The 67,276-nt window shown below is 42.6% G+C and overlaps 1 protein-coding gene across 1 annotated transcript; it reads right to left on the bottom strand.

Annotated features, from left to right (window-relative positions):
• Positions 1-8,481: 8,481 nt before the first annotated feature.
• Positions 8,482-23,426, bottom strand: calcoco1a (calcium binding and coiled-coil domain 1a). Its single transcript, XM_088290571.1, has 15 exons — positions 23,277-23,426; positions 21,021-21,172; positions 20,839-20,941; positions 17,088-17,290; positions 16,788-17,000; positions 16,196-16,344; positions 16,063-16,123; positions 15,832-15,987; positions 14,937-15,191; positions 14,727-14,852; positions 13,656-13,751; positions 12,790-12,877; positions 12,377-12,636; positions 12,125-12,216; positions 8,482-10,440 (listed from the first exon to the last, which is right to left on the bottom strand). Exons 2-15 carry the CDS (start codon positions 21,150-21,152, stop codon positions 10,416-10,418), a joined length of 1,959 nt encoding a protein of 652 aa, XP_088146697.1. The 5' UTR covers positions 21,153-21,172; positions 23,277-23,426; the 3' UTR covers positions 8,482-10,415.
• Between the last annotated feature and the right edge of the window lie 43,850 nt (positions 23,427-67,276).

Below are 67,276 nucleotides of genomic sequence, written 5' to 3'. Positions count from 1 at the left end.
ACTGGTACACATTACTTTCAATGAAAAATAGAATTACAAAAATCATTTGAATAAACATTCCAAATAGCTTGCTTTGCATGACTTGAACAATGTCACAAAGAACAGGAGAAAAGGAATACCTCTCGCAAAATCTTTTCTGCAAATAGATTGCGCCAAGGTGCTGTAATGCCATTTGCAAAGGCCTAGATTTGTGTAAAGGTCTCTTGTAAACAATATAAATAATGCCATGTGCAAAGGAGCTAGTGTGGTCGGCAAATAAAATGCTAAATAAAATGGGGGAAAAAAGTCCATGTAAATAAACAAGTGTACATCATAGGGAAAATGTGCCGTCTCGAGTACTCTCGTGCGCAGTCGCCACTTGTCGTCTATGTAATGCACATTCATGCTCAAACAGGGATCCATGTTGCGACTCGACCACAAGTCGGACGTGGATGCAAAATGCTTGACATGTCTCCGCTCCCGTCCCGATGTTGTCCATATTGGGAAGTACAGTTTGTGACAAATATTTTCGTACCTCTTGTCGGCTACTTTCATGAGGCGTTTAAATCCTGTCCGCTCCATTGTAACAAGAGGAGCTAAATCTTTAGCTATGTGCTAGGCTATCGCGTCCACCTCTGAGACGTTCTCTCATATGGTGTCGCCTCCGTTATGGGCTGTTGTCACTTGTCCAACGTTGCTTCTCACTTTGAACTTTTAGCACAGCATGGTTGTCTTGTGGGAGGTGAAAAAGAAAAGGTTGGACGCGCTGTTTCAGGTGCTTCCGACGCACTCTGTAGTTCATGTTCTTTTGCTCAAACATCGTCTATATGGAACCCAAAACATTTCCAAACGACAGATGTCGCATTTATTTTCGGGACAAGCGCGACAGGAACAACTTCAACTAACGTTACTTCGTCTTCAGCCGTGTCAGCCGCTTCCTGATACGAATCGCCAGCTATGACTGTGTCTGTTTTCCTTTTTTTTTTTTTTTGGTTCAGCTGGGTGGAGTCACGTGACTACAGCCCCGGGAGCCGTCTTAAAGGAGCATCATCATAGCCGCAGACAGACAACACTTCTTTTTTTTTTAAACACCGAATTTACCGACCTGGGCAAAATGATGTCGATCAGTGTATTAAATTTCGGTAACGGTAACTTTTCGGTATATCGCCCAGCCCTAATATATATATATATATATACATACATACATATATATATATATATATATACATATATATATACATATACATATATATATATACATACATATATATATATATATATATATATATATGACATGTTTTCATGACGTTTGTTAACAATAGGAACCAGCATGCTTGACAATTGCTTACCTTTACAGTAAACGATGACAAGAAAACGGTCGTGTTCTTGGTCGGAGGTTTTGATCATTTTCAATATCCTTTAAAAATGAAAAGGGGGAAAAAACATCACAATTAATCCATTGTTAGCAGTGCATGAAGAGGATGAATGAAGCAGCAGATGTAAATAGTTGCACAGAGAACATTTCAAGACAGCTTATTTTCATGCTGCATTTCAATGTTTGTCGCACACACGGCGGAAAAACTCATCTTTGACTGCGCAAAAAGTGTTGATAGGTAGCTGGAATTTTTGGATTGCCAAAATTGGTGTCGCCGAACCTTGAATGGGGTTTGCACCTTCTTGCTCTTGTCCTCTTCAGCCCGTGTAAGTAGGGAAGCGATCGGCACGGTATTTTGAAATTTTATGGCGATGATCACGTGAGCTAGTTCACGCTTGACATCAATAAATCCAAGGTATTGCGCAAAACACTTTTATACTTACACAGGTTGAAGTGGAGAAGAGTAGTAATGTGCATTTGAATTTTGGTAGCAATTGGTCGCCATTTTGGACAACAGAACTGACAACCCGAGCAACACTATGCTTGTCTCCCTGCTTTGTCGTCGACAGATGAGACGGAAGCCGAGCTTCAAAAGGGAGCGTGCCAATTTGTCAGAAAGCTCATTCCAAAACTGTCCTTAAAATGTCATCCCCAATAAATTCTTTGCAACATCATATTCCATGTGCCTCCAATAGTTTCAATATGGCATTCTGATAAATATTGCGTTAGTGGAATGTGAGTTATGGAACAAAATACACCCGTTTTTACGTATCGCAGGGGCGGCCATTTTGTCATTTTCTGTCCCTGAAAATATTTATGACATTGCCCTGGGCTCAGGTAACAACCGATTACGGCTCACTTTTTTTCTGAAGCTGATCAAACGCAATCTTAATCAGAATTCCATGTTTCAACAAGTGGGGCCGCATAGAACATATTCAGCGTTCGTACACCTTTTCCATGGCCAAATTCAAGCACTTTTTAAAGACTTTCAAGACCAATTTTCCAGTTTTCCAGTCCACTCAATGTTTACCTTTGGCCAGTGATTCTCAACTAGTAAGCCTCAGGTGTACCGCATAAAATTAGCCAATGTTAATTATTTGAACAAAAATGTATTATTTTCTAATTTTTGAGTCAGTTCATGTAACGTGCAACCACGTCAAGTAACAAAACATTGAAATGCTCGTCAACTAGATGAATGAAGGTACATAACTAACCTGTCTATCCACTTTCTTGTGAATCGTTTTGCTAAGTGTTGTGCCGTGACATTTTTTTCGTTCATTAAAGTTTGCCTTCCGGTGTGCAAGAATAATGCGGCTGAGGCCAAAAACACTCGGCGGTGAACGCCGGATTTGGCGTCTATTTAACATTTCCACGCAAATGACCTTAGATGTTAATTGATGAATTTCTTAACACAATAATATATCATTGAGAAACGCTAGCTTTTTCCCCTTCCACAGCCCATAATAACTGTCCGTAATCAACATGCAATCTAGCGCTGGCAGACATCCCGAGCAAGTAGCAGAAGGTTAGCATCCTTGCTAACTTTAGTTCACTTGAATGGCTAGTAACGTCATCGGCTTACCTTTCATATGAATCGAAAGAGCCGACCCTCCCATTGCAAAATGTTGGATTTCATTTTTGCATAGTTTGAAGTGGGCCAAACGACGATTTGGTACAGGTTCTATTCTGAGTTTGTATTTTTCATTTAACAGCCAACGTTCATGAAGCCGACAACTTGCCGACATGATGGACCGATACACAATCTGTCCTCTTGAGGGCGACGTTGAGCTGCATAACATTGCTGTAAATGCCGAACATAAAACATAATGAACATAAAACATAATGGCTCGTGCCGACAGATCAAGCGTGTAGCTTTCATTTGTAAGGAAACTTATTTTGTCCTTTTTAGCATTTTAGAATTAGCTTATTGAGTCAAACAGCCGAGAAATATAATGCACACTTTCAAGAATTTACAAGCACTTCACCCACCATTCAAGCACTTTTCAAACTTTGAAAACACAACATTAAAATCCAAGCACTTTCAAGGTTTTCAAGCACCCGTAAGAAGGCTGCAATATTCTTGTTACGAAATGTTTTGGGTTCACTTCCCCTTTAAAGACCTTGCGAGAACTAAACTTGGCCAACCATATTTTGAGAAGAGCAAAGGGATTAAATTATTCTAAACATACTTTCGTTAATTTATTCAACGCAACCCCACCCAGATTCCTAATTAGACCCATAGCAACATGCTTAACAACGAAAATGCAAATGTTCGGCAATCTTCAGCCAGTGACGTCATTTCAAGAAGGCTGAGTCGCCACTCAGCTGTTGTACTGCAATGATGTTTATCCTGTTAACTGTTCTTTAACATTGTTCTCGTGTTTTTCAGCAAAATGCCTCGCCGCTGTGTGGCGATCAATTGTTCACATTCAGGCCAACAGTTGTTTGAGTGGCCAAAAGATAAGAATGGGTCACAGAAATTGACCAATTTGGTTCTCCCAAACTGAATTAATTTCACACCGGTGTTGACTTTATGTCAAAGGTTTTGCTTACGTTAAAGGCCTTGCAAAAAGGTCGTCGTGATTACAATCAATTTTGAAAACTGTGAGGTGTCTTAAAATTTCAGTTTGTTTGCCGCGTTGTCTTGGAAAACGACCCATCACGAGTCAATTTTATAGTGGATTCATATGCATATTCCTACGATAAAAATAAGACAAAAACTTGACAATGTAGAACACCAACGCACTACAACGTGTGCTCTCAGTGCTAGCAGAATTAATGGACCAACACTGTGCGTAATTTAGCATGTCACAGCATTGAATTTCAAACAGGAACAGTAACAGTAACCCGCAAAAGTAGCAATGAATGTACTTTATTTTATTTTATTTTTTAATTTAATTACTCAGAACATACAAACACAACAGCCACGGGTGACAAACGCAGAGGTAAAGAAATACATCACAAAATTATATCAAAAGCGTGACGTCATCAGCAGGCGCGAAGGCCAACGAAGCACCTCGAAATAATGTTGTAGTCCGATCACATCTGGTACCCACAACGGTCCTCTAGAACCCAAGCAAGCCTGTTTGGGGTGAGTCCCTATTCCAACACACCTGATTCAAATGATCAGCTCATTAGCGATCCTGATGATTTGAATCAGGTGTGTTGCAGTAGGAATGCATCTAAAACAAGTTGGATAGGGGATCTCGAGAGCCGAATTTGGGCACGCGTGGTCTTAACAGATCGATTGATCGGAAAAAAAAAAAAAAAAAGAGGTGACTCTCGTCTTGCGGTCATTGAGTAGACATGAGCAAGTTTGGCCACTAGAGGGAAGTCGTGCACCGTCACTCAAGCCTGTGGCTGTGTGAGGAAGGGGGAAAAAAAGAGCTGCATGGGTGCTAAGGTCATGTGGAGAAGAGGGTGCAGTGGCTCATAAATCACACGCTCCTGGTGAACAAGGACATCAGATAAAGGTCTGCTCTTAATGCTTGTTCACCGTGCACTTGGAAGGAAGGCATCTGCTAGCATTAATAGTGCTTCATCGCAGCTTTACTCATAGTTTTGTCTCAAAGATGGAGTGCTCTGCTAGCTGTGAGCTAAACTTGTCTTGGGTGATTTATGACTTGAATTTAAGCTCAACATGCAATAGAGAAGCTCCTGGAATAGGTGTGCATCACAGGCAACACTTGTGCAAAAGGTCAAACGTGCAAATAAAAGGGGAGATATGTGTATGGATGAGATATCGAGTGCAGGAAGTCAATTGTAAATCTGAATAGTCAAGCCTCGGCTAGGAAATGTCCCAAATTTTATTGATTTTGGAGGCCGGAGATGCCCAAGTGATACTTAATCTTGTCCAAGACAGCGTCTTGTTTGTTTTTATGAGATAAGATAGCAGAGTCCTCCGAGATCTGACACCCAATCTGTGACAAATTATAGGACATCAGGGCCTTAAAGTTAAACAGTATCGCGTTTGTCACAATAGCACCTTTTAAATGTTTGTCCAAAGCACATCGGAAACAAGCAAATGAATAAACGAAGCCTTTGTGATGGCCTGTGTAAATGTCACGTCAATAATCACGATTTATGCGTTGAGCACAAAGTTTACAACGCATACCTCAACTGATCAGATCCGTTTATTTTGATATTCTCATAAATTCTCAAAGGAGCGGAGCAGCTATACTTGTAGTAAACATCTTTTTTATTTTTATCCCCCCTTCCCCCGCCCCAGTGTGCCATTCAGATACAAACGCCTCACCTTGATTTTATTAATAGATAGCGCAGGGTGATAAACACAGATGAGATTCTATCAATTATATGATTGCTTTAATTAACTATCATTAAAGACAGATCAATAATGCCAGACTCAAATTAAAATAAGGCCCATACATTATACACTATTTTACAAGGAACAATCAAATGGCCTCATATACCAAGTCTCTGGAAGGGGGTTGCCACGGTAACCAAGGGGTGGTGGGTTAGGGGTGGGCTTTAAAAGACACACACACACAGCTCAGCCGTACTTGATTGTGTGAAGTAGAAGTGGGGGGAAAAAAAAGGATGTAAATTTGATTGTGAAGGTCAAAGAGCGTCGGAATGTCGTGATGTCGGCCATCCACGCGCTCAGAGACGATTTGGACAGAAGTATCGGGGCAATTCGTACCTCGATGACGACGCAGCATCTCAACATCCATCATGTCATGCTGTGTAAATGGCCGTCGTGTTGTCACGTCCATTTTCTGCCTCACTTGTTCTCATTAGCTTCGCAGCTCAGCTGGATGGCGCCTGTCCCCGCAGACTTGGGGCGAGACACCCGGGACTGGTCGCCAGGCAATTTACAGGGCACATCTGATCACTTTGATGATACACAATTTTGTACATTGTTGACATCCACGGGGTCGGCAAAGTAAGAAACACGTTTCCCGACGGTTCTTAAACACTTGGACTTGTACGTATGTTCTCTTTTTGTTATTATATTCTTGGTGAGATTGATTTGTATTCCATCACTGTCGGGAGGGGAACGTCCGCCATAATAATGGGGTCAATTTGATATTTTTTTCGTGATGGATTCTTTTGGTCAGTCGCTCCACACGTGAGTTTGGTATTTGTTTTTAAAATACTGAGCAATCTATAAGGTTGAAAATTGCGTGTTGTCTTTGATGAAACTGGGGAACCATTTTAAAAAAAAGAAAATAAAAAAAAAAACTTTAATAGAGTTCTGATTCTAACTAAAATTGGCATTCTGGTTCCAAAAATGCAGGGCTTTTTTTTTTTTATCTAGCATGCCATTATTTTTCTCCACAGCACACTAGAAAAAAACAAATTTCACTGATTAGCTGTAATAAGACTTATCAGTTGATGGTGCAGTCACTGAGAGAGAGGTGCGTGCAGCTCCCAATTGGTCAGCACGATCAATATTTGCAGACAGAAAGCAAACATAATGGGATTTTTTTTGTTGTTGTTACTGCGTATGCCATTGTAAGTTCTATTTTTAAGTTTTCAAAGCTTGTAACTATTCCATCATAAAGTTTTATTTAAATCAATTTTTGCAGAAAACGCAGCTTCTACGGCTCAAAAACTTGATTTGAGATCAATTCCGCACCCAAAAATTGGTTAAAATCAGCTGTCTGACCTAACGCAAAAAAACTATCAAAACAAGAATATTGCTTCTATCACTGACTGCTTTCTTCATGTTGCATCATCACAATCAGTTTTCCGAAACAAAGAAAATGCAGGACACTTAAATTTCGGGAGTATTCAACTCATTTCTTTTTCTGGCCTCCATATTTTGTCTCGTTTATCCAAAGTAGAACACAAGCAACATTTTATAAGCGGTCATCTGATAAAGCAGATCGCAGCCAAATATTGCAAGAGAAATGTTATGACCTTTGACCCTGATGAAGTCCTAGACCGCAGGCGTGCGCGCAGCTTGATGCGATATGAGGAGGCGGAGCAACCCGACGCCGTATACAAGACAGAGACGTGTGAGTCATACAATATGTCGACGGCACTCAGGTGGCAGCAGGGGTCGTTACGTGTGACGCGACATCATTTTACAGCTCCTGCTTCTGTCAGAGGCAGACAGAAAGGACGTGCTCCTCATTTGTTACACATGCGGCCGACGCGCCGAGGGTTGCGGCTCAGTCAAGGGAAAAGAGAGGAGAGGTGAGGAGAAGGTGAGGAACGTTCTCAAGTGCAAAGACCATAAATTTAACGCCTTCCCCCGTGTGTGTGTGTGTGTGTGTGTGTGCGTGTGTGTGTGAGCGCGGGCCATCTTAAAGAAAGGGTAATGGAACAAGTGATGGAGAAGCGGCTGGCGAGGAGAGTGAGGATGGAGGGTGTGCCAGCAGGGAGGAAAATGAAGGGAGAGGAAATAAACAAGGGCCAGGTAGAGGGAAGAGGTGATTTGGGCAGAAGGAGGCGGGATCATAAAAAACTCGGAGATGTGTTCTGGCCTCTGGCTCTTTCATATCTTTTACATTTCTAATTAAAAGAGATAAAGAGTGAGGGAGTCATCAATCCCACAGTGATTTCCCAGTTAAGGTTTTAGAGGGGGCTGTAAACTAGGCAGCCCGGCATCATTGATTTTATAATTAGCTATCGTCACCCCACACTCAAAACGAAGGGAGTGTGCTCGAGAAGAAATTCCAAAAGAAAAAAAAAAAAAAAGGAGGCGACCGTCAAGTGGAGCAGCGAGGCGTGAGGATGAAGATGACGATGAGGAGGTCGGCCCCGAGGGGGGAAGGTGGTGGAGCCACAGGGAGGGGCTGAGGGAAAAAATCCCCCAAACAACCACACACACACACCCCAGATGAGAAGTGTGTTTGAAGCAGACAATGAGCCAGAAGGAAATGTGGCAGCAGTGAGAAAAGAAATGGCACCGTTAATTGCCGGTGAAATGTCACGCCAGGATCCAAATATTGCCATGATCTTTGGCCAGAATAAGACACATTACGCCCAATAACGGATACATAAACCATTTTATTATACAAGAATCTCAGCCCAAAACCTGTTACATGGCTGATAGAAAGAAAATACAAAGCAGGGATGAACACGATTCCAAAACAAACCGGAACTATTGATGCTTTATTGCCATGTGACCTGCTCCAGAAGACAACCCCCCCGGCTCCCAAAAAAGTTTCCCTCCCAACACATGCAACGATCATGTCGTGCGCTTCTCAAACCATTTCAGACATAAAGGAAAGAAAGGAGAATAACACGGCGACAGTGAGCGATCGGCCTACTAAACTTGCTCACTTATGACTTTTTCAATAATCCCACCCAAGATGATTAAACATTAAAATCCATTTCTTTTGCACATTATGAATCCAATTCCCTTCTAGCTTCAGTTCAACAAACTGCTATTCTCCCCTGACCATAAACCAAATGCTGCAAAATAAAGGACAGAAAATCTTGATCAAAGTCACAGAAAGAAAAAGTGTAGACGTACGTAAACGCAACACACAATATGAAGATGAAAACGCAAATTGGGCTTCTTAGCTCCATTTCTTGGATTGACTAACACGAAATTGATCAGTCGCAATCTCGCTCTCTGAATGTTTGTGTTGAATGTTTCTATAGCAACGGTGGTGTCGCTGAATTTCCTCCAACTGACATCCTGTTTTTTTTCTTTTTTTCACACCAACTCGAGGAAAGCGACTGCACAGCACCCCTGCCGGCTGCAGCCAAGTAGCGCACGCCATTTGGACTTAAGCCGGCGAAAGTGCGGCCAACTTTTGCATTCGGCAAAACAGGCAAACGCTTTTGGTTCCGCAACAATGCAGGAACTTTTCAAGTCTCCCAAGTCTTTTGTTTTGCTACCAAAGACGTCAATCTCCGACGTTTAGGCTTTGTGATGACATTTATCATTATTTGTTGTTTTGCTCGTTTTTGCAGCATACACAGGAAGCCCGCTCACCTGTTTTGGTCACGAAATGTTCCGCCTATAGCGTATTGCTTCAAGACGTTAAATTCCATACAAGTTCTCAAAAACTCTTTCATCTCATCCGTGCATTAAGTTTGAAAAATCACTTCAAAAATTGTAATCTGATCAAAATAGGGTGCAAAAATCAGCACAGATAACACATCAGCATTAAGGTTTTGTCACCGAGCGCGGCAACTTTTTAGAAACCAGCCAAATTTAGCCGAACTGCAGCACGACCGAACTTTATTACAAATAGAAACAAAAAGATAGGCGGCCGCATCTTGCCACACGCCTCGGGGAACATGCTGACAGCACGTGAAGATTTTCGTTCATAAGTCTGCTCTTCAATTATTTATACGCAAATTTTCGAGCCGTGCGAATGTGAATGAAGAGGCGAGGAACGCGTTAAAACCTCGCCGTGAGCAGCAAGAGATCAGCTGGCGGCAAATGAAAACATCAAAGTTAGAATATGAGGAATGCAAAGTTTCTGTCAACTTCAATCCGCCCAACGAGCGTTTGATTGCAAAAACATCTTTGAGCACCTCGGCGACTCTAAATTTTTACGGCGCGCTCATCACCTGCTAACGTTGTCTAAGAAAGTGCATTTTAAAATCTTCGTCCAGGAGTAAATGGAGGAGCAATATAACGTCACGGCACTTCCTTACTGCAAAATAATTTGAGCGCGATGCTGTATCAATGCTTTATGCTGTCATGAATCGCATTCAAAGCGGCGATGGGGAGAATTTAATGCTTGCGAGGGAGCTTTGCCATGATTTTCAGCGGGGCCCGGCCCTGCACAAAACATCATAATTACGGTGCCTGTCATGACTCCTAATCACAAATGTCATAAAAACGACATAACATCCGCCGTAAAGCTCTCCACGTAGCAATGATTCAACTGGAGGCATTCGGCTACAACCTGCGAAGCGGAGCCTAAACGCCCGCTCCGTCCACCTGGGCGAGCGTCTTATGCCTGTCATAAAGGGGGGGTTGCCCTCCCCACGCACACTCACAAAGGAGAATGAAGAAATGAGAAAGATAGCATATCAACATGGAAATGACAGAAGAACAAAAGGAGCGGCTTCTTCTCACGTGTGGGATGTCCACTGGGCTGGTTATCATAGCGACGTGTCCGACAGATCACTGGTGGGAAGGGGCGGGGGTTCTGTGGGGGGGGGGGGGGGGGGGACACGGAGAAGAGTGTGCAAAAGTGAGAGAAACACACAGCGTGGTTGCAAAAGGTTAGACGGAGGGAGTGTCGGCGAGGGAGAGCGAGCGCTTTTAATGATGCTGAAAATTGGCCCGTGACGGCGCCTCACCCCCGCAGGTAAATCATTGCTATGGCGTGCTGTCAACTTATCTGTCCCCTTGTCCTCCCATCTCGGCCTGCCCGCGAACCCTCCACTGTCTCGCCCCCCCGCCTCAACTTCTTTTACGAGCACATATTCAAAACTTTCATCTTCCGGCCATACTCACCCTGTCGCCATAAATAATTGCCGGCGTTTTGTCTGTGTGCATTAGCGAGCTCGGAATTCATTGGAGAAGTCATTTTTGTGTGTGACGACAGATGTGTGAGGTACAATTTAGTGGAGGCACTTAATTCCACCATTTTGGAATTCTTTATTCTTTTGCTTCGCTATATTTCAAGGAGAAATATGTTACTTTTTACTCGGCTGCGTCTTCCCGCTGGCTGGGTTCACTAATTACTTTGCAGAGTGAGGTTGTACACACAAATCAAGTGGCGGCCTCATAAAGTGTGATGCATTGCTCATGTTTAAATCAGCGACCGTGACAGGGGGCAAATTTGTAGGCTTGTTCAAAAGAAATGTTCATTTTAATATGGCGTCAATAATGCAAATCTGAATTCCTTCGCATTCCGACTTCAATTGTGCTCCGTTTGCGGCGTTCCTGTCCGACCTTGGCCTTCGCTGGGAGGTCGATGCACGATGACCTTGAAGCAAGACCTCAATGGTCACATCACCGTGCCAGTGAGGGAGTGAGTAATCATAACATACAACAACCTCAAAAAGTTGGGATGGAAATTCCTGACATTGTGCGATGCATAAAGCACTTGCGCGTTGGATGTGAAAAGTCACCATAGCCCTTTTTTTTGTTTCATTTTGATTTTAGGAAATCAACATAGCAAAAAAAGCATCCGTGTTAGCGCAGTTTTTCACTGTCGTCTCCCTCTGTACTTCCTCTCCTTTGTAACTGCTCACCCCTCCACTCTCTGCTCAGCCGAGTAAGAGAAAAAAAAAAGTGGCTGACCTTTTATCATCTAAGCTGCGACTTGTTGAGTGATCTTTGCAAGCAGCCAATCATATTGTAGCGCCCGCAAAAAACAGTAATCGTCCCGTGCTTCGTTTTGTGAACATTAAATATCTCATTTTAGAATTACGCGGCTAAAGCGAGAGCGCCTCAAACTGCTTTCATTTCATTTTTCACTGTTCTGCAACGACGACAATAAATTTTCAATTGCGTACGACACTCCCGTGCGGCCCTTGTTGTCTTGCTCCGCGCAGGTTATTTACTGCCTTGGCTCAAAGGCAAAAATAGGACGAGATTTGGCGTTTCTGCTGCACACATGCTTTACCGAATGCATTATCATCGAGTCGAGTCGCTACGTCTACAAACAACAAATAATGCTTTCTTTTTGCTATTAGTTTTATTTTATTCACGCCCGATATTTTGGGAGGTACTAAAACCAAAAGAAAGTATACAAGCCACTGAAATGAAGCTCGATACTTGAGTGAGCTTTCACTTCTGAACTTGTTGTCAAAAGTGTTGTTTTGTGCTACAAAACTTGATACATTTTATACTTGGGGTCGGGCGAATGGGGTGGGGGTCACCTTAGAACTGTTTCCGTGTGGTCAGAAAGCAGCGCCATTTCTTCTCCGTAGCTGTGTCTTCTCGTACATTTAAGTGGATCAGGTTCTTCCTCCTGCACACACACGCAATTATTAACAAAAAAAACTCGCACATGATCGGTCATCAACTCGATGTCTTTATCCAATGATCCGCCGGCGGTGTTGGCAGGAGTCGCGACATATGTGGCTTTCAGCATCACACATAACTTAGGCCGTCCGGCTTTCAGTTCTCACCGAATCCGAGCCGAGCGCCAGAGAGGAGGCTCCGGGCTCGCGCGGCGTGCAGAGAGGAGCTGGCTGGCTGATCACCACGCCGCTCCTCTCCATCTCCTGCGGGGAGGGCGGAGCGGTGCTAAAGAGCGACAAGCTCAGCCGTCTCTGCTCGCACAGGCCGTCGTTTGCCCGAGATCCGGTCGGCGCCAAAGGCTGCAAGGCCGGCGGGTCGGGATCCCCCGACACGTCCGACACGTCCGACAAGGCGGCGTCGGCGCAGCCTAGACGACAGGAACACAAGCACAGAGCCTCGCTCGAGTCGGACCGCTCGCAAGCTGTTGCAAAGGCTATTTAGTGTTGCCGCTGAATGAAAGCGAACACTTTTACTGTTCCCATCTGGAGGGTGTTGGGCAGATTAATGTGGCTTCATTCACCTGTGGAGGCGGCGGGGGGAGCGCTCGGCCTGGCACTGGCTGCTGTTCCCATCTTTTGCTCCAACTGACAGATGTAGTCCATCAAGTCCTGCGGTGGGAAATACAGCCATCATTGCACACAGCGGGACGGGCCTTCCATAATCACAGCTTCAGTCGCTAGTGCTCTCATAACCCCCATATGTCTGCCACATAAAGCGGACACGCACGCTACACAATACGCCGCCTCCGCTGTTATGTAAACACGCGCTTTACAACTACTACGAGACGTCAAACATTATTCCATTGGAGAGATTTATTCGACGCTGGCCGCAACTGCCGCCGTGGCACGTGATGAGCGTTTACATAAACCGGACGGGCATTTTGAAAAAGATTGGCCGTCGACGCCATCCGAGCGAGCGAGCGAGCGTTGGGCCAAAGCGATAGCGCTTAGGTAACGACAAAACTCTGCGGGCGTTTTAACAGCGGCACTGACTGCCCTGAAAAGCGCTGATTTATATTATGCCATAAAGGTTTTATATTGCGCAATAACAGCGACAAAGACAACAACGGACCAAAGATGCCCAACAACGCGGGGACATTTGCAAGCTATCGCCCCAATTCAATCATCGATGGTTTATTAATGGCAATCATATCGCTAGCCGCAACTTGAGAGTGATCCCAAGTGTGACCTGGACTAAATTTAAAGCGGATAATGACTGCAGTTGAATGAAGTAGCAGTTTAATGGGAGTACTAGTCTCAAGAAGGGGAAAAACAAGCGCTATTTATTTGTTAATCCATACAAGCCATTAAGTAGTCTCTGGAGTTTATCAGCTGATTACAAAGAGAACGTAAACGGCGCATTAAGGATATTCAACAACTGGCCTACTTTTTTCTCCAAGCACAGGTGCTCCTTCTCCTTGTGGGCAACCCTCAGGCTGGCCTTCAGCTCCTGCAGCTCCCTGCGCAGTTCGCTCAGTTGGACCTGCAAGATGCCACCGAGAAGACGGGACGACTCGCAAGATTTTCTCAATCATGTCGAGTGTCTCCAACTGGACAACCTAAATGAGGTGCTTGCATGTTTTCGTGGACGTGAGCTCTATTGCATCACCATCTCTCTTTTTGTTGACTTTGTTTCGGTCAGATTTCGTTTGGTTTCGTCTTTTCGTCCCCGCCTGCTCGCGTCAGGCCTGTCCTTCTTGTCGACCAATCAGCTGTCTCCATTCTGCGTCAGCCTATTGTTGCTGTCATGTCACGTAAACTGTCGCGGTGAGTCCGTTCCTTCCTTTGTTTGCTACATCAAATCTCTCCTTTTTGGCGGGAGGAATTGTTTGATTGTTTTTTTTTTTTTTCCCCCGTGAGTTGTTGGCTCCTTTTTGTAATAAGTGCAACATTTTGAAGCGAACTCCTGCTCCCCCCGTCTTCCCTCGCCTGCGCTTTTGGCTCAACACCACCACCCCTTTGACACTTCCTGTCTAAAATTTTCGATAAATAATCTTTATGAAAATGTGTCCAAAGACTTCTTGATACATTTTCGTTGCAACAAACACACGGGCGGAGATGTCCGAATGGCTGCAAAAGTCTCTTTTGAATGTTACGCCAAAGATATTTTGCTGCGTGTATGCAGGGAAGAGAAATGGAATGCATTTAACATTCCAAGTTATTTTTCACGTTTGGATGGCAGCCATGGCTTGTCAATGAGCTCACTTCCTGCCCAAAGTCAGCTCATGCAATGCATAAAATTGCCGCCACATGTCATGCTCACCTAGAAGAATATATCCTCCTTTTATTTGCGCTTGAGAACATTTTGAAGTGACTTCAATAAATATGATCTTGGCAACAGATTGCACACAATTGTTTTGTTTGCGTTGTTATGTCTTTAAATTAACACAATTTTGTGAAACTGGGCGGAAGACGACAAATGCTGAGCGTTAGTTGATCATGTTGTGGTCTTTCTCACCCGGTTGCAATCCTTTTCTCTCCCGAGCTCGACCACAAGCTTCACTCTCTCTGTCCTCTCCTCCCGGAGCTTTTCCTCAATCGTCTGCATTTCGGCCGAAAGGTTCTCCAGGCGCTCGTGCGCCTTCTGCCGGGGTGACGCACACCCGTCGTAACATCACCACCACACAAGAACCCAAATCAATTTGAAATGAGCGCCTCTCCACTCTACCTCGGAGTTGTGCTGCAGACTTTGCTTTTCCTGAGCCCACTGAGCTCTGCCTTCTCTTAAGCCCAGACTGGAATCTGCGAGCTGCAGGGTGAGCTGGGCCGCCTGGAGGCGGGCCTGATGCAGTTCGGCCTGCCCGCCATCTCGTTGGCCGGCCGTTGCCCAGAGGTCGTTCTTCAGGACGTCCACGGCGCGCTCACTCACATCCAAACGCTCCTGCAGGCTCTTTATCTCCCTCCGCATTGTCTCGCTTAATGTCTAACAACAAAGACAAAAGTTACTCGATGTTATCTCCAAAATTGTAGTTGTGACTTTGGTTAGAAATGAGATGTGTGGAATCTGGCCTAAATCTTTCAAATGTTTGCCACTAGAACAGGGCTTCTCAATTATTTTCTGTTACGCCCCCCCAAGCAAGAAAAACACAATTTGCACCCCCAGCCCACCACCCACTCTCCGCAACTATAAATAATCGCAAACCTACACCGTTGAGTTAATACTCGCTGCGCACAATGGGCGAGGAGAGCGCCACTGCCAACTACTGGAGGGGATGTGCAATTACACTTTATTGTAGTATGGCGGGGAAAAAAGCATGTTCCGCAGGTTGACACACTTCCCCTCAGCATGGCACCGCGCCCCACTATTTGAGAAGCACTGCACTAGAACAACACTGAAAATGAAACACGAACGTGGCCGTCCCATCTACTGCAGCGTCTAGGAAAGACTTGCTCCAAAATGTTGATGCGTATAACTCTCGTCGAGTCCGACCCAAAAGCGGCTCGAGGTGAGTGTTGTGTACATGCCAGACAAACGATTCAGGACCAAACGGATGCAGGCATGCCTTTCAGGACCTTGGTTTGAGTAAAAAGTGTTTGGATTTATCATTTAGATTCCCACGGACCTCTTTCCTGTGGGCTGTGGTGAGTTTGTGGGTGAGGCGGCTGATGGTGTTCTGGAGTTGCAGCACACTGGTGTCCCTCTGGGCCAGCGAGTTTCGCAGCTCTTGGAACTCCTTGGACAAACTTCGAAGATCACCCTCTGTCTGTTCCAGCTTGCTCTAAGGGAAGACGAAAAAAAGTGAGATCAGCAAGAACGACTCGCACTGAAATGTCGTCATCGTACATGAAAGCACCTCTCTGTCCAGCTCCTCTTCTTTCCACTGGGCTGCCGCCCTTTTCGCTCTTTCCTTTATCCTGCATGCGTACAACAGGACTTGCGTAAAGAATACTTTCTTTTCCGAAAAAGCAGTACAAATAGTGACTCACCTTTCCAACTCTGTCTCTCGTTCCAGCGCTCTGTGTGTCAGCGTTTTGATGTCATCCTGCAGTTGTTCAATTTGCAGTTTGTTGGCCTCTCTCACTTCTAATAAAGCACATTTTTCTTGTGCAAGACATTCCCCCAAAGCCATTTCCTCCTAAGTGACCAAAGGCAACATTACCAGGATATGTCTCAACACATATTTACATTTAAAAATAACATGTAAATGATCATGCCTGCTATTTAGAGGCTAAATACTCAAATGATCTTTTTTTTTTTTTATTGGGCTTGAAGTACGCCATCAACTACTCAAAACGATCCTGTGTTTTTCCAGAGATGCAATTAATTGAACTGTTTTATTGCTGATGTAGTTTGCAGTGGTGTCGAGTTGTCACTGAGCAGACTGAAAGATGTTCATTTGGATCCTGTCTTGAATGAGGGAACCAAAATATTAGAGACAGCTGTCACGATGATACCGTGCCATTCTACACCACCGCAAAGCACAAATATATGAAATAATAACACTCACTCAAAACTGAGCAGTATCCTTTTTTACAAAGGCATTATTTGTGCCAGAGATCGTGTGTGAATAAACGGTACCTTCTGCTGCCTCACCACCACCTCAAACTTTTCCTGGCTCCTCTTCAGTTCTTCATGCAGCCTGCTGATGTCGGAATCAAGCTCTCTGTGAAGCCTGCTCCAGGCGAGCCGCTCTCTGTTGAAGACTTCCCTCTCTTTCTCCTTTTGCTGGTTTGCTTCCTCTTGCATCTGCAGCAGCTCAGCCTGCTCTTGCAAACATTCCTGCAGTTGGCTCTGACGAGGGAAAGGAAGGAAATTGTCACACCAAAACATCTATTCCAGTCACTACTCAGCTCTGAACCCGTTTTATTTTTTGGCCACCTTCAGTACTTCAGCCCGAGGTACCACCAGCAGAATATCTGTGCCTTCTTCCTCGCCATGTGGCTCCTCCTCAAGGGTCACCAGATCCTCCAAGGGTTTTGGGGCGCAAAATGTGAATTTAGAACTTCGGGAGCAAACGTCACCTTTGGCGTCGACGTACACAAATTGATACTCTTGGGTACTTGGGTAGGGAAGGTAAGACGCTAGTAAGGGGTTGAGGAAAAGATTAAAAAAAAAAAAACATTCAAATGTTAGTTTAAAACAAATGACCGGCAGTGTCATCAGCAGATTACTTGCAGAATCGGTCAGGATTGACAACAAAATCTGTATTCAACATTTTCAACTAATAATGGATTCTCTTTTATTTCAATTTAACAAATGTATTTTAACTGCTATTCTTACTGATGTAGAGGCTTTTTAGGTTCACAATGTTGGTAACTGTACAGCGTCATGACGAGGCATCTTCATTGAATATTTTTATTGTTATTGCTACAAAGTGGTTTTGCAGGTGAGAGGAACGATGATGCCATACTAAACAATCAAAATGAGCATTGTTATCTTTGTGACAGCAGAATTTGTCGTACAGTTGTTTAATTAGATTTCATTAGTGTATGCGGCTTAGTAAGTACAGTCATGAAAATTTATTCATCATTTGGAAATCCCCCAAAACCTTACATTTTATAGAAAATGTTACTGACAAAAAACAAAAACAACGTAAGAGTGGTGCATGTTCTATATCGTAGTGGTCGAACTTCAGTCGTGGAGGGTCGCTCTTCTGCATGCTTTTCATCTCTCCCGGCAGGAACACACCTGATTCAAATGAAGAAGCCTGATAAGTATCCTGCTCATTTGAATCAAGTGTGTTGCAGGCGACAGAGCAGGAAAACGGCCCTCCAGAACCGGAGTTTGACACTAGTGTTCTATATGATGAATAAGCACTTTTTAAAAAATCTCACGCACTAACACACGCACACACACACACACAATGCAAAATGTATAGAGGCAGTTTGGCAGCAATACCGATTTAGGCCACGAGGGGCAGCAGATGAGCCAAATGAGTAGGCCTCGACTATTTATTCTGATGCACCCCGATTTGGAAACGGGTCTAAATTGATCAAACGTCATCACTACCTTCATTTGACTTGGTTCCCAGTGTCATCTTTCCTCCTTTGTGGCTTTACCGGAGTAAAATATCAGGAATAACCGTGTTAAATGACAGCGACTGAAACAGCGCCCAGCTAGCAAAAAGGCTAAAGCTAATGCGCATTTGCTTTTGAAGCAAGACAAGTAACGTCACAACCCACTACGGGGATATACCCCCCAACCCCCAAAAAATCCTAAAAATGTCATTTAAGAAAGGCTTAACGGATAGCGTACGTTTTAAACAACCAGACGTGTTCGAATCGCGCAGCTACGAACAAAATGCCGGCTTTTTTCCATACCTAAGGATTGACGGCAGCGACTGGTCAGGTGAACAAACATTCTTAATGCTTGCTTGATGTCAGAAAACACGAAACAACTCTTACCTGAATTCATGTGCACTTCAACCTCTGAAAATATGAGCCCGATTTATCCACTACGTTGATTATTGAGGACATTTTTACACCCCCCATAAGCGCAGAATGTGAAAACGAAGCTTGAGGTCGATTAATGATTAAAATGCTTATCGTCAATAAAATGCACACAGTTGTTCAATTTTCAGAGCTTGAAGTGGGCATGAGCACACATCTCATCTCATGAATTTTGGTGACGATTAATGAAGCCATGCTAAGATTTTTTTACGCTCACAATAAACATTTTAGATGGTCTCAACATTAGGTTTGATAATCATATTCTACTGTTTAGTTAATTATCAGTGCTGTTAAACGTAAAAACATGTAAATACAACTATTTTGATCATGATTACTGGTTATCACTCTGAAGATTGCTTAACTACAAATGCTGAGATTTCAGCAACCCAACCAGAAATATTACGATTTCTGTAGTCCTGCATGAAAGCAGATTAATTAGCTTTGCTTAATCAAACTGCTACATTTTTTAAATGTTTTACTTTGGTAAACAAGGATCAATATTATTCCCTATATTCTGACATGTTACGCACCAAACAATTGAATCAGAGTATCATGTCAATTAATGGAATAAATATTTGAGTTGGTGAGTAAACTACCCCATCTTGTCATGCAAAACTGTTGTGGATTTGGTTTTGCTTTCACAATACCGAAGAAACAACAATAAACGGCTAATAAGCAGTTCCCTAAAAAGATTTGGGATGAACTTTAATGCAAAATCATCTTTAATCTGATTAATTGGTAGAATAATGGACGGAACAATCTATCCTCAAACTGTCTGTATAAATGACGGCAATAATTGCAGACATAACCTGCCAAGAGCTAGTCATTGCGCATGCTACTGCCTTTAAGAAAGCGGTTTGGCTGTCCGTCTTCATCTCAATCATCTCTAATCACATCAATTTAGTGTGACATCATGTTTTATTACTACCAACTACATCGATCTAGTCATAGTTGTGCAGCATGTATTTGTCCATCAATGTTGATTTCAGGGTCACCTTCTTTCCCTCAATCTTATTTTTGTTCTTTCCTTCTTTTTTCACAGCATTGCATTTCCTTCCTGATGGGCCGCCTGCTGAACAGACTACATCCAGACCATAAAGTAAGCTAAACTAATAGAATTCTACAACACATTAATGGGGAATAATTTACGCAGATTCCCCTCGACAACGCACATGCAGCAAAGGGAGGCGGATAGGAAAGCTGACAAGGAAATCACGCACCAGCGTTTATGAGCTGTATTGTAATTCACTGTGCCAACGTGGGTCACATTTGGGGCATTTTTTTTTTTTAATGACTGCATCACTGATGAGAAACAACACAAAAAAAACCCTTGCCGTTTCTTCCCTTCTGCTCTTCTTTCATTGAAAAGTAGCAATGCCAATTTGCTGAGGTTTGTGATGAATGACTCCTGCAGAGGTCAGTGGCTCCTCATTTGCTGTACCTGTGCCCTTCACACTGAATCAAGCTCATCAGCAGCCACTGACACACTGGAGCCCGCTGCCCCACGCCGTTGTCTCGGCCACTCTGTCATTACTCACCGTCCTGCCTGAAGAAAGCCATTCGACCCCCTCCTTCCCCCCGGAGGCCCAATCGTATAATACACATGTGACCTGCTCGCAAGAAGAGCTACGGTGTCACATTATATTAATCGTAATTTAAACTAGTCTGATTTCAAGAGGAATGACAGAAAAGAGTCATTTTCTGCACTTTTCAGGCCACCACAATCATGGCGTCACCTTCGTTTCCTTCACAAGATTACAGTATTAATTGGACTTAACATCAACCAGCCAGCCGTCGTGTGTTTGTGCAAAGTGCGAGGTGACTATTGTGAGAGAGCGGCTTTCGGTCGTGTCATAATCGAATAGAAACGAGGCCTGCTTTTGTCGTCTAGCGGTGGTTCCCAACCTTTTTGACAAAGACACCGTTCACGATAACTACTTTGTAATATTCATAGCTTGGCCCACGTCTACTTCATGCAGAACCTTTGCGACAGCGCTTGCGTACGTTTATATTTCACAAGATTGTTGCTCGTTGAGCTAATGAGATCGTCATGTCGTCGAGTTGTTTGTTGCGCAGCTGCATGCCTAGCTCAAAATTTAGAAGCAGTTTGCAAAGGCATCCACCCGCTCCTAGATACGTAATCCTCCAATTTTGGAATTTGATGGAGAGGAAACAAATACCCTGGAATTGAACACAACAGTTGACCTCTCTTTGTTCTTGATAGTTGGCGGGGGGCTGTGCCCAAACAAACGTGTGGTAGTCCTTCACCGACGACCATCCCGTCTGCAGACAAAGAAATCGGTTGCTGTGGCGTTCATAGAGTGTGTTGTGTTGTGTCGTGATGTGAACGTGTGGCCCGTACCTTGAAGAGGCCAACCCAGTCACTGCTGGCCCAGTTGTGCAACGAGCTGAGTGTATAGTGACAGTCCACTCTGCTCTGAGGGAAGTAACTGCAGCCCACGTTTCGGAACGCCACGGCGGCGGCGGTTTCCATGGTAACGCAGCACAAAGGCACTGTGTTTTTCACAAGGGGGCGGGGTCACACAACAATGTTTTCAACTACGGTTACACAAATTACAACAAATCGAAACAGACAAGCGCAGTGTGAGCTGAAGAAAGTAAGCGGCGCTAGTTTTTATTTCATTTTTGATTTAGTTTTTTAAATTTTGTTGGTTTTAATTCGTTTTTTAGTGCGGCTTTGTTAGTTTCTATTAGTTTTATTTTATTGTTTTTATTATGATTTATTTATTTATATTTTCCATCTGCTCGCTCTCTATTTTTACTAGCCGCTGCATGATGACATCGCTTCTGTGCGACACACATTAAGAGGACTACAACTCCCAGGCGGCGACTGAACTTGTTTTTTTCTTGTGTCGGCACGAGATGTGGTCGGGGTCCTTCAGAGGCTGCGCGCTTGCTCATGACGTTACGCTTTAACACGTATTTTTCAAATATATTTCTTTGCCTCTGTGTTGGTTTTTACCCCTGGCTGTTCTATTTGCATTGTTTGATTCGCTAAATAAAAAAATAAATAAAACAAAATAACTGCATTACCGCCACATTGGCGCGTCATCTCTTACGTCACTTCCGCCTATGCCCAGAGAAGCCGCTGCCTCAACAGCAGTGGGTCTTTTACGTTTCTCTTACCGAACTTGCAACAATGCAATGGTTCACTCGGGCTGCGATACTGTATGGCTGTATATGGTGTGAAATATTTCTTAATAAAAAAATGTCCATGTTTTCCCTCCGACCCTTAACCAGTCTGATTCTCAAAGCAACGGAACATTGACGTGACGTCTTCAACAGGCACGCAGAGGACACCGGAAAAAAAAAAAGGGGTGATCCTCACAATAGTAGCAGTAAATGTACTTTATTATTTTTTTAATTGTTATTATTTAGTAATTCAGAACATATAAATGTAACAAACAGGGGTGACAAACATAGAGTCAAAGAAATATAAAACATAAATATATTATAACGCGTGACGTCATCAGCAGACGCGAAGGCTACCGAAGGACCTCGTCCACATCTAGCAACCCGACCACATCTAGCACCGACAGCGGCTAACGGCCGTGCAGTAATATCAAAGTTAAGACATTTAAAATCACCCCAAAAGGCTTATGTAATAACGACGAAAACTAAGCACTTTTTCACTGCAATTATAGTTTGAGTAAGCTTTATAAACGTAAAATGAAGTTTCAGTTAGTTTACTTTTTAAAAAATCACTTTCGGTTTTATTTTATTTCATTACCAAAAATGTTTTTTTTGCAAATATTGCTTTAATTGTTCCTTTAGTTTTCATTAACTACAATAACAATTTGCCACACGTGTGACTCGTCGGCGTTAGAAGTTATTCTCGCCTTTGGGAACTCATTGCAACCAAACTCAGCGACCACAGCGTATTTCAGCAACATGGCATATGACGTATTTGTCAGCTGGGCTATTTGGGTCGACATTTCGGCTTGCAAGTCGTTGTACACCATTGTCACGTGTGGGAATGCCACAAGGCAAGGTGTCTGCTGGGCCCCCCCTCAACACGTGCCAGCTCAACTCTCCATGTGCACGTCAGTCCTTCTTGCCTTAAGTTTTCCCATTCTGCTTCAAATTTACAGAAGGACTTTTATTTCACTCAGCACGTTTAGTTGCTTTTTAACACAATGCATGCTATTTTTTTTCATCCACCTAATAACAACTCCTAAATAGTATGGCGGAATTTAAAGATATAACAAAATGGAGCTTGACCTCCCTCATATTTGAACACAAAATAACAATATAACACGCAAAAATAATAAGAGAACACAATGTCGTCGTTGACGCAGACAACGTGAGCCGGGTGACAGATGTTCAGTTGCAGCATGCTTGCGAAGGTTCACCTTACACAGGAGGAAGGCTGGAGGCCCCACTACAGTGCTGGGACATGTGCTCTACTTTGAACGTGCTGCCTGACTGCCTGCGAGTCCGAATATGACAAAAAAACGCCAAGTTCGCTTCTCTTTCAAATCGTCTGATTATTCTTGCGTCTTGGGCTGGACGTTAGTTAACGAGTTGCGCGACCAAAATGTACAACATGGACACTGAAGCGCATCTGCGCATTTATTATGCCGAACATCATCCTCACCTTAAACCGCGCTCACGTGTCAATCTGGACCGTTTATGTCGTCCACACTTACGACACGAACACCACGAGCAGAGATGGTCTGTCGCGTCTCCTCTGCTCAGGCTTCGTTGCTCCGCACGACTCCGACAAACAATAACAAAAAGCAAAAAGCGTGACAGGTTTCGTGTTAATCTGAGGGATGATGGGAGTTGTAGTTTGAAAGCCTGCTAAATCGAAGCTCAGTTGAGCTTTTAAACGACAAATCCCACAATTCAAGCGAAGCTTCTGGGGTCACGTGCGGCGTAATAAGAAGCTTGTCTCCGCCTTGCGATGTTTTTCTTCTGCTGATGACAACTTGGTTTGCTTGGGAGCCCTTTTAGCGACCAGATAACCTTGCCAATGTTTACGCTTTGGGAAGCGATAATCACGGAGAGCTCTGGTGGAAACCACTGAAGATTTGGAACATGTTTTCAAACCGCACGGCACTTTGTTCACTGTAAAAACGTTTGAGCAGGGTGCTAAATCATGTCCTTCTCATATAAATCGTGAAAAAAAAAAGTTAGTAATGACCAATTCTTTGACCTCACCATCGGGCACTTTTGACAGTCTGAAAAGCTTTGTAAACAAAAGTTTGATGATACACTTCAGCTGTCGTGAATTATTTTACTATACTGATGCTGCACAGCAGATGGCAGTATACCATTTTGAGAACCAAATGCTTTATTGAATGCTTTGTGGAATATATATATATATATATATATATATATATATATATATATATATATATATATATATATATATATATATATATAATGTATGTATTAGTGCTGTCAAGTGATTATTTTTTTAAACTAATTAATCACAAAAAATTCCATGATTAATCATGATTAATCACATTTTTCAACTACTATTTTTGCGAAGCTTATAAGAAATATTTACTTGAATAATATCTTGGAATTGATGCAAAAACACCAAATATGAAGTATATTTCATTCAAAGACTGTTCTAATAGCTTTCTTGGATTCTTGACTACAATCTCAATGGAGACATCTTTACAGACAATTATTTTCGAAACATTTCTCAAAACTGCCCACAAGCGCCACACTCCAGCAGTGTTGGTTTGCAAGGCCCAGTGTATGTATAGATATATATGTATATATATTTATATGTATATAAATATATATGTATATAAATATATATATATGTGTATATATGTATATAAATCTTTGGGTACACCCCGAACTGCTTGCCAGCCAATTGCAGTGCACACAAAGACAAACAACCATCCGCGCTCACACTCACACCTATGGACAATGTAGATTGTTCAATCAACCTACCATGCATATCTTTGGAATGTGGGAGGTAACTGGAGTACCCGGAGAAAATCCACCCAACCTCTCTCCTTTACCTTTTTCAAATTTACAAACTGGTCATGTGGAAAGGTTTGATAAACTTCATGAAGCTATGAAATCTAATGTTCCTCACCAGATGAAGTTTTCTATCTACCTTTCTGTCTGTCTGTCTGTCTCTGCTGCCTGATGTGTGAGCAGTTAGTATGCGTCCTTCACATTGCTTGTGCTTTGGATTTGAATTGTGGGTGCACTGGCTTCTCAGCATTCCAAAACCATGCATATTAAACAGCCATAAGATGGAAATAAAACTGAGAAATATATAAAAATAAACATGACATTTTTTTGTTATATTCATATCTGGTATTGGGCCAAATCAAAAGTAATTAAATGTATTGAAGTTGCATTAATATTACGGCACTTTGATTACATTAGGAACAGCATTTTTTTTAAACAGGTAACTTGTAATTGTATGTATGTATCCATTTACGAGTCAGATTCACCCCATGTTTTGGAATTAGAATTCCGTCCGGAAGAGTGAAATGGGAAACTTTGAAATGGTTGAAAAAAATGTGTCACACGCTCACTAATGCATACAGCCAGACGTTCCATGGGGGACCATGAAATGCACAAAGCGAGAGCATATGAGCAGAAATTACGTTTAAAATTAATGTAACCCCGCATCAGTAACCTGATCTTAAATAATGTTGGTAATTTATAATTATAGTTATTGGTGTTCTCATCCGGTTTATAGCCTGCTTATTTATCTCTGCTCAACGAGCAGTCAATCCAGTCACACAGTACTTTTACTCCTCCTCAATTAGTAAGTCCAGTTTGGCTAATTTAGTCTGCTGAAGACGCTATAAGGACGCTTCGAGTAATTTTATGTCGATGGACAGTCGATGTTTAGTCCCCATAAATTGTGTTTAAGTGGATTAATAGCGTGGAGTCGCCATGTGAGCGAGTGGTACCACTCTGTGCAATGGGATAATTAAATAGTTTGAACTGCAATGACTAGCTGATGCTGTTGTGGGCTGCCTTTATTGTATTTGTGTGTTTGCTGGAGATTTTTACTGTCTTGTCGTTTTAATGCTCCTTTCTGTTCAGGAGAATTGCTTTGACTTTTAAATGATAAGTACGTGTGCGGTTAGTTGGATTGTGTGAGGCTTCAGAGTAATTTGTAGACTGATTGTCCATAGAACGGCTTGCTCTTGTTCTGGCAGCTTGCTGTTATGCCTCCTTTGACTGTCGTAAACACACGTGCTCGCACACCGACGCACAACCCTCACACACACACACACACACACACACATTTAAGCATTAGATTAGACAAAAGCAAAACAGTTATGGCACAAAAGTCTAAGTATGCTGTTTATCAGCGGCAGCACTATTGCACACCGATTTAATTCCTCTTGTCTGTTGATTTTATTTTCTTATTTTTATCGTATTTATTTCCAACCTGGCGTGGAATTTCTCTCCATATAAGAAAATGGCGTAGCCCCTGAGTGCTACTGCAGTTTCATTACCTGAGGTGGTCATTCTGAATATAGCTTACCACATGTCTCATTCAAAGGGAATGGCAGGTATGTGTCACTAGCCATAAATTGCACCTTGCCTCCAGCCATAATCAGTTGCCAAGGAAACCTCAAATGGGATTATGACCTTCTGTTGTGTGCAACCATTAGATTTGTCAACATCCAAGAGAAAAACATTAACATTTATGTCCGTCAGCAGTTTGTTCCCTCATCCTATTCAAGCGTTTTGTCTTGAACTCCGTCTTGTCGCAATTAGCAACACACACTTGGTCCCGCAATCGGGACATTTGAACAATTTAATACTGGACACGAGTGTAAGGTGGGTGACGCAATCACTCAGAGCAATGTGATTCTATGACCAGGGAAAGGCAGCCGAAGGATGGCAAACAAAGACGGAGAGTCTGGGCAAAGTGCTTCCAAGTAGGTTCCTGTGTAGGGAGGGAGGAAATGGAGAAAAGGGGGACGGAGGTATTTAGTATGCACGGCCAAGCTGCCCCATCTGCTTAGCGCAGCAGTCCCCGTCGTATAACTGTCTACAGGCCGTGGGCCACATAAAGAATGTCTCAGATTTGATGTAATTCCGCAAAATTAATGACAGCTTTACTCGGTATGGGCCGTGAGGGAATGATTAGTGTTTGATCGTCCATCTGATCAGTTCCCCTGGCCGGGTGCACGGGGAGGCGCCACTTATGCGCCGGCATTTTGCCGGTGGCCACCGGGCATGCACACCTTTCCACAATATCCGCCGTTGTCCCTGTCGGTTGCACGTCCCGTTCGCCTCTCGCCAGAATGCACGGACAAAGAATTGCCCAACTCGGTGGCGTCAGAATGAAACTTGATGGGAAATCTCCCGTGGGCTTTCCCTCTCGCCAGAATTTCAACCGACCCGTGCAGTATTTCAGAGGAAAGTGGGCCAACCAGAAGTCACTTAAGAGAACGCAGAGGTCACACGATGACCTTTTACAAGATATGCTTTACTGCACTTGTGATTGGAATTGGGTATTAGTTTTTAAACGAGATGGGGAATGGATTGGGGATTTGAGAGACAAAATTGATCCTCGAATGTATTGCGGGAGTTGGGCGAGTAGAATTCCTCTCCTCTTTTAATGCAGCCCCACCTCAGACGGCCCAACCCCCATCCCTTTCCTCCTCCCGGGTTGCCGCGTTTACAAGCGATTGGGGCATTCTGTTTTACAAGTGAGCCTGGTGCGTCTCGGTGTGCTAGCAACATTAAAATTGAACCCGCCTTATCTGTGCGAAGCATGAGGCTTTACATCAGGGGCTGTCATGCCGCTGCCATGAGGCTCCTGTGAGTTTTTATGTAACGTTGTGCAGTCAAAAACCCAGCGGACAACTAAAGCCAACTGATAGATAAACAAGTGATTGAAGACATGGATGTTAGTTTGTGGAATGTGTGTGTGTGTCGGGTGGGGGACGGGGGTGGCCCCCCTCCAACAGTTTACAATTGTTAACAAGGCCAAATGCAACACATGACAGGCATACATCTCCCAGCCAAATCAAATCTCATCAATGCTTGTAAACAGACTGGTCGGGTCGTCCGGATTTTGTGCTGAGTTGCATGTGGCAAAGCAAATCTCCCATCTGACCACTAGAACGCAGGTCCAGTGCGAAGCAGGCGGCGCCCAACTCAGCAAAAAGGCTTCGGGGCGCTTGCGGTGGCGCCAACACAGATTGTTGGACAGACTGCATGGATGCAGTGTTTTTCCCGAATATTGTCGCCCATTATAACAAATGACTTGCAAAAACACCATTAGAGTCAACAAAAAAAAAAAGCTCCTGCATCTGTTTGGTCCGAGGCCTGTTCCAGTTCATTTGCACCGCGCGTCGTTACACGCGCTCACTTTTCCCTCTCCCTCGTCTTGCGTTGCCATCCATAACGGCGTCTCTCCAAATTATTTGAGCCTATTCCCTCCCGCCCGGGCCCCACACTCAGTCGGAATCCTCTCATCTCCTTTCTTTCTCAGCCCACAGCCACTCCCGCCCCCGCTGCTTGCCTTTTCTCCCGGTTTTATATTTTTGGCTGAGCTGAGGACCTTTCTTAGTGCAGTGACCTTTCTGGTTTTAAATTAAGCCCCACTGCGGCATGTCTCTCTTCATAGGCCGCCAGTTACGAGCCTTCAGAGAATCGCAAAAAAATAATGATTCTGATGAAATGGCCCTCTTTAAAAAAGCTCTTCCAAATTCCTCTTTTACATTTTTGTACACCCATGCTCACTTCCCGTTTCCATTAATATTCACACTAATCAGAAACATCCTCAGGAGCAATCCATTGTAAAGATGAGATGAATGAACATGTCTCCTTGCACGCTGTTGCTTACTGGAAATGTGTTCTAATCAAATAGTGTGCACGTTCCAAGTGATTTATTCCAAGTGGGCTGCTTATGCATTCTTTCGACCCAATCGGGCTAAGACCATTTTTCCAAGTTAAACCCGCTCGAGGCTTTCGGAAGACACAACAGCTTTGATTATTGCGACTCGGGTCTTTTGTTTGTTTATTTATTGAGACACGGATGAGATGATCAATTTTGTCCAGATTTGACTTTGTGCCGCCGACATAAAAGAAATGTGACCATGAAGCTAACCGCCCTCAAGTCGTACCTCCAGTGCCACCCACACTTGTCTGTAGAAAAGCCAAGTCGAACGTGTTTCCGGTCTGCCTTCCAAAGCCTCAGTCAAACCGAACAGTAGTTGTGCAGCAGACCTCAATTCAACTCCAGATAGAGCAAGCAACGGCAGTTCCGGAAAATGATCACGCTAATTAAGCATTCCAGCTCGCGTTAAGCTGCTTCCGTGGGAAAAATGGAGTATCATGTTTCCGCATTTTGTTTTCGAGCCATCCGTGTTTTTACATACGATGGTGGTCAAGTTTTACATACGTGCAAGTCGTGACAATTTTGAGCCGGCAATACTTTGCTGCGCAAGTCTGAATTGTTAGTGCAAATCCGTTTGGAGGGCCTCTCACTTGAGTTTCACGTTCGTCCGCCTTGTCTTTTCCGCAGCACGCTGGATAAAATTGTACGGTCAAAGCTGATGATCTGTTGGGATGGCGCAATGATGAGCCCGATTCCTTTTATCCAGAGTTGTCATTAAAATGTGACTGGCGGTGAACTCAACCATCTCAGCTACTTAACAGCTTGTCTTTTTTCCTCACAGTGACAAAATATGCAAGTAGTCGTATGAAATAGTTCCAAGAGACGTTGTGGATGAGCACATTCCCCCCAAACAGTTCTCTCTGCTCCATTCGACAAGGTTGTGCAATATGATTTGTGCAAGCTCTCAATTAGATGCCTCAGCAGGTGGCTGTCATGAACTTAACTATTCAACAAACAAGAATGTGGAATGAGGAGGATGAAATATTTCAGTGTGAGTTTTTGTTATATTTTGTTATTTATGGAGCAAATATCCTACAGTGCTTGACACTGTCTATTAATGATCATGAATACTGCATTGCAATATTCAAATCAAGCAAAACACCCCAATGAAAACACATTAATACCAAGAAGCCATTTCTCTAATAAATCCTCACCCTTTGTAATTGCTGGGTACCCTCTGCAGTTGAGTAAATGGCATATGGCAGTCTGACGCTACACTCCTTTTTCCAATAAGGGAGCTTGTATTCTTTCTAGGCGAAGAGAAATGCCTGCAAAGATGACTCCATTTAGATTGTATTCCAGGATCAAAGAAAGCATTTGAACAGTCTTTGAATGAAAATACGCTTAATATTTCATGATTTGACATTAATTGCAAGCTAAAATTCAAGTAAACACCTATTACAAGCTTCACAAACAATCTTTGAAAAATATGATTAATCACAATTAATGATGGATTTTTTTGGGGGGTGATTCATGAGTTAAAAAATGTAATTGCTTGACGGCACGAATTCTTCCTAATTGTTATTAGGTTCGCAATGTGACAATTTTGGCATCCTGAGAGCAGCAAGTGGTGAACATTAGAACATTTATTGTATCATATTTGTGCTATTTACAATGTGTTATTTACAATGATATTGAAAGTGTTGCTGTTATTTTTCTATTTGATGTGGAAATTATTTGACGACAGGCAATCGGTTGCGCAGGTTTGAAGACACGCTTCGTTTGATTTTGAGCCGGTAAACACTCTCGACTGACTGCGTGTTTCATGTTAAGCCTTTGCTTAGCCTCACCCTTCCCTCCTTTGGAGACAGACGATGAGCATTTTATGCCTCTTGCAAAACTTGATAAGTTATATGGCAAAAAAAAAAGAAAGAAATAGTCAATATCAGGTGCTTTTATTGAAAACATAACAAACGCCCACCAAAATTGGCAATTCAAGCGACCCTGACTATCTGAGGAATCGACATTGAAGCAAATTTCCAGTATGCCTACATTTCTGGTCCAACTATAAATGTACCTTAAACTATGATTCCCAAACACTTTAATAACTACAGAAATGAAAAACATCTTCAAACATTGCTTTAATCCTTTGAAATACAGTTCATGTAAAGTCGGCAACATTTTTTTACGTCCGCGGGACCAAAATGCTCATGGGGCGTCCTGATTCGAACGTCCAGGTTGTGGAGCGTTGTTAGCTCGTCTGCGTTTTGGGACCTCAAAGCGCTGGATCCCGGCATGCAATTACAATTTTGTTGTGAAAGACGCCACTGGTTTCGTAAACCGAAGCAGCCACCGCCGATCTGCGGGCCGCCATCTTTTCTATCTGCCGCCGCCGACTGTCACCAAAACACAGTTTTCTGCTTCTGCCGCACAAGTTGGTTGGTGAAGGATTTTGCTTGAGTGGATAAATTGTTTGATAGGGGGGGTCCACATGATGACCACATTGGGCTTCCCAATTTTGTAGATGCCTTTTGCGAAAATGTCGGCTGCGGTAAGGCTGCTCGATTATGAAAAAGTATTCATTAGGATTATTTTAGCAATAATTGAAATGAAGATTGTTCAAAAAAAAATTTGGGGGTGCGGGGGGTAAATAAAACAAAATGTATAAATGAAACAATAATTTTACTTGCTGTACACTTACAAATTGCCATAGAACTGTTGGAATGTCTGAATAAACAATTTCAATAAAACGCCCAAATTTTGAGCTCAAGTATACTCGCTGCAGAAATTGTAAAATGAGGACTATTTTAACAATGTTGTCTATATAATAACATGTATTGTAAATAATTGTTTTTTTCGTTTATGCCAATTTTGTAATCATTGAGTGTAATATTCGTCATTGAATTTTGATTAATTGCACAACCCTTGGCTGGCGTATCCTGAATTTTATGCTTCTTATTTTTTGCTTGGGAGTTTGGTTCATCTCTCTGCGCTTGCACGCCGGGCGTTCCGAGTCTCTTGGTCTCTAGACGTGCACTTTTTTTGACGGCACCGGGCCATCAAAACTTTACACCTGCTGGAGCCTCATTCAAGTTTTGTGCAGTTTGTCGAACCCGATTTTGGCGAATTTGATGTGAGCATAGATCCTGTTGAGGCGAGGGCGGCTCTCACGTGGGCATGAACAATCCGTGTGGATCCAAGCGCCCACTTCACCGATTTGTGGTCTCTCTCTAGCCAATTTGACATCATCCACGCTTGGTGGTCTGCTTGCAGTTCCTTATAAAGATACTTTGGGCACCTTGACCTCCTGTTGGACGTGAACATTTTTGCGCCATCTCAAGGACTATCTGTGCACATCTTGTGTTCAACATTTAATGGGAATGAGAAGAGCCGCTTTGATTGGCAGCAAATCAAGCCGGTTGTGTTCATGCCTACAACGGCGCAAAAAATGTGCACGTCTGTGAAAATACTCTTGGTCTAACCCACTTTGGCATAAATAGAAAGCTCGGCGCATTAGATTTACTGCTCACAAAAATAGAGCCTTCACTATTCAAGTCCGAAACGAATTTTTCACTGATGCTAATTTTGGTACACTTTTCCATAATAATGTCTGAGTGTCCTAACATTCGTTACAGCCACAAAGAAGCCAGTCATTATTGAAGCATATAAAGCCGCATGTATAGGAATCGTTATCCTACACTACAGTATATGTTCCAAAATGAAAAGCTCATGTTAATTTTGATGAAAAAAAAAAGACTTTTGTCATTTTTTCATCTCCCTTCACCGACAGGCCGTGGAGAAAGATGGCAAACTAAATCGATTTTCAAACAACAAATGTGCCGGTTTGGTTTCATCGCAGATTGCACTTTACTACCGCGGTCAAGTTCACTGTAGACTTGCATATTAATTAGCCAGCCACCCGTGCATGTGCTGTACCGTGATTTCTGCAACCTCCCTCCTGAGGTGCTCCATGTCTCCTTGGTAACTGTCATGAATTATGGACGCTCCCCGTTAAGACATGTGTGGTATTACCCCATTCCAGGGTGTGTCCTCCTTGGCTTTCTTTGATTCACTGATCTCGCCAGACTGGTTTTCGCTCCCTCCCCCTCTCCCGCCTCCACTGCCACACTCTACTCCCCAGGGATGTCCGTCTGGGATCTGCCAGGCTCATCAGCAGAGACGAGGCGAAGGCTAACTGGGAGCCTGTACTTGGCTGTAAATCTTTCCAGGTTGGGAGGTGTTCCTGGGGTGGCCTCACCACCACCACAGCCCAGTAAGTCCATCCAAAGTCGCCTCTTGCACCGCCCAAAATCTCAAGTATGACGTCACTCAACACAACCGGACTCCAAAATTGCCGTGATTTACGGGACCTGAAACATTCTTTTAGCTGGTGTGCTTATACTTTTAATGTGATGTAAAATGAAAAATGTCAATTTGCATCTAGTTGCTGTTATTGTAGTTCCCTGCGTTAGGGTAAAATAAAAAAAAGAACCAAAAAAACCTTGAGTGTAAAATATCCCACTATAACAGATGATGCTTTGTGATGTGGTGATTAAGAGCTGACGAGAGTTCGTCACGATCTTCGCGCTGTTATTCGGCATATGGTGATGCGCCAACGTCATTTCGGCTTTCAAAAAGCTATGAAGTCATAGACAACCTCTTCTTGGCTGCAATGCAGTGTAGGGGCTCATCTCTGTCCTCCACTCATTTTGCTGGCTATGATACTCTTCCATACACATGGACGCGAGCCCTCCCTCTCCTTATCTGAGAAATAAGCATTTTTACAGAGTTTGAGCTGTAAAAGGAGAGGAGCAGATAGCCCATAAATCTAACCATAAAATCGTTAAGTTGTCAGAGGTGCCATCAGCTATCAATCGTGTGCGGCAAGCTGATGAAGGGGAAATAGGTGATAAAAAACAGCATTTTAGGGAAATTATGTCCAGTCTTCCATTTGCGAAGTGCTGCAGTCGCATCACGGTGGAATCTTAATCACTTTGCCAGTGTGGCCAGGGACTGTTCTTGGTGTGACAGTGAGGAGGGGCACAGCCTGGTGGGAGGGTGCAGGGATGTGGAGGCGCGGGTGCGGGGGCTGCTTGAGGTGGATGTGTGTGTGTGAGGGGGGGGGGGCAGTGTTGTAGAAAATTATACAACTAGCATAAATCACTTATACGCCACCGTTTTCCTCTCTCCCTCCATTGCTTGCTGTCCCCCATCGCTGTTGGATGTTCTCCTCTTCTCTCCTTTGTGGACGTGCATCTTCCATCTCCTCATTTGCATTCCCAATGCTCCCCACTTCAACACCCATCTCTGCCCCCCTCCCCCACGTTGCCATTCTTTCCCAGCCATGAAGCGTTAGTGGTCACACTCAGTTCTCCTCCTCCTCCTCCTTTTTTCCATCCATCTCAACTTCATTTCCACCCTGGTTTGTTTACATGCTTTCTATATTGATCGGCTTTTTGTAGCCTACGAGGGATTTATCCCCCCCCCGTCCGTGGGACTGTATTAGCAAACCTGAGGATTGACTTGTCTCTCTGAGATGCTCCTCAACTAGCGTGCTCTCCAAATCAAATCAAATCAAATAAAATGCCACCAGAGCACACATCTTATTTCAGGATGTTATCAGTGTGACAGGCCTCTTTCCTTCCCTAATCTGGAATCTTGCTCCTCAAATTTAAAAGCGTCATCACAGGGCAAATTTATTTATAAAAGAAATCTCAATGCTGAAGTGCATTTCTGAATGAACTCACAAAAAAGCTTATTAATGCGTACTGCTCTCCCTGGACGCTTCAAAAGAAAAAACATCAGAGCGTCAATAGAGGAGGCGTCTAAAAAAAATAAAAAGTACAAAGCCTTTCTCGAATAGTCAACATTTTGTTTTGAACTGTGGTTATTATTTGCCTTTTATTTCCAATATGTGGCTGTCTCATGTAGCTCAATAGCATAACCGGCATGCACCTTTTGAGTATGAGGAAGTGCAACATGCATAAACAGTCTCAGTTATACACACATTGTTTAATTAGATCTCAACGAAACAAACAAAAATCTTACATTAAACAATTCATTAACTGGTGCCGTTGTCACTGATTTTTATGGCTGGCGAGTGTGCACAATACATGGAAATGACTTGATTAGCACTGAGGCATAGTCATATGAATGTGTCATGTGCAAGTAGCCTCATCTAATTTTTTTGGCCGCTAGTAATTCAACATGAATTTGAACCCTTTGCATGGTTTAGCCTCAGTGTCTTTAATGTTTGGTGACGTCATTTAATTTAACAAATGATGCTCCGTGAAGCCTTTTCACACGTGTCCTGTGCTTCCATTTATCAGGTGTTACGAAGCACAAAAGTCAAGTCTGTCGACTGCGAAAAGCGACACTGCTGTTGTTTCTCACCTCAAATGGAGGCGAGCTTATTGATTGACAATTTAGGGTGAGTAGTTGGAGTGCGTTTGTGAAGCTAGGAAGGGCTTTTCTTCCCACAGCACAAGCATTCCGTGGGCACCGATACTCACAATGTGTGGCTTGGCGTTGCGCTTCACTTGAGGTTAGTTGGAGATGCTGTGAAGTGTCTGGTGCTGCTGCGGCTTGGTGGAGTCTTGTCAGGGGCTTTGCTGCCACCTTTAGTTCGGTTGCGGTACTGTAATGCAGTATCCATCTGCACAGTGGCCGTTTGGCGGCTCCTCTGCAGTGAAGTCACATAGCATGCGTTTGTAACAGCGGGGAGTTTACTAGCACGTCTAACCTTACCGTGTTACAGCGAGTGTAGCCGTGAACATGCAAGCTTTATGTTAAACATTCTCACACACACATAACGCTGCCGGCCAGCTGCGTTGAAAGCTTGCACCCATCCAAGTTATCATTTCAAACCTGGCAAGATATTTATTTCCTGCTGTTGCTTTTATTGATACTCTCTTCGCACCAGATCAAACTGGACACACTGCTGGTATAAATAAATTAAATATCAGAGGGGGAGAATTGCAATGGTGAATTTCTAATATTTTAGCCGCAGTCATGTCGAGTATAATAAAATGAAATACAAAATATTCGAAACAGGTTTTCCATATGGAAATTGCCATGACATGTATGCACATTGTATTATGACAGAACAGAACAAGGCGCAATTTCTTAAAAAAAAATAGAGAGAGAGAAAGAGATAGAGACTAGTATGTCATTGGGTTGTAAAAGTGGTCATGGGGGTCCAGTGTATGGAACAGTTTTGAATAAAACATTTTATTCTCAAAGTATCTCAGTTTGAGTCTGATCCCTTTTCGATGATTTCTCTTTTTCTCTGCAAAATTTTAGTAGGACCTACTGGGACCTTTTCCTCTGCTTCTGTTATGAATGATAGAACGCATACATCTGCGATAAAGCTCACATTTCTGTCCAAATGTTCACTTAGATTTTTTTTTTTGTATTCACACTTTTACGTCTTTGGTGTAAAATGACGCGTTTAAGGCCAGGCCTTTTTTCCTGTTGTATTTTTTCTTTGGCCTGGGAGTGGTCATTTGTGTTTGATATTTCGGTGCAATACTAAGTGCATCTGCCAGGGGGCAGTAGAGCACACGCATAAAGACAGCAGGCTCGTCACAGGCCCCAGCACGTCACTTTCTGCCTCGGAGGCTTTCCCCTGCCCTGGATGTCAAAATTTGTCAACGCAGGCAGCAAATTGAAATAGTTCTGATTAATTTTGTTCAGATGAGCGCTTTTTTTGTTCAATGTATCTGGATAATTTTAAGAGGTTGCTTGGTTGTTCTGCAAAACTCCGAAATGATAAGGCTTTAGGCGGTTCATATCATGTTCACGTTGAAGCATTAAATCATGTCTTTTTTTCCATTCCGAGGTCAGAGGAGGCAAAGTGAGGGAAGGAATGGAGATCATCTTCTCCTGACAAATGAGCGCCAATGTTCTGACAATAAAACGCTGTTCAGCATTGTGCAAATACTTGAAACTACATATACATTGAAAAAAAAAGAAAAGCATTTCCACACACTCCCAAGTTAGCACAACAATTAAAGTTGAATGAATTTGAAATGTAAAGTTGTCATTTTATACCCATTAAACTGTGAAAAAGAATTTCCTGAATTTGATACTGCTCATTTCACTACTGTGCCATTTATGAGCAAAAATGAGATGCATTAATGTTATGGCACATTTCAGTCATGGCTCAGCGCTAAATGTCTTGCTAAATGTTCACTAACTACTTCCTTTCAATGTCTCACTTATTCAGACAAATTTAGCGCTAGCTGCTTTGCTACCCATCTCAGTGATGACATAATTAACAATTGAACATTTTTTTTAATGAAATGTATACATGCATATAACGCGTATGTATGTTCAGCATATAGACAAATCTATTTATATCGATCTCATCTCATTCCGTCTGCCGCTTCACCTCCCTGGGCTTGCCTATCCCAGCTGTAATATAATATTTGTTTGATGCTTCTCTCCAAGTACATTGGGTGTTGGTGTAATGAAAGTTGATTTGCTTTTTTTTTTTTTCCTCGAACGCTTATAGAAATTGGGTGGTTGTCGAGTATACCGTGCCTTACGGCAGCTGACGTCTTAGTTTGAGGATTTTTTTTTTTTTCAAGCCTCATGCCACTTGTGTTTCCTTGGCCCCTCCGTAGAAGATGAGTCATAAACCTTTTTGTCTTTTTCTTTTTTTTCTTTTTTGGGAGCAACTGCGTTTAAAAGAACACCTGTAACTCGACACACAAACCTCGGCAGTGAAATGCCAGGGGGCAGCTTTACGGCTCATGGGAATGGGGACACACGGCTCACTAGTTTGTGCGCGAGCCTGCCGCCTACTCTGGCATTCGCTGGCATCCCGACCTTTGCGGCGCGTTTGGGCAACGTCTGAATGGAGGCCATTTTGATTTTGCCTCATGTTTGCACAGTCGTGGGATTGTGTAGGTGCTGGCGGGGGATGGGCGGACTTTCTGCCGCTACCCTGAAGACTCCTGTTAATGTTTTAGTCATTCTGCTGCCCCTTGGCTGGGAGACCGCTTCAGTCAAAAGCATTTGAGCACCCTAAGGTCTTCACGATGATTTATTGCATATTTGGACATCTGCAAAGAGCTTTTGCACCTTGAAATTATCGCCCTACCTTTGCTCTCAATCCCTTTCTGCCGCAGTAAACCCCTGGGAATGTACATGCAATACTGCATCACCTTGAAGTTATCCAAGGTAGAGCCACTTGTGTCACCTTCTCCCCGCAATCATCCGCCGCTCCACCTTACCTCATCTCGCCATCGCCTTCAAGTCTTCAGCTTGGCCCCCCCGACCACACCCCTCTCGTCTTGTCCGTCAAATTTCATGTGCGCCGCTGCCCCTGCTCCCATGTCTCTTAACCCACCTCTTGCTCACCAGCTGGACTCATCAATCCTCCTGACAGGTGCTGGTCGGACCGCTCCATACTGGGCGTCGGCCCAAAAAAGGAAACACGAGCCAAACGTCTCGGCTCAAGCGGAGGTGACGCGGAAATCTGGGCTATCGGGCGCGCACCTTTATGAGATATCCGTCTTGACCAACGAGACAAGTGACGGGAACTCCTGATGAGCAAGTTGCGTTACCTTGACAAGTTGTTTTTACCGCTTTGTTGCCCATGGCGGCCACCATGGCGAGCCGTCACTGGTCGTCAATAACGCGTCGGCGTGGGGTGGCTGGCGCAGGCCGCGTGCCGTGCCTTCTCCCAACCGTGGCCACAGGCCCTCGGTGTCCTCACCTCTGAAAAGTTCCTTTCGCATCGCTCCGTCCACATGCGCGAGCGCTGCAGAAAGAGGTCCGAGTAGATCTGGTATGCGGCGCTGAGGAGGCACGCAGACGGGATAATTGCTGGGCACAATCTGTCCACGGTTGCAGACTTTCAAGTGCTCATTGCCTTTGAGAGTTTTACACCCCAAGTGGCTGAATAGCCCCGGGGAAACAAGCTCTGCATTGATTTATTGCTTGCCCTTAAGTCTTTGTGTCTTCACACCACTCAATCATCAACCAAAGAAGAAGAAGAAGCCTCATAACTGACTGATGGTCAGCGTTGATATTTGGCTTGTGCTTCGACGCAGGAATTTCAAGTCAGTGAAAGCGATCGCTTTGGAGATTCACTTTTCGGGCCAACACCTCCGATGTCCCTAATTTTTTTTCACAAATTGATCTACTATTAGTCTGTTCTACAGCGAGTCTGTTATTTTTTCAAATTATTGGCCCATCTATCGTGTTGAAAATGGCTTGCTCCCTACGAGCAGATGTTTTATTTCATCGAGTGAATTTTCCGGCGAAACAAAAATGGGTGAGGTTCGAGTGAAGACCGACATTGTGAGCGACAACCGAAGAAAAGATCAGCTCAGCTTTTCCATTTCCATTTTCAATCCAACTACAGCTGGCTTGCAAACAAGGCGTCCGCAATGTGTTGTGTAGCTCGGTTGCAAAATAAAAAGCAATGCTTATTCATTGATTGATTGATTTTTCTTTGAATGATTATTCAATTCGTACCATATTTGATATCAACAAACCATTTTTATTCTTTATTATTATAAATACCCAAACGATGATAGACAATGAACAAAATGAGTACGGTAACTTAAATCGCTGCCTGTGCATTATGCACGCGCGCAACCTGAATTTCGAAAATGCGATTACCACGGGAATAGATCAAAACTATCCCAACTAAATTATCGCAATAAATTATTGATGCGAAATATATCCATCATACGCTGATCCAATTCAACACCGTTGGAATGTTTTGGCTGGGCTCGGCTTGAGCTAAAATTAGCGCTGGAAAATCTTTGTGCTTGAACGAAGCCCTGCTTGTTGTGCGAAAGTATGCGACGCTCCAGCCAGCCGCCATTGTTTGCCAGCGCAATAAATGCCCAGATGTCAGTACCTCACCTTAGCTAGCCTGACGTGAGCAAAACGGAGACGGCCAAGTTCAATCGGCATTGCTCTCAGACAAAAAAAAACTACAGTTGGCATATCTCTATTATACAATCAATCATGACATCATCGTGTAATGATACACGCTTGACTTAGCTATCGAGCTGACTGCGCAGAAGTCCGATAACGTTCGTCTGCTCCACGAAGTCATGTTGCAGGCCTTTTCCTCCATCTGCTCCCAACTGGATGGGAAGCCCTGGAGCATTTTTTTTTTTTTTCTTAAGCTCCGCCTACCTGACCAAGTATGTTCTCCAAGCCCAGCTATGCCAAGCAAGCAGCAAACAGTTTAGCGGTCTCATTAAAAAGAGTTCCTTTTTTCCTTTCGCTCGGCCTTTATGACAATGGTGTGCGGCTGTACATAAGCATTTATTCACATTACCGCTCCAGACATGGGCGTGTGCTTAAGTAGACATTGAAAAGTCACTGAAGTTCGAGGAAAACTATCAAACGCAAGGGAATGAAAGGCTTCAAGAGCGTTTGTGCTGAACCTTAATCTAAAAGTGGCATCCGAAATGACGCCGCTCAGAGGCGTTATTTTGATTCACTGCATTTGCTGTTTTGGATGCCGTCAAGGAGCCGTGCCAAAAACGAGCGGAAACAAACCGCAGGCCTCCCACCGAAAGTTACGACGATCAAGCGGAGACAATTACATTCCGAAATTTTAGATTGAGTTTATGCCAAAATGAGGTTTTTCTTTTTAGTTTATTGATAATAAAAGGTCTTGTCAACCAAGTGAGGATGGAATTTTGCAATACAATCACGAAAAGCCCGTAGATGAAGCCCCAAAAGTGTTTTGCTCACAGCTCATCGAAATCAGGAACACATGCATTTGTCGTCAACCTTCCTGGCTTCCGCAAAAGATAAATATCGCACGCATGACAAACATTTGTGATTCTACGCCCTGACGATTTCTGCAAAAGTTCGAAGCATCACGCGAGAAGAGCCTGTTGAATTTTCTTCTGCACAGCAAAATGACTTTCTTTTTGGCACTTTGGTGAGCAACTTACACTTTGGCAGTTTTGGTGGATCAAGCTTTACTCACCCACTCAATGATTGTGAGAGCGTGAATGCAAATTTGCTTGCAAAAACTAGCGTGTTATATATCGTTGATAATAGACGATGACTGTGCGCTGTGAGAACCAAAAGTAAAAAGTACTGCTGTCAAGTGATTCATTTTTTTTAACTAATTAATCACAAAAAAATTCCACGATTCATCACATTTTTCAACTACAATTTTTTGTGAAACTTATAACAGATATTTACTTGAATAATATCTTGGAATTGATGCAAAATCACCAAATATGAAGTCTATTTAATTCAAAGACTGTTCTAATAGCTTTCTTGGATTCTTGAATACGATCTCAATGGAGACGTTTATTTTCGAAACATTTCTCAAAACTGCCCACAAGCGCCACACTGCCGCAGTGTTGGTTTGCAAGGCCCGGTGGTAACTGAAATGCGGTGTTTTGTTCTGAGACGTGCTAAAGACAGCTAATATGGCACAATATTTGCAAAGTATGCAAATGATTTTTTTGGGAGTAAATCAAACTGAGTTAACTAAGTTAAAATATTTCACTGAGTTACATTTTTTGGGATTAATGTTTTCATTTTGACAGCCCTAGTAAAAAGTGTTGCCTTTTGACGAGTGGACTTGTCTTCTCGAGCATGCTTTGCAGACAACTATGTTTTGATATCAGTCAGAGGTGGGGAACAAAGGTGACAAACAACAAACAAATGGTAATGAAAACCTAACCTCGAATTTTATGACCTCCTCGGCGGAGGTAATAAAGTCCCAATGATGTCATCTGTGCTGGTCACCGCAGTAAACGTGCAGCTATGCGGCTTCGGTTACCTTCTTCCTACCGAGGATTGCGGTGCTCAACGCGGAACATCATCAAAAGTTGCAGCATTTCCAACTGCGGAATTAATTTTCAATAACACAATAAGAGTTGATGAGGGGAAAAAAAGGATTTCATAGATTTTATTGGAACTTTTTTTTTTTTTTTTTTGCCTTTGCGTGAACATGATTGCTTCTCAAAAGTGGCATGAGGTGGATAGCTTCAAGAATTCCAGTGTGAAAAAAATACAATCCTTCAATATGCTGTTAAAAAAAAAATCACGCTATTTTATTCTTTATCTGTTTTATCATATCTATAAAGCAATTGACCCAGAGAAATCAATCATGATCATTTTGCCTTTCCTGAAGCTTTTGTCGACTGCCACGTTTACAGGCTTGCGCGCACGCATGCGTGTGTGTGTGTGTGTGTGTGTGTGTGTGTGTGTGTTAAGTGGCTTGCTTCTGTCAGACTGCTGAGAAACGCAAGACAAATCTTAAATTGTCTTTCCTAAACGCATTTATTTGCATGAAAATTAGCGTCTGTGGTTCTTATTTTTTTGTACCATCTTATAGCGTCTTAAGTCCAAAAATGTATATTGGTTTGTTTAACTCCTAAATTTGCAGGATAGTTTTATTCAACCAACCGAAACTGATTATAGAAGAAAAAAAACACCCTGCCTTAATTTCCCGCCTCATTATATTTAATATGCATACATTAAAACATTTTTTTTTTATGTTTAATTTCTATTTTTTTAGTACTGTTGTTGCTGCTTCTCAATATCCTAATTTAAATCAGTAAGTTTGATTTTCTTTTGTAATGTTCCCTAAAAAATGTGTTTTTCTTTCCCAGACCGCAAATCTAATAATAATCATTCATAAATAACTGATTACTGTTTAGCAAATCTCTATTTTTAAGGATCCTCTAAATAAGTACATTTTTTACAAAAGGAAAAAGTTACACGAAATTTCTGTTCATGATACTTATTTCAACAGGTCCAAAAAATCCTTTTCAGACCAGAGTGTTGCTTTTGTTTCAATCTCTCTATCACTCATCTGTCTTGAACATCTGAGTGTCATTCCCAAACGACTGCTCAAATATTCCTTTGAACCCACTTTTACAGTTTTTGGTGAATTCACCTGAAAAAAAAAAATCTGCACCTTCATCGAAATTGCAGAGCAAAAACACATTTACAGCTCGTGAGTCAGTCGGACGGCTTCTCGGAACAAACTAAGTACGCCGTTAAGCGGGCAGCTAATAAACACAGCAGCACGGCCAACGAGGGGCCGACACTCTCGCGCCATCGCGGCGCTGCCAAAGCTTACGGACAAGCGACATCCGTTCACAGCAAATCCACATATCTTCTGATGCTAGATTCATTTCATGATGTCGAAAGATCAACACCTCATTTGACCATCGAAGCTCACACCATTTCCAGTGATCAAGCGCAAGAATTTTCTTCCAACCGAACTTTGGCCTTTGACACACCGGCGAAGCGGATTGAAAGAGGAAGTGCAAAGTACAGCCGACGAATAAATGCACACTCGTTGGGTGTGTGTGTGCGCAGATGCGTTTATCGTTGAGTACAAATTCCGGAGCATTTTTTTATTTGGTAACATAACATGAAATGTATTCATCAGCCAAAAATAATTACTGCTCATTGCGATAAATATTTGCGGTACCAAGACTTCCTCTGATATTAGAAAAAGTGCGGGAAAATGTTAGACTTTCTGGTTATCATTATATATTATTTAGTTTTTTAAATACGAGATTTTAATTCTCGATGAATGCCATTCATTTGCATTTGCTGCCTCATTAGAAATCAAATTCTTGCCAGAACACACGCGACCTCTGACTTCAATGTCGTCCGGCCAACTCAGCTTTTGGCCTTTGTTCCTTTTTTTGTTGTTGTCCCCCCGAATATGACAAATCTACACGTTGTTGCCACTAAGTTGCGATTGGAAGATCATTTCGATGCATCCTGAGGGTAACGCAAACGTCTGAAACAAATGTCATTGCAATTCATTCATTAGCTTCGATGCTATTTGGCTCCCAAACTATAAATGTCAGCTTTGTGATTGTCAGAGGACATCATCGCCGTCGATAAGGCGCACGCGTTGCCGGGGGAAGCAGCCAGCAAAGTTTTACGGCTGGATATGAAGCGCCGTGCACGTGAAACATCACACCTGTCCGACTGGAAGCGGCTTGCAGCTTTCAGCGAGTTGCTTTGAAAATCATTGGCATTGAAGCGGAACGCTCGCAAGGTTGCTACGAGGCAGCCAAACAAAGGGAGGAAGAACCATTTTGGAGGAACAGGAAGAATCCAAATTCTTTACACAAGCGGCGGAAAAGCTACCGTCAAAGAATAATAAATTACTCTCGCTTTAACAAGTTTGACGCAGAGAATCACCAAACTTTTTTTTTTTCTTTCACCTATTCGGACAGAGATGCCATGTCGTAAAGAGGCTGTCGGAGCTGTTAAATGACGTTTTATTTATTTATTGATTTATTTTAGGTTCCGTTTACAGGAGAGGTTTCATTTTCATGCTTTTTCTGCAATTTGCAGCCGTTTCCGTCATCTTGTGCTTGAAACTTGTCAACAAAGCAAAGACAAAAAATATTCCATGTTTTGTTTTTGTTTTTTTGACTTTGTTGCCAAATTCAAGTCCCATTTAGCCCAGTCAGCATTTGCTTTGGACACAATGTCCTGTCACGAAACGTGCCAGTTGGTTTGATTACTTTTATGACCATTTCAGCATCATCGCCCCCAAAGAATATTTCCAAATTGTACAATTGCAAGTTGAAATGATATGAACGCCGTCGGTGCTCATTCATTTCCAATCTTGCAATGAAAGTCTCGTCTTGATTTGCCCTCCACGCCAACATCTGCAAGTGCTTATTTCAAAAACATGTTCATATTTATATTTCAGTTTGCAACAATGCCCAACCAAGTAAAGCCATCACATTCTGTCCGCTACCGAGCACGTTGTTTCTGATTTATGCAATTCCTCGTGATTGATAAATGGCAGCAGACCCCGCTGTGCTAACCCGCTCGCCGAGCTTTGACACTTTTATTGTCCTCCTAATAGCGTTCGAAAGCATGACTTCAACAGCGGGGTTCTGGCGCTTCCCGCGGAAGCCGAGCGGACCTGCCGTGTTTCCTCTGATGGCTTGAGGAAGCACTTGTTCGCTCACTTATTCCCGTTTCCCACATAGCTTCTTTGAAACGCGCAAAGGAATATTGCGTTTGTTTTTGTGCGCGTGGCCGACATCGGGCTACAAAAGCCGAATGCAAAACGCTGAAACGGGTCTGACCTTCGATCCGAATGAATTCCATTTGCCGATGGAACGCGGCAACTGAATGTTAATGAGGCGCAACATAAGGCTGCAGAAAATGAATTATTGATTATGACGCCACTGATTTTATTTTCAGGCATAATTTTGCTATAAAAATTGCACGTGTGTGTGAAATTGTGACGGGTGCTCCTTAATGTCTTCACTTTGATGATCAACGCCTCCCAGTGTCGGTAATTCGTTCCATTATTGATCCTTCCAAAGAAACTAGCTTTAACTTTGCTTCATCTTCCGCATCAAGCGATATTGTGGTGTTTTTTTTTAGACGTACCGATCGCATTCAGCAGAATGATATTTTGGAATGGTTCATGCGTCAATCGCATCAGGCATTTAAAGGGCACGCTCACGGTTGGGGCCAAATCCTTTTAGCTTTTCACATGTCATTCTCGAACATGCTTCCATTTATTTATTGTTTTGTTTTTTTTAAATATCGAATCCGACTCTAAGACGTGGCATGGCCTTGTGCTGAGGATATACGAGGCACAACGTTTCAAGAGAGGAACAAATGTAATTGCAGTAGGAGTTGTTTACTGCAAGTTGTTTTCAAAACCCTCTGGCGTCCAAACCCCCCCCCCCCCCCCGCCTTTTACGCGCCTCACTTTGTGTCCCTTCCGGTTCCCATTTTAATAGTAACAATTTCCCCCTTCTCAATGATGTTTGCGTCGTATGATACTGTATGGGGAAGTCCAATTGCCAGCAGAGCCCCCAGCAAAGATGGCGCGGCCGCTCGATAACATCCGCAATCCCATTTGCCTCGGCTCCCGTCCGCATTGGCAGAAAAAGGAAAGCGAGACAAAAGACAAGATGTTTGCTTTCTCAAAGCTGTGATGGATCAGAGAGTTTGTCACAAGCAAGATATCACATTGACACGAGCGGCGGGGTGAGCGCTTCGTAAAGCGTTTCATGTTGTCGTCGTCCACGACGTCCAAGTCAACTACTATCGGCTGTGCTCCAAATTGTTACGCAACAAGGATGTTTATTGGATTTGTGGGGACGTTTTTGGGTCAATATAACTATAAAGTGCCTTTGGTGTCCTCATCACAATCACTCAATCATGAGAATGAAACTCGGAGGTCTTATTATAAGTGGATAAACATTTGCACACATACCAGTCCAGTGATAAGTCTCTTCAAATGTGTTTTGTTTTTTTTCCATCTTTTGTTTTTGATTAACGTGATTGTGGCACATCCCACACATTGCTCTGCTCGCTAAAGTGTGTAAAATGTGGGGTCAAATGATGGTCTTTTCTTGGTCATTTTCATGGTCTATATTCAATTTTGATGACCGCCATTTTAAAACATTTTTCATATGTCCCTGAAATTGCTGTTCACGCTGTTATTTCTGCGGTTGCCCTTAAAACGACATGCTTCGTACTTGCCCTCCTTTCTGTGTTTTGTGACAAGGCGGCTCAAGAAGAGGCTCAAGCTGCTGGCTAAATATTTCCACCTGTTTTTCATAAATGTCATCATATGATATGTGCAGTTGCATTTGCTTTTCAAGATGAACACATCCACTCTTTCATAAAATCAAATTCGGAACAATTCCCAAATTTGAAATGAGTTTGTTCAGCCGTGCGGCGTCAGCTCGCTAACCGAATGCTCTTGCTCTAAGACGAGCTGCACCGCGTGCTCGTGAAATGCGAACATGAGCACATGGCGGAAGCCCCCCCGTAACCCCCCCACACCCACTCCATTTTGCTCTTCTGCTTGGGGCTCACGTGGTAGCTTGGCCGAAATATACAGTTAACGGAATGGAAAAAGTGGGTGAAATGAGGACGTCTCAAAGGCAACTTGTGGTGATTTTGAGTCGTTTGCATGTTGCGATCCACTGCCACTCTTTAGATCTTTGATATCAATCTCAAATAGATTTGATTATTTGTTCCCCAAGCGAATCCGTTCAAGAAAAGTTACTTGATGACCTTGTTGCCAAGTCACAGTTTGGCGTCATGGAGGAGAAAGGAGCATCAGAAATGGACAAAATAGTCATGCGCTGTCTTGGAAAAGGAATGGAGGCACTTGGCGCTTCCAAGAAAATGGAAGCAAAAGCATCTTGGTGGCAAATCCTTTCTGTGATGGGCCCACTCTGAGAGCAAAGGTTTGTTCCCGTCGGGAACGTTTGAGTCGGGCAAAGGCATCATTTGGAGAGCAGCTGTTAAAAAGCCACTTAGAAGCAACGAGGAAGTATTTGAAGCTGCTGGCGCCTCTTGGTGTCGAATCCTCCACATGCTTGACGGACGATTTCGACCACCTCCGACAAATGTCGCCGTTGGTTGCGCAAAATAAAACGGTCTCCTTCCAAAATGTATCTGGATCTAGATGATTGGATTTTGTGCAACCGCTTGATGAAATCAAATGGAGGTAATTCAACGGACCATTTTTCTGCGTACTTAAAACTGATTCATTACATAAAATTTCTAAAGCGATGGGACTCTTTTGTTTTTTTTTTTTCAAATGTATGAAATGCCAAAATTAGAATGGATTTTTTTTTCAGAGTTTGTTGTGGCTTTTTTTGAACTGCATCATTTGCAAATATAATGTCAATTAGTATAGAAGCTAAAATAATTTGGTGTTGATCAGTCATCATTCTCAATGGACAAAAATAGTTTATAGCCAATAAGAAAATTGTATTGTAATCTGCACCAAAAAAAGGTGCCTTGAATTTACGCAATTTTATTTTGTCAAGTGGCTGCAAAAAATCAAATCACCTGCGTGCGTACAGATCATTTTTTGAAGTGGTTGTAAAGTCAATTTAAAACATTTGGATCCGGATGATTTTATTTCATGCCACCAAAACAAAATGGAGTAAATTCACCAGCATTTTTTTCCCAGTATGGAACACAGTGTAACAATCTTTCGGGATGAAAGCAACATAAAGGTTGCATGACATACTGTAAGAGGACATCTGGATATTGTGCAGGGGAAAAACACGAGACAGAAAAGAAAGCCGAGCCTGCATGTGCGTTTACGAGGCAGCTCTATGCGCGCCGTCGCTCCCACGATGCGAGGCAGGATCACTTCACCCACATCAGAGGCTTGCTTGCAATATGACATTAAGTGCCTCTTCCACACAACACACAAGTTGACAAATCAAAAGCAAAACAATGAGCTTGGATGTTTTTTTTGTTTTCACATTTATATTTTCACTTTTAGCACCATTAGTTTTTCATGGTTTATATTTCATCACTGGCTATTATTTCTTTGCACTCCCTTTCGTAGGCCGTTTGGACGGTTTGACTTAGCTTCTGCAAGTTGGTTAGCAAGTGCGTCAAAAGAAAGCATCTCTTCACGGATTCAGACTTTTTTCTTGAGTGTTAAGTGAAATTCTGCCAATGAGGACGCTCGCGTGTGAAGTCCGAACGAGGCGGGATGGTGGCACACAAATGCCATCGGCCCTATTTTGCATTTTAGCCTCAACGGACGCACTGACCTCTGGTGCGTGAGATACTCCTTTTTAAACAGAATCGCACACAATGTGATAAAGTTCGTGTGGGTTCTGAATCTCATTTCTAGATGCGAGCATTTGCCTTCATTCAGCATGCTTGACCAGTAATGCTACGCGTTCACGGCTGCCGCAAGATGTGAAACAGAACAACCAAATAGCTGCCTTGAGGTACGTGTGACCAGCCCGACTTTCTGGCTTTTTCAAGATGCCAGACATTGTTGGCTGGATTATTATTTATTTTTTTTTTTTTGCTTTTGAAATGTCTTACCTCAATGAAGTCGAGTTAGCTTAATGCTAGCAGCCGAAGTAAATGAGCTCACATGGCCTTACGACTAAACATCGAATTGCAGCGTTATAAGAAGCAATAGATATTTGAACACCAACGGTGGAGCAGCTCATGCAGACAAAGGATATAACAATATTCACTGACTTATATTCCCTAAGCTTTGCAAAATCACTCATAGCTTACTGTGTCCGTTGTGCACTGAAAAGAAAGACCTTTGAGTTTACTTCATTTGAACATGCTCGTCGGTTGCACATGTGTAAACTCTCACAAAGGATGCCACTTTATTGTATTTTAATCGCATTCAAATTAAGTATATATAAATATATACACTTGATTAGTAGAATTTTGTGAAGTTGTTGTCGGAGTGAACGCTTAAGACACTCCAGGCTCAATTTTTATGGACAGATGTGCCGTGCGCACGTGCACAAAAATCAAGATGTGCCGTGCGCACGGCACATCTTGATTTTTGTGCTCGTGCAGGCCTCCCTTAGCATGATTGGAATTTGGCATTGCACCACGCTGGCCATTCCAGCGTCCTGAGGACAATTCCTCTGACATGCGCCGAGCGCACTTGATCATTTGGTATCAGAACGACTGAACTGTAGACCGGCTAAAAGCAGGTCCAAGTTGTGGTGCAGGCAGCATGGCGTGCTTCCGGTTTATTTGATTGAGGTGCCCACAGACAGATTCTGAGCGCCGTGGGTGTGTGTGCTGGATGTCGTCTTGTTTCATTCATGAATATTACAATCGTGTGCATTGAACCCTCCGAGTCATTGTAAAAATCAATTCATTAAGTGCATTATTATTAGTAGTATTTGGAATATATTTTTGGAAACACACACCCGCCACTTCACTTGAGCCAATTTGACATAATCTGCTCGTGGGAATCTTGTAGTTCGTATGCGTCGATCTACAGCATGGACTCCAGTAAATTCCGTCTATGCTGCCGCCATGTAGAGCGTGTGCCTCTCCTGAGCTGAATTTAGAAGGAAATGAGAGAAGCCCATAGATTGGCCTGGAAGCAAATTGGCAGCGTTCGCTCCCACACCGGCGCAAACACCCGTTACTAACCATAAGCATCTATTTAAATATGTGCAGCGAAATGTTTAGTAAGTTGACAACTTTTGACAACATTTGAGTGTAAGCCTAACTTATACCACCAAATCTTTTTTGTAAACTAAATCTGCTATTGTTTATTGTTATGCAGCTTAAACTATTATTAATTAATGAATCGCTTTTTAAATGCCAACTGTGATATTGAGGAAAGGAAATTGCTTCTCGGGCTGTACGATGCTGGACAATCGTGCGATATGCCATATGGTTGTTGAATATAGCAATATTAATATTAGTGAGATATTTAACATGTACCTAAAGAAATATCATTTTTATTATCTAATAAAAGAATGACTTTATTGATTTTTTTCATGCTGTAAAAGAAGCAAGCTCAATGTATTCTTGGCTAATTAATAGTAATTATCCTTGATAATGTTTGACCGTCGGGTGGCGATGCGCATTTATGTTTCCGTCCGCCTGGTCAAAATTATGTCAAAGCATAAAATGCCGCAAGAAAATAATTGAATGTCTTTACGATATATGTATATCGCATGGGCCAATATGGCCATATTGATATTTTTTCCCCATATATCGTGCAACCCTAATTGCAACGAGATTGTTTTCTAGCAGTGGGCTAAGTGTGAGTGCGACACCTGTTTGAGCGGTGACCACGTTGTACTTTGTTGGGATTCTTTTGAACGCTTCACGGTCACTCGTTGGCCTTCCTCCACACTTCATAGGCACATTACTCTTTGGTGACTTTGTGCAGCAGTTGACCACAGTGAAAGCACCGCCACAAGTGTGTATTGCTAGCCTGCATATTCTCGTGGAATAACGGTGTCCTTGTGCGCGTGTATGCTCCAAGCAACATAAAAAAAAAATGCACTCATAAAAACATGCACGCTTGCCAGCGGTAAAAATGGACAGAGACCTTGTGCGCTCTCCTCATGCTGGCTTCTTCGCTGCTACCTGCAGGAGGCGACCTGAACACATCGCTTGTAAACTGCATCTGTTTGTTTAGAACTGGCTGAGACAGGACGAGTGGGTTTGTTCTTGTGCCTCACAGTTCTGAGCTGCGGGGTTCCAATCAGGCCTCTGGAACCAAAAACATGCACATGGGTCAACATCACGCCCACTTGCCTTTGGTGTCCAAATCACATTCACTCAGTCAAAAAAAAGGAAAATGGAGCAGAATAAAAAAAAAATCTTTTTATAAGTGGTCATAAAATGAGTTTCCTTCATTTTTATATTATACGGAACCTAATACCATTTTTCATGTGTCCCACATTAGCCTTCTAACGGCAGTGTAAAAGTGGATAGATGATACAAAATGATTTCCTTTACATGGCTTCATTGGCTACAACAAGTTATTTGATTAAACTCATGATTTAAATTATGGATAGTTCATATTTTAATCATATTGAACATTTTGCACATGTCCCTTAAAAAAAAAAAAAGAAAAGCTTTTCATGACACCATGACCAGCATTTTGGTTTTCTGGAACTGCAGACAATTGCAGAATAAATATTTACACTTATATATTAACTCATATGTTTTGTTTGCGGAGTGTAACGTCGCCATTTTGTCATCATGAATAAAGCTCACAGAAATTTGAAACCTTTTTTTTTTTTTTTTTTTTAACAGCAGTCAGCCCGCTCCCTCAAGGTCCAGCATGTGTTCATGCAATGCTAAGCTAACATTGCTCAAAGTCATCCGTCCCATATCAGCAAGTTCACCTATTTTGCTTTTTGCAAGGACATTGTCTGCTTCACGTTAATTTATTGTATTTTCAAATGTGGGAAATGTTTTTGAAACGGAAAGGCTTGAAAGACGCCTAAAATGAAAAAAAAAAAATGCTGTTTTGAATTTACTCCATTTTATTATGTCAAGTGGTTGCACACAATAAAATCATTTGGATCCAGATATGTTTTGATGTGCATACATGTCTACGTGGAAAAAAAATGATCTCGATCTAGATCATTTTATTGAAAAAATAAAATGGAGCAAATTCAACACATATTCTTCAGTGTATGGCAAAATATAGTTAATTGAAGACTGTTTCTTGTTTGTTTTTCCACTGTGTGTGTGTGTGTGTGTGTCCTGCACTTGGCTAGCAGCCAGTCCAGGTTTTCTGTGCTTAAATAAGCTCCATTTGACCCATCACCCTAATTTGGCTATCGGCATTACACTGAAAAACCAAAACTAGGTGTGTTGAATTTTCTCATTTTTGTCATGTCAAGTAGTTTGCACACAATAAAATCATTTGGATGCGGATGCATTTTTTAAGTTGACGGATGTGTATAGTCTACTTACAAAATATATATCTGGGGCCATCTGATTTTCTGTCATGCAACCACTTCACAAAATAAAATGGACTCAATTCAACACACCATTTTTTTTCAGTGTAAAAAAAAAAAAGGTGGATGTTTCAAATAATTGTATTATTCTCGCCAACGTGTAGTTTTTGACCGACTGTTTTGCCAAATGCAATAAAACCCCAACTGAAAATGTTCTCATGCCATTCGAATGTTTACAGCCTCAATTATCTGTTTGCGGCAAGCCGCAACGCAATACCTGTTTCAATGTTGAACGGCGATATAAGCACAATGAGTCATCTCAATTTCAAATCAGTCTTGTAAACAATCCGACATGACGCCATCCTACCTTTCATGTTGCGCTTTTGGAAGACGAGATTTTTCACAGTGAGCACTTTTGACGGTTCTGATGAGAAAATCATTTTCGGCCGGCGTCAGAAGATGGAGGTTGAATAAAGAAAACAATCAACGTGAAGGCATGAAGGTGGCAAATGTATTGCAGCTCGCAGACAGTGAGGTGTGTGTTGCCTTTTTATGACTTGCCGTGAAAGACTGCGCTCCGTTCTTTGCGTGTTTGTCCTTATTGGCAAGAAGGTTGCGAGACGAGAGTGTGCGCTCGTTTGTTGCCTTGCTCGTGCGACGTTCTTCAGACGCTGGCAAACGTTTTCGTTGAAGTCACTTTTATTCCATTTTGTCAGCTGGTTGCACAAAATCAAAACATCTGCGTCCAGATACTTTTTTTTAAGTTGACCTTAAACCACTGAAACTGCTTCAACTCTTTTTTCTTTTTTTTTTTCCCAAGTAGACGCTTCATCTCCTGATACGGATGATTGACGAAATAAAATGGAATAAATTCAAAACACCATTTTTTCTTTTTTTTTCCCACTGTATGTTGATTAGCTTGAGATGACTTCTGTAATTTTGTGCGATTTTAATACCTTGAATTTAAATCCTGTTTTTCTCATATGGTGTGGCAAATTCACATTTTTCATATTACACGAAAATCAGATGGAATTTTTGCATTTCCTAAATGTTAAGAAATAGAAAAATAAATAGATTTCTAGAATCAACAACATTATCAGTTATTGTTTAATATTTTCTGAGAGTGGCCACAACCCGGTCAAACTAATGTGTGTAAAATTTTCAGGTCTGGGTATTTTTTCTCAGAATAATAGAGCATAAAAAATAGGCATAAATAATGTGTGTGTGTGTGTGGGGGGGGGGGGGGGGGCGTGTGTGTGTGTGTGTGTGCCTGATCTGCAACAAGAATGACCTTGACCACGCTAAAGCTTCCTCATTTGTTTTAGTCTTTCTATTAACAGCGATCGTCACATTTTTTATGTTTGAATGACTGACATGAATAATTAATTTGTATGTCCAGTTAAAACATATTTCATGACGAGAGCCTGCAGATTGTCCACTTGCATTATTTTGCGAATGTATTACTAATATTGTTTGGAAAGCCAAACAACGCCAAGGTCGCTCGAGCAGCAGCTCCATAAATTATGTCGGCTGTTCGATATTCCACCGTACCGCATGCACACAAAATCAGACGCTCATTTGGAAATGCCATTTTGTTCTTATTTTATTTCATAATCCAATGAATGGAAGAAAATTTGACTCTGGATTCAAAACCCACATTGTCTTGCCCCTGAATAACCCTTTTTTTTTCCTGTTGGTTATTCGCTACTTGCTGTTTATTCGTAGTTTGAGTGTTGTTGTCCAGCAATAATTCTATTGTGCACCGCTAAGTTTCTTCAAGTTAGGTTCGCCAACTACTGGATGGAATTTGTGTCCAGCGGCAGGAGTGTGTGTCGCTTTGCTAATGTGCTCCTAACGCTACGTAGGGTGACGCGGCCGACTCCCATACATCATCTTAATCTCCGCGCCGTTAAACTGTGGTCGGGCTCAAACCTGCCCTGCAAAATTCCCTTGCATGATGTATCTTAATAGCAGGACAGGAAGTGGCATGTGTTAGCTTGTAAACAAGCCGCTACCATGACTAATAGGCAACAGTATAGTACACGGCTTATAAATGACACACAATTGTATCAAAGAAATTGCCGTCACGATCTGATGTGTTGTTCTTCGTACCCTCAGTGAAGTGAAACGATGCACAGTGAGAAAAACAAAGCGCCTCCACACAAATTACTCGACAAGTCAATGGGGTCGAAAAACGATAGTTGAGAATAGTCGTGCTGCAAGATGTCGCGTTCCAAAGAAATCACGACATTCAACTTCTGTCCAACTTGCAAAATGCATTTGTCTGAGATGTACTCGACTTGTGATTGCAGAGCTGACAAACTTGCTAACGAACGTGAGGAGACAAGATTTGTTAGCCTCGACTGTTTTCATGTCCAAGAGTAGCTTTTCCGCCTTTTTTTTGGGGGGCCAGAACATTAATTTGACACTTTACAATGTGCCTTTGCGGACTTGTAAAAAGAAATGAAATGTCCTTTAAATTTGACACACCACAAAGAAGTCTGCGTCAACAACTTTACCAATTGTTTTCCAATTTATTTAGAATTTACCATTTTTCACCCAAAAACAACTGTATAAAAACTCATGACATGTTACATTACATTCAGACAAAAGAAAAAAAACTGGGGGAGGGGGGCAAGTACGGATACATTTTGCAAATCATGAAAGAAGCATATTCATCATCAATCAACTGATTCTTTTCTCAAATGACGGATCATGCAGCAATTGGCTCATTATTTCCTTGATCTTTTCCATTGACAACAATCCTAAAAAGTCCTTTGGCCACGTAATTTTGTGATAACTTTCTGCTCTGCGTGTCTTCCAGTTCAGAAGTATTGACTTTTCCACATTCGGACTGTCACGAATGATTATTTTGCTAGTCGACTAATCACCGGCAGTACTCGCGACTAGTCGACTAATCGGATCATATGTAAATTGTGGCATGTCGCATGAGCAAGCAGCTGCGCTTTTATCGCCATCATTTGTTTACAGCTTGAATTCTTCATGCATGTACAAATGAATAAGATGATAAAACATTCAAGATTGATTCAACTTTGAAGCTTGTTTCAGCATTTCTGAGACGTTTATGAATGATGGTGCAGTTTAAATTGTGGCCTTAAATTTTGTTGTAATTGTATTTGTTTAGTATATTTTAAAATGAAACCAAAATTAAAACCATTAAACAGAGTTGCACTCATCCGTATGAAACTATCTATCAATACAAAATTGAAAACTAATTTCACACTTCTTGGGCACAAAGCATTTTTTTTTTTTCAAATGTAGACGGTCATGAAATCAAAGTACGGGAGTAAATTAGGAAAATGCAGTGTGCTAAAGAAAAGTAAAATAAAATAGTTTTTTAAGTTTATTTTCATTTTCCCTTCTTCCAAAATGTTTCTTTTTTCTTCACTAGAATGGGAAATTTAAGTGTAACAAATTGGTCCACGCGGTCAATGAAACAGAGAGGAACATATTTTTGTTTGTACTATAACGTAGTATATTGCAACAAACTAATTTATGTATTTTAATGGTAATGTGATGCCAATGAAAGCTTGCAGCAAATATCAAGTCATGTTCTGTTACTTTGAGTACTGGCATTTCCCAGTTTGTGAACGCATCACTTAGTTTGCAAGAGCGAGCGTGCGAGATCTTTCTGCTCCGTTGTCAAACACGGACAAAGGCTCACTATTTTGGTTGTTAATAAACATGAGTTCACCTCCTTAATTCAAAGTCGACACTGTCAAACATGTTAGCGGACATAAAGGGCATGGTGTTGGTATGAGTGTTACAAAGTGACATCAAACACACACTGTAACGCGTGTGTGTGCTAACTACAGCGAGCTTCCAGACACGACTGGGCATTTGTCAGAAATGAAATCAGGCGTCAGCCACAACGTGCTTCCTTTCTTTATCATCGAGCATCCCCGTCATGCTGCCATCTATGAAAGGGAGGTTTGCCTCACAAGTATTTGTGGGTGAAATGTGGCTAACACCAGGTAGCCATGACACCCCACCCCATTACCCACAATGCCTCCTTTTACATCACGCACGACCCAGATCACCACGACTGCGCATGTGCGCCCGAAACAGGCACATCGAGCCAGCCAGAAAAGCGCATTTTGAGGCAGTTTCAAGAGAAAAGCAATGTGCCAAATAAATTAATATATACATAAATGACTCGTCGACTATTTAAATCGATTGTCACAATTAGTCAACTAATCTTGGCAGTCCTATTTCACAGCCATAAAAGCTAAAGCAAGGATCCTTTGATTAATTCTTGAAGGTGTATTTTGCACTCTACTTCCCAGGAAGCCTACAACTGGACATTGGCGGATAGGAACATACAACAGTCAAACAATGGTGCCTTTGCACACTTGGAAAGTAAAAATAAGTGCCCACTCAGTTTGACACACCACAAAGTCGACTGTTATCAACAACGTTACCAAATTTGAATAGCCCCCCCCCCCAAAAAAAAGTGACCAAGTGAATGGAGGCTTGAAAGTAGTGACAAATCAAGTCATTCTCTCCACTCTCAAACTCTCTGCTGAATGCACTGAAACCACGCCCCCTTCAGCTGTCGCTCCAATTCCACTGCGACAACTTGGGAAGCACCTTTCCACACGTGATGCCACATCTCAACATCCACCACTTGGCTCTTCCAACTTTCCTCTTTGTGACATACACACACTCATGGCCAACAACAAGGCACTCCAAAGCACCCACGCCATTGGCTCACTAGAAAGGAAGATGCCATTTTGATTGGATAGGCATTGTGAGCTAGCCAAGAGCTAAGATAATCAATGAGCATGCTCACATTTGAATCTAGTGGGGGCGGGGTAACGCACGCAAAGCACGTCACATGTTGCCGCATGAGCCGCTCCCCCCCAAAAAAACAAAATAAATCTGGAAAATGGAAACACTTTTTCCATTTTGAGATCAATCGTGATCTCATCGGGCGCATTACAAGATGACCGCCCACATATTGAGGTTGCCCTTCAAGTGACGGACTTTTTTCACTCTCTCTGCAAAGGCAGCATTGCGCAAGCGTCGATGGAAAACGATCGATGACTCAGTCCTCCCTCTCTAATATGCTCCCCCCACCCCCAAAAAAGTGCCGCTTTTTATTACGGCCAGCGTTGGCAAGCACTGTGAAGTTGGCATCTCAGACTGGCACAGTGGTCCGACCTCATTTGGAAGGCGACTCCCGGCATGCTCGTATCTTGTCGCTTGTGACCTGCTGCCGTGAGACTTGTCATGTCAGGTGAGCCGCTTTTCCTCAGTGAGGCTTGCGTCCAAATCAGTTGAATGGAGGCTTTTTTCTCAAGACTGGTCACGCAGACGACGTCTCCTCCATGATAAAAAGCGGCAATCGTTGCAGCGATGGCCGCTGCCTCGGGTGGTACTTTAAAGACGAAGGTACCACCTTTTCCAATTTCCAATAGTGATAGACCGATATGCTCTTCCCGGGGCCGACACCCATATTTGAAGCCGATATTCAACATTTTTAAAAACAGCAACTCCAAAACTCCACTTAGTTTAAATTCCTTCAAACATGTGTTTATTAAATAACTTTAGCGATTTACAACGTTAAAGCTTTTTTAGGTCTTGGAAAAATAGAAAACTTAATTTTACCAGTCTAACAAAAAGTAGAGGGAGCTCCCAGGCTCAGCTGCATGTCTTATAGTTCAATGAAAACAAAATTATTATTAGTTGTGAGTTGTAGTAGACTGACATTATTACAATTTCCGCCAAGTCTGTTGCCTCGTGAAGTGCGTGTGACACGTGGTGAAAAAGCAAACAGGCTTACTGCTGATTGGCTGCTACCCCCTGCACAAGGAACCAATCAGATGGTGCTTCTGCTGGCAGGGCTACCAGCACAGCAGAAAAAGAGAGAGAGAGAGAGAAAAGTGTGCCGCAGCGAGCCAAAATAAACCAGCCTTTAATTTATCGGCCTAGCAACTTAAAAAAAGAAAATGGCATTTTGCATACTCGGCAAAGTGCCAAATATCTTTTCCGATAATCGGCCCGGCCCATGATCGCTCCATGGCTAATTTCCAGCACAGCAGCAAGGCGTAACAGCCGCCTTGCCACAGCTCCCCCCAAAAATGATTTTGCTCCGCTTGCCTGGTGCAGAAGGTGCAGACTTGCAGGCCAGCACCTCGGGGCTCATAATTGTCTGTCCGCCCTCATAATGGCCCACCAGCATGCTCACTTCCTTTTGCTGCAGTGTGTCAAGACTCATCACAATGCCGCCATGCTGCTATTCAGCTCATTCACGTTGCACATTTCCTGTCTTCTCTTTGGCATGCTGGTGCACAGTCGACGTGACTTGTCTTGATAACTTTTTTATTGTCATTTAAGGCTGGTGAGCTTTTCCCTTTCAATTTTGCTTTCGCAGCGAAACTGTTCATGACGTTACTCAAGGTCCATGAAGTTTAAAAATAAAATGTTGTCCTCTATTATCAGTGGCTGCCTGTAGCTTGGTGCCAATAAATGGGTTTGCCGTGAGCCAAATGCTGTGCATATATGGTATGAAAATGATCTTTGATTTATTGACATCTTTTCAAATGCACAGCCCATGAAATTCGGTGCTACTCGTTTTTACAAGTTGGGGATACTCAAAACCAAAGCATACATAGAATGGAAGAGTTGAGTGTCAAAGTATCGAGAAGATAGAATTAAAAAACGATGCAATTATGTTATGTTGTTGAAATGAAATGTTCTCTGCCTCTGGATTGAAAATTGTGAATGTATTTTCCAAAGTGGGACAAAACTTCAATTATGAATAATTTGTAGAGTGTTTGATTAAAAATAGCACATGTAAGAATGAAGTGAGTGAAAACGGAGCGTGCAGCTGGAAGTCGTGCACGGGATGCCGGCATGCTTTTCAAGGGCAACATGAGCAGCCCACGGGACTCCTCGGAAAAAAATAAATAAATAACTCACACCTGATGTGATGGGAACTGTTAGAAAAGTAAATATTTAAAAAAAACTTACAGAGAATGAGAGAAATCGTGTTGCATTTGGACGTTTATCTCTTTCTTGCCTTGTTCAATTGTTGTCACCGATTGTGAAAAATCGTCAACCTGATCAGATGAAAGTCTTTTTCTAACGCCAGCATCATTTGAGAAAATGTGTTCTTTCAAAAGTTTGTAGAACTGTTTAACTGGTAAGCCTTGGAGTTTGCGAAGTAGCTCAACATTTCCAAGAGGTTGACCAGACCTGCTCCAAGTGACGTCGACCAACAAACTGGAACTGCATGCTGCCACTTCCAAGTCTGAATGAAGCCAGTCAATTGTCGTTTGGGCAAAAGCAACACAGGAAATAAGTTACAAGCTTGCACACACACGCACACACACGCTGAAACATTAAACACACTCAAGAAGGGACTGGACTGTCTAAGTTGGGGCTTTGTTACTCCTCAAAGGCCAAAAATGAGGTACAGCGTAACGTAAAAATGTTGAAAGCATTACAGGTAATTGTTTGTGTGACAATGAATGAACAAGATCCGCGTAAAACAATCGTGTTTAGATACGACCAAGAAAATCTGTTCCAAGACAACTAGGCTCCTCTGTGTGTGTGTGTGCGCGCGCGTGGGTGTGTGCGTGCTCCTGTGTGTGTGTGTGGTAGGGCAAATGTTTTCCTCTTTAATCTAAATGAATGCATCAAAACACGGAAATTAAGGCAACCTACACTTGCACAAACTAATACAAGAAAAAAAAAGTTTAAAAAAATAAATAACATATTCATTCGTAGTTTGTTAAGCATCGTATCTCAAATGTGTCTAAATAAGAGAAAAGACAAAAAGGGGGAAGACAAGCTGGATCAAAGCAGGTGTGCTGACTGAGATGATCGCTCCAAACTTGTCGTCACTACTTCCTAAATGTGATTCTTTGGCTTGTCCGCGTTGGTGACCGCTTTTGCTTACCATTTATGATTCCTAATATTTAATGTAAACAATTCCATGTTACAAAAAGTAACAAGAGTTTTTGTGTGTGGTGTGACATTACACACAACAGGAGTGCAACGTTCTTCATATGACAGCCAGAAGACTGTTTGTCAAAAAAATGTCCACTTTTTTTCCTCAGAAACTTTCCTGCAACTATTGAATATTTATTTTAGCAACACTTAAGCTGTCGTCTTCACATTGAAGCTCGAAAGCACCAAAATGACTCGTACTGCTGCTGTTCTTGAATTTGCAGCTCTTCAAAGCGCACTCACGCATTTTGTCCCGTTTTGATTTTTCACCGATGCAGTTTCTCATGAATTGCAGCCGCTGGATGAAAATGGGAATTAGCCTGAAATGCAAGGAAGCACTTTCCGACGCAGCTTTAGCGCGCTGAGTGCATCCCGCGCACCCTTTAAAACTTCAGATTGCGCGTGGAAATGTCCACAGACTCACACGCGTCCGCAAAATGAGAAGTTGCATTTTGCATCCTTCGGGCATTTCGAGGCTTCACTCTGACTTGCTGTCTTGGCCCTTTGCAATCATGCACGATGTGGTTTTGGGCGCAAGCAAAAGTAGAAAAATGGCTTTTCATCGAGCTTGCAGGCTGTTCTTATTTCATACATGACGCACTTTTTTTTCAGAGCGCTCAGATGAACAATATTGATATAAAATCAAATTGCTTTCAATGCGCATGTCAAAATATACACGTGATTTGTTTGCCTTGAATATCACTTTTTTGCTTCTAATGCGATGATGAATTTGACTTAGTTATTGTTGGGAAGTCATTTCTTTTTCTTTTTTTTCCTTCGAATGTTTTAATTATTTTTATTTGTTTGTTGTCGGGAAAAAACAAATCAGTGGGAAAAGGATAACTCTTCATATCACTGTTGTTTGGATGTTCCGCATTATATCAACAAGTTAAGCACGTCTACGCAAAATTCGTTCAATATAATGTCAAATTCCCTTACGACTTTTTCAAAGTAAACCCAATGAAATAGAGAAGCAATTACAAGTTTGCAACTTAATAGTCGAAGCGCGCAACGTGCGTCATCCACTTTTTCCTTTTCGTTTTGTGTTTGTTTGTCTGGAACGAACGCTCGGAACAGTTTTCATCCTCAAGCGCCGCGCCGCAATGCGTCGACGCAGTTTGCATTGACATACCTGCTCTACTGGAGCACAAAACAGCGCACAGATGTCACTTTGTAATAGACCGTGGCAAACTTTGAATTATAATCACCATTCAACTATTAAATGACTTTATATTGTGTGTGTATTTATTGTATCCAAGCTGTGAAATATTCATCTGTTGATATTCGCTCGTTTAAACAATGCACCTGCTTTTAAAAGTCATCTTTTAAAGCACGCTTCCTTTTTCCTTTTACTTTTATGTCTTTTATCGCAGCTTTGAAAACAGCATTTTGGGCTTTATATCGCACCCAATAAAGCGAAAGCAACTTTGGACAAAATGGAATCATTATAAGTCAGACTTTGACTTTTGTCACTCACGCGCAATTAACGGGAGTTGACGTCATAGCTGATTATTTTTGCGCTCAGTTGGGGTTCGTTTTTGCTGGTCCTTGTTGTTCTTATAGCGCATTTGGAGCGGACCGGTGTTGTTGTTGGGCGGCGGCGGAAGGCTGCCCTGCGCCCAACTGTGCACGTCCTTGCAAAGTGACTTTGAACTTGAACTTCATCTTGGCCATATTGCTCATGTGCGCGCTGCAGCCGCCCTAATGAGGCTGCACTAATTGTTTTGTCTCCGTTGATCGGAGCGTCTCTTCTGTCCGTCTGTCTGGCTGACCGTCGACACGCAAAAAGACATGCTCGGTGTGTGAAAGAAGCAAGATTTTGTCCCTCAAACGCGGAAACGTGGCTCTCGTTTAAGATTTCCACTATAGGCGTCCGTCTGGAAGTACTTAAGAAGACGTCTAGATTTCTTTTTCCTCTGTGTGAGTTTTGAGCGCAAATGGATGCTTTTGAGCCAATTGCTTCGCCAGCCTGAAATTTAAGGGGAAAAGGCGTCCCTTTCAAGTGTCCATATTTTACCGTCGCGTGATGATGTGAATTGAAATCAGGCGTCGAAAATAATTTCGCCAGATTGGTCCGTCGAATTAGATTTGCCCTCTCGCCTTTTTAGTCTTACATCGCAATAAATGTCAATTGTTCCAATGGAAACACGCAACAAACGATAGCAAGATGTTTGCAGCAGGAAAAAAAGTTTTTCTTTGGGTTTTTGTTGTTGCCTTTGTTTTTGCACTTTGCGCCATCCACGCACAAGTGACGCATTTTATTCTCGGCCCATGTTTGTTTGCTTGCTTGCATCAGACACAATACACGCATGCACTGCTGTCAGATGACATTCACAGCTAATTTCTACATTGTCCTCCCGTGTCAATTAAGCAAAATGAATGAGCATCTGTCCCCAGTCAGCTCCAAATTTCCACATCGCAGCCTTCTACTGAATCACGCTACCTTGCTGTGTAATTATTCCATCGTAAATACGCCCTTCTGCTTGATCAGATTTGCGCCAGCTAGGCACACACACACACGCACACACAATCGAACATGTATTGGGATCGCTTTACTTTTGCAAGATATCACACGAAAAACAAGCGGAACAAACTCAGCCGAGCCAGTTGGCCAAAAAGCTCCTGCGTGGTTCGGTTCGCTGAGGCAGGCCTTCCTTTTCTTTGGAAAAATGACTTACTTCTCCTTTTGTATTTTTGATTATTATTATAATTATTATTATTTCTGTTATTATTATTATTATTGTTGTTGTTATGCTTCTGTCAGCGTGCCCGTTGCTAAATGGCGCATCTCAAAGTCCTTGTTTTAGTCATGATTAGAATATAGCGAAAACTATTTGATTACATTGCGTCGTGTTTAATGGCGCCGGAAATTGTAATTTAAAATATAAAGCCTTCCAATGGGGACGTTTAATAACAGAATCGGGTCTGTAAAGTTGTTCATTTTTCTCCGTGCTATGGTTGGATTGTGTATGTTTCCAGTCAGGATATATTTTTGTTTTATATATATATATATATATATATATATATATATATATATATATATATATATATATATGTATATATGTATGTATATATGTATATATATATATATATATATATATATATATATATATAAACATAAACATTTAAGAAATCAACTCACTTGGGTGTTGGCCTTATTTCCTAAAGTCTGCCTGTGAAGATAATAACGCTCAGTTTTGAGCGGCAACAAAAATATTTGTTCGTGTGTGTTGTAGTTTGCACGGAGGCAAATGTAAAGGATCCGACTGATTTGCTTCATTGAAAAACAAATGTTAGACGCAGCCCTGAGGATGCAGCGGCAACATACACACACCGGACAAAATATTAGACACACTTAATTTTGCTTCCCCAAATAACGCAAAGCTCGTGTACTTGAGATGATTTGAAAACTTTCCGATGTTACCTTTCGGGGCGGCCTTGAACTACGCCGCAGCCTTTCTAATATTTTGCTTGACTTGAGAGGGGCAAAATGTTGGAAACATATATGAGCATGATCATAGCGCCCGCACACAACAAACGTACCCCACGAAATAAACATGTGCCATTATGCAAGTTACTTTTTTCCCCATTTTATTCGCATTCGTGGGGTGGGGAAAATATATTTTGTTGGAGCCGCTATTGTCCGTGCACGTGACGATTCTTCTATCGACATGAGGACGTACAGGTGTACCTAATGAAGTGGTCAGTTAGTAACTGGATTCTTTTTTTTTCAACTTTATTTCTTATGTCCGCTTTGAGAAAACTCCTGCGACGATGTGCCTTTCCCGTGACGCTCGTTTACTTAGTTTCACTCGAACACACACACGCACACGCACACACGCACACACACGCAGACATGTGCTGCATGTCTTTTATTTCCTGACATTTGCTTATACTTTGCAATATGACTCCCACGCGTCAACTGCTTCTCAATTGAAAAGCAGGAAAGAGTTGGAAAATGTCTGACCTTGACAAGTTCATGCTAAATAATCGCAGCGAGTGTATGAAAGTAATGACATCCAAATCCCTTTGTCTTGCATCTGACCCATTTCGGGTGTGTTGTGTTGTGCACTTGAGCAGTTTGGGCGAGTGCAGGCTAAGATGATTGACGATGAACGTGTGTGTCTTTTGTCTGCAAGGAGCCTGCACCGCCGCCTCTCTTAACTTGAACTTGGACTTCCGACGAGACGCGTCGTCCCTGCGGGATTTATTTGCTCTGCTCTCTCTCTGCACGCATGCTGCAGCCGGCGGCCATGTTGGTCACCCCGAAGGGACTCAGTGGAGTTCACGAGACACTCTTCTTGACGTCTTGTTCGAGAAATAGGACGTGGTTCTAAGAGGACGACAGACGACATCTTGTTGCGACTTCAACAACACTCGAGCATCACGTGTAGTTTATGAATGCACCGAAGTACCGAAATGTCAGAATTCTCATCACGTGGTTCTGTAGATTCAATTGTGACTGCACGTGTTTCCCAAGTATAAAATTCTGTGAATATATTTGGGGAGGGGGGCTTTCCGCGACGTCAAATACTCACAGACGCCCAAATATTGTATGTAGCAGCATACTAAGGCCGAAGGTTTTGTTTGAGCGACGTAAAAATCCCCAAATGTTGTTCAGCTGCAGAAAAGTTTTCCAGCGTGATGCAAACTTCAGCCACGAAAATGTGGATCTCTCAAAGCGGAACATGAAGCAGACATATTTCATACATCCCCCATAGTCCTTCTCTGAGTCTGTGCGTGTGCGTGTGTGTGTGTGTGTGTGCGTGTGTGGGTGTGTGTGTGTTCACGCAGGTGTTCCTAATGTTGTGGTCCTACGTGCAAACCAACATATCTGTGAGCAGGATTGTTCTAAAAAATTATTTCCCCGTTTGAATTTAATCAGGCAAACTACGTGAACTCCCAAGTTGCTTTCTATGAAAGTCAAACGAAACCCTTCATGTTTCTTCGCCAACGTTGATTGAAAAAACCGTTTTGACCCTCGTTTGGATACATTTAATTTCCTGAATGATGCAAGTGTGCCTATAGCTTGCAAAGTGTGACCGTGTGTGTGTGCGCGCGCTTGTGTGTGTAGCTTGTTGGAGCCCGTTCACGTCAAGTCCTTCCAACATATGTAGTCTCATTCGAACCAAAATTCATCCGTTGATTTTAATTTTTTGGCTGCATTGAATATTAACAACGCAATCATTCTTATTGTGCTTAAGTCAAGTCCAAATATTTTCGCATATTCTGCTAACATATAAACGACGTATATCATGCAAGTTGTGGGCTAAAGCTGCACCTCGCACGTTTTAGACTGAACCTGAAACGTGTTCAGTTTGGGAGCCAAATCGGTGGTTGCTCTCGACAAGCTTAACCGCGTCACGTTGCCACTCGCATGACACGTTGCGTGTACACAAACATCCTGTAGATTTATTTTGAGGCATAAACAAACACTTGCACACGTGTGGCGCATCTGTCAATGGAAACGAACCATTTTCCTCGTCTTCAAATATTTCGGTTTAATTGGCCAATGCCACCCACCTGCCCACGCACACGCACACGCACTGCCACGGGCACTTGGAGGCCTAAAGTGGACACTTGAGTGTCTCCTATCGACTCATTTCACCAAATATTTCGGCTGCATCCAAACTTCCGGTGACTTGGCTGTATGTGCGCTACTCGGTGAAGTTTGCGCAATAGTGTGGCGTCATGTGTTGCGTGTAAAAGTTCTTGTGCAACGGGATGAGGAATGTGGCAGGAATTTGCTCATCTTAATGCGCTACATTAAAAAAAATTGCACACACTCCAATTTGCACATTTGAACACGTGCCCATCTTTTAAAAATGTATTTAAGTTTTTTTCAACCAACTTTTGCTTTGGAGTGAATGCTGTGCATTTCCGTGATTGGTCATGGCACTGGCTTGGCGAACATTTATGATACTGAACGCAATTTAAAAGACGGGGAAAGCACCCAAATTAGACTCCGCTTTATTTTTAAAAAGTCAGGCCAGAGAACAGCTTTGAACTATTTTAAACACCCTCTTGCTTTGAAAATAGGTTTTACACACACACACACCACATACACACACGGAGGAAGCGTATGCCCCACAATATTATAGGTACACCTGCACAATCGATTGAGATTGGGATTGAGACGGGGGTGTTGCGCTTCCCCAAAAAAATGTATTAAAAGCTCAAAATTTGGGTTAATTTGGACAAAAGCCTCCCTGTTGTTATTACAGTGAAACGTTTGCGGATGCGCTGCTGTGATCTTTTCATTTCGCAACGAAAATACAAATTTTCGAATTAGAAACACGTTTAAGTAATCCTTCGGGCACCAAATATGTGCAGCCAAGATGATACTAATTAAAACAACAGCGAGGTCGCATTCTAATCTTTGGCATTTTGCTCCACGCGGCTCGCTTTTAGTTGTTGCAGGTGTACCTAATGCTGTGTCCGAAGATGTTAATTCAAATTGGCGAGAAACTTACTTTTGGTGGCTGCCAAGCTTGCATCCTGTGTGGTCAGAAAAGCGAAATGGAAGCCAAGGGACACACACGCACACACCACCGGCAATGATGACTCACACTCATACAACTTACCGGTTGCACACTCGCCTTTATTTCCTGGAAAATTAATTTAGTCACTCGCGTTTGTGTTCATTCATTCATGGAAAAAAGACCGGACTGCAATCACTTCCCCCACGTGTGTGTGTGTGTGTGTGTGTGTATACATAGTTTCTGCCTTATTCTTGAAGTGGGGAGTCCATCGATAAGTTGTGCTGTGATGTGCATGCTGAGTGCTGTGCAAGCAAACAGCAGTAGCACTCTCCCTCACTCACGCGCGCGCGCACGCCCCAGGCGGCGGCCTCTGTTGTACCTGACGCCGCACCCTCTTGCAACGTTTTTTTTCTCTCGCCACTCCAAAGCTGACATTATTTAGCCTGTTGATTTGTGGTCGCCTTCATCTAAAAAAGTGAACAGGCTATGTTGGCTTGAGACGTGCGCTCATGCAACTTGGGCTCTGCCGAGCACAGCGTCATCAATGACACAGAAAGAGTTTGCTGTGCAGTTTTTGCGGCTCGACTGGGCCCATCGACGAGAGCAACGCCGTCATGTGCGCTGCGTGCCAACAAACTTCCTGAGAACGGAAGCCGCAGGTAGGCAGGCAGGGATGAGACCCCCCCCCCTCCCCAGGCACGCAGGCCTTGACTGTAAATGCCGTCTGTGGAAGGGCACAGCAAGTTAGCTTGTTAGCATATTTCCAACTACAAATCATGGCTTCTTGTCAAGACTGGCAAAGTTGCCACTTGACGCTGTTCCCTGGTCGGCAAATGCCAAATGTTAACACACGCGACGCTGCGTCGTGGCGGGGCGAGCTTGCGCGCGCTTATCAATCGATTTTCAAAATATTCCCACATGCAAAACAACTGGAATGTGTTTGTCACTTGTGTCATTTGAATGCACGTTTGTCGGTGCGTCTTTTCTGTACGTGCACGCCATGCAATCTCATCTCGCATGACGGCAAACTTGTTACAGAAAATGAAATTGACAGTGGAGATCACAAGCAAGCAACAGCTTTTGATTTGCTCACGTGCAATTTTTATTCGACCACAAAGCTAAGAATGAAAATCTTTTCTTAAAATTCGAT

Source organism: Idiotropiscis lumnitzeri, chromosome 3 (genome assembly GCF_059441095.1).
Source record: "Idiotropiscis lumnitzeri isolate Australia: NSW breed Sydney's pygmy pipehorse chromosome 3, RoL_Ilum_1.0, whole genome shotgun sequence".
NCBI classification, from domain to species: domain Eukaryota; kingdom Metazoa; phylum Chordata; class Actinopteri; order Syngnathiformes; family Syngnathidae; genus Idiotropiscis; species Idiotropiscis lumnitzeri.
The sequence above is the reverse complement of the archived record's forward strand: the minus strand, read 5'-3'. Positions and strand labels throughout refer to the sequence as shown.

Bases quoted from the DNA above. Each gene is read 5' to 3' on its own strand.
- calcoco1a (XM_088290571.1), bottom strand. From the start codon at position 21,152: ATGGAAACCGCCGCCGCCGTGGCGTTCCGAAACGTGGGCTGCAGTTAC. The intron at 17,291-20,838 runs GTATTTGTTTCC...ACCCCTTACTAG, and splicing joins CTGTTGTGTTCAATTCCAGG to CGTCTTACCTTCCCTACCCA. The intron at 16,345-16,787 runs GTACCGTTTATT...TTGGTCACTTAG, and splicing joins TGGTGGTGAGGCAGCAGAAG to GAGGAAATGGCTTTGGGGGA.